This window comes from Battus philenor, unplaced genomic scaffold, assembly GCF_028537555.1.
Source record: "Battus philenor isolate CCGP_79_NKW_IND1 unplaced genomic scaffold, ilBatPhil1.0.hap1 SCAF_7, whole genome shotgun sequence".
In the NCBI taxonomy this organism is placed as follows: domain Eukaryota; kingdom Metazoa; phylum Arthropoda; class Insecta; order Lepidoptera; family Papilionidae; genus Battus; species Battus philenor.
The window spans coordinates 161,784-233,872 of NW_027181737.1; the positions used below are offsets into that span (position 1 = coordinate 161,784).

Genomic DNA, 72,089 nt, shown 5'->3' on the forward strand with positions numbered 1-72,089 from the left:
ATATAACATTAAAATAACCCGCTATTCAAAAGTGGATGTAAATGCCTACCTGATTTTAGAATGTACTTACCTACTGATGGATTATTTTTGACATTTTTATGTTATTTTAATGCCACGTGACCATAGATCACTAGCTCTGTGCGGCCACAAGGAATACTTCTCATTAAAATCTAGCGCAACAGATGACGATGCAAAATAAAACACTTATGAATAAAATATAATTTACTAATAAATAAATTTAACGTCTTTACAAGACTTATTCTCACTTGTGTTTATTTAATTTCTGTCTATAAATAATAGTTTTTTTTATATTAATTTAGAACCGACGCTTTTACATATATTAAAAGTCTTGAGTAACGTACATTGCATTGGCATTCAGATCACACTTGTACAGGCAGCAGTCTAGATATTTGAGAGAGATGGGAACTCCTAGTGGAGTCTGTTTCCGCGAGCTTTGGTGCTCCGCCTGGCCTGGCTGATCTGGAAATCAATCCCCAGGAGCGTGGGGTCGATGCCCGCGATGGCGGTGCCGATGGGTCTCGCCAGCGCCACGCCGCTGGTGGCCACCGCCGTGCCAAACGGACGCGACGCCGCCAGCCCGCTCTCCCCGATGACGGCTAACCCTGCAATCGGTAAACATTTATACACATTTCTTTTGATGAATGAAATCCGCTGGTGCTACTGTAATGATTTACTCGCTGGGGAACCGAGTTTCTGTGGTAAATTACGGGGTGGAGACGTGGAAAGTCACGGACATCACGCGCCGACCACACTTCGTTAACCGCTGCCTCTGTTGAATGCCCTTAAATTAATTTAATTTAATACTCTTTATTGTACATGATGGAAAAAGAAAAAAAATATTGAGAAAATGATCGACACTAATCTAAAAGAGCGCTACAACGAGACCCTGATCGTCAAGCACATCAAAACCCCGGAAATGGAGTTGGATAGGCCTCACGCTCCAAAAGAACCCCCTCGACAAATCGAGGTAAGCCAACAGGACTAGAATCCCAAAAGAAAGCGTGAATGTGGTCATGCTAAGCAGCTGGCGGCGGACAATAATTGCAGAGGCGGAACAAACAGTGACAGAATTTTACGACCACTACTGAATGTCGCACTGAGCTATAGAGTGCGAACTCAGTTAATTTCTTAGCCCATGCCTGTTAGCCAAGTGTGAGGCCTGTGAGCCCGGTTTACAATCTACTCAGAAAATAGAAAAACGCAGAAGATACGCGGACGTTAATAAACGTCTATCAGATTAGTGCTACTGTTCAAAGTAATGGCAGGGCAAAAGTTTTTTTTATGGCCGCCGTTTTTGGGGCCTTTCCTCGTCCTATCTTTTGTTGGATTGAGACTTATACTTTCTATAAATAAATTTTTCAGTTTATATTTATTAGCATGCTCTTCCTCTCATCTTTCACATTTTTTTTCATGTTCCTCTTTTTCGTTCTTCATATTATTTTTCACTGTCGCGGCATATTTTCACATTGCATTTAATCTTCATCTTTCTTCTTTTGCCACATTTTCCGCAATTTTACATATCTTTTTACCTTTTTAATTTTTTTGATTTTTACTATATTATCTATTTAAAACATATTTATACAGTTCGAGTTCTTTTCGACGGTCAACGGGTCACACCGACTCTTTCTTTGACTCCCATCACTGGAACCAGAAACGGAGGGTACGAACCTAGTTGAAACACATACTCTTTACATTCTTAAGGTACATGCAAATCTCACATTTAAAAAAAAATCTTGGTTAACTGGGTATAAAACGGAATCATACTAAACTTGAACTTTAGTAAATTTATTGTTTCTTTCAGTTGCAATATCAATAGCAATAGCATCGTATGTGAGTACTGACCGATGGGTTTAGCCTCGGCGATGCGGGAGTCGGGCAGCTCGACGTCGCCGGTATCGGGGGCGTCTATTCCTACGCCATCATCTCCCGTCTGGAAGAAGGTGAAATTTATTTTAGAGCGTGTAATATGTTGTACCTATTAATTTTATTGTCACAAAGTGTAATAGACTATTATAATTATTATCAAACGAATAAAGATATATTGTATCTATTTGTAAGAACAAGCTCTTAATTAAACGGTTTTATTTAGTTCGACCCGTACGGAATTTGTTTATTTGGGTCAAAATTAGAAATTGAAATTTAAGCACCTTCCCGTTGTCAGATTGATCTGCAATTTGGTACGCACATTTAATTTAGATGACAATACAATATAATAAAATCAATAACATTATAAATCTAAGATGGCCGCCGATACAAAATGGCGGATTACATATTTCTCCTTAACCCACTCAATATGGATATCAAATGAAAGGGCTTCACTAGTAAAACACGATGATTATGTCAAAATTTAAAATTCAAGATGGACGCCGTTCCAGTATGGCGGACTAGGTACATATTTTTCCACAACCACCACAATATGGGTATCAAAAAACCGTTTAACTTAAAAGTTTTTTAAATGTATTTATTTATAAATAAGTCTCGAAGCTTATACGATACTATATATGGATTATATATGGCATTTAGATTTGGGGAACAGTCAGCAAAAACAATGTTGCGTGCTTGCAAAAGATATAAAGAATCATCCTCGGAGACATTGCAAGCGTTCCACAGTTTACGATGAACAACGAAATACAACGAACGACAGGTGCCGAAGATAGACGCTTTGAACAACAGCACGCCAAGCGTCTCGCTCATCATCCCAAACCGCTCACGCCTGGATCCCTTAATGATCACAATGCGGTTAGATAGTTAGGCATTGGTCGCCTGCTCTATTAAAACTCATGACCGATGTGCTGTGTACATCTGATTATACTTTTACAAATTATCACAGAAAATGACAATAAATGTTTGATAACTATGAGGTTAACATATTGTGGTACTGTTCCAACGTTATCTATTTTACTTGAAATACTCTTAGTGTGCGTGAAGATGACGATTCAAAATCCAATATGTTATACGTCGTAAACATATATCGGGAGATCATTACATATTGAAGAATTTATATACTTCAGTGATTGTACAAGCTAATGTCAGCGAGGTTCAAGTTCAAGAGATTGGAGAGATTTTGCAGCAAAAAAATCATGAATGGGCTATTATTGTTTTAACTGAAATATCAAAAGAGATGATATGTTATAAGTTATAGGTTCACGTGGAAAGTAATGTCATCGAGCGTAATGAAATCGCCAGCTTAATAAAATTTAGCGTTGGAGTTTAATCAAAGTGTAAAATTATCACAGATTCCCAATCCATACAATATTTGAAGAGATATTCATACCAATCATAAAAAAACTTATGACTCTTAGTTCCAAAATTTGGCAAAATTGGTTAACGTAAAAACATAAGAGAGAAATGTCTATTTTACGCATTCTGTACAGCTTTTAATACAAGCCGAAGAAGAGAAGTAGGAAGTGCAAGCAACTGCCTGCTTTACGTCGTGCGATACTTGGATTTGAAAGATTGCATTACGTGCTAGACAAGAGGTAGAGAAGGGAAACGTTACTCACGTCGTCTTCGTAGCTGTCGTCGTAGCGGCGCCGCAAGGTCGCGTTGGCACTGAACAGCGCGTCTACGTTGTCGCCGATCTCGTCCAGCAGCTTGACGGAGCTGGAGGCGGCGTCGGCCAGCGCGGCCAGCTGTCCCCGCAGCCGCGCGCGGTTCGCGTCGCTCAGGGTACCCGTCTTGCGACCCAGCGTGAGCAGCTTGAGCGCTGCACCGGCCGCCGTGCGCAAGCTCATCAGATTCGTAGCGAACACCTTGTACAGCAGGCTATCGTCGTTGTTCTTCAGGATGTTCTCGCTGCTGATGCTCTCCTCCGCTACTATCTTCTCGCTCACGACGAACCCTTTCGTATCCTTTTTCACTTCTAAATACTGGCCTTTTGCGCCTCCGTAGAACGGCAGGTACTGCGTGGACGCCCTACAACATGTTGCAACTCTGTTAATATTCACCACCGCTGTTTCACTTTAATTTTTCTGTTACGTTTTGAAAACTTTCTACTTATTTATACTTTCAAAATCGGTAATGAATCGATGTGGTAAGAGGTTGAAAATAAAAGATTGAAATGATTTTTGAATTTGTTTTAATTTCTTTTATATGTTAAATATCATTGGTTAGTTAACAAAATTCGAAAAACAGCTTCAAGTGAATGAGCGGTCGAAGATGTTTTTCGAAACTGTTGCTTCGCATCGTCGCGAGACACAAACTAGAATAAATTAGTCTTCAAATTCCGTTTTAAATTCGTAGAGGTAGAGGTCGGACTGCGCGTGCGCGACGCCGCCGGGGCCGGCTACTGCCGACGCCTGCGGGCTGTGCACCACCGACACGCGCCGGCCCGCCCCGGCCACCACCCGCGACACGGGGTTAGCGACCGCGACCCCGTATGGACCCGCGACCGCCGCCGCCACGGGGCCCACGTGTACAATTAGCGGAGGGTCGTTCAGAGCCCCGCTCCCAAAATTCATTCCATCGTAGTGATACAGTGTTTGCTCGGCCACGTCTACGTTGCTGTCATTCGTGTGCGTTGTTCCGTTAACGTCGTAGTATCTAAATAAGCAGGCAAAAGAATTAATAGTTAATTAGTTTCCCCTCGCACGTGAGAATGACGATGATTCATGTTTGCTCGTATGGATGAAAGTAGACGACGGGGCCCGTGGCGACCAGCCGGCCCTCCGGCGCTACGTTAAATGATCGCGGGATCGAGCCGTCCACTGATTGCTGATGCAGGCGCGACACCAATGAGGTTAGGTCTGCGTACGGCGATAAAGCGATGACGCGCGCGGCGGGGCCCGCCACCGCCACGCCGCCGGGCTGCGTGTAGGCGAGCCCGCCGGGGCCCACGACGGCGGTGCCGCCGCGCCCGGCCGTGGCCACACCGCCTGGCCCGGCGATGGCCACTCCGCCCCTCCGCACCTTCATCTTGTTAATAAAGAAGCCCGGGCTGGGCGCCACCGGCTTCTTGTTGCCGAACCACGAGAAATCGCTGAACGGAAATCGTAGGTCTCCCTCGTTTTCGCTTTTTGTATCGATAACTTCTTTCTCTTTCAGACTTTGCGGTTTTTTGGTCGACCTTCGTGTGTTGGCGGGTTTTGTAAAAATTTTTTTAGATTTCTTTGTGACGTCCTTGTCTTCCGGGGTCGCTGCTGGTGTGCTTTGTTTGGTAGCAGAGCGCGTAACTCTGGAGTGGCGTTTTGAATTAACTTCGGCGTTAGAGTCGTCGCTTTCTATTCTGTTGCTAAAAACCTCTTGAGTTACTTCATCAGTGCCACGCGACTTCTGACGGCGGCTGCACACGTCAGCGCTTTGTCCGATTTCTAGGAAATTATTCCAGCCACCGCCGTGCAGGAGGCCGAGTAGTGGGTCCTTCACCAAGATTGGAAAAAATGAAGCGAGCGGCCACTGCAGTTGAAATGGAAACGGGAACGGAAACTGCGAGTCCTGCCTCCCTTGATAGTTGTCCGACTGCGTCATGCTCATAGCGGTCTTACCGTATGAATCTTGTGCCTGCGGGATAACCATCACAGGCATTGTTGTGATGTACGGCAAAGAAGTTGCTGGTAAAATGGCGTTGTTGAAATTGTTGAGTCTTAACGCTTTTGAGTAGCGCTGACTTAAGTCGTCGTCTAACAAAGAATTCGTGTCTTGATATTTGTTTCCTCGAGGAGAAGAATCTGCTTGCACGGCAGCAATAATTTCCTTTATTCGATCCAAAGTTGCTTCGTCTAATACGTATCCCGCGTCAGTTTTAGATGATTTATTTGAAACTGTTTGTGGATCATTATTTTTATCCAACCCATCGTTGATTATTTTGATATTGTCTAATATTGCTTTTGCATCAGATTTGTTTGTGTTCGCATTAGAGGCAAATGATTTGCTAGTCTCTGGGTTAGCTTCTGATTCTTTTGATACTGCCTCCGCCGAAGGTCTGAAACGTAGACACGGATATCTTTATTGCTGTTGCGGTTGGTTCCTCATCGCGCTGGTGTACCGGGTCCAAGCGTGTTATTTAGCGTGCGGGGGTGCAATGCAGCTGGCGTGCGGCGGACAAGTTAATGTGCGTACCTGAAGCAGGTGCAGCAAGGCGGCCGGACGAGTGCAAGGTTAGCGCGGTGCTGGCGAATGAGGCGAGTGTGGGTTACACGAACTATTGTATTATTTCAGAGTGTGCTAGCAAAACCGGGGGCTAAACAAATCTGCCTGGGTCCAATAGAAATGTTTTACAATTAGGTCGATCTCTGGTCGCGCTCCGGACGCGTTTGCGGGTTGCGTGTTTGTTTGTTGTTAAATATTCAAGTAAATGTACTTACACGCTGGCCGGCAGTGTGCAAACTTCTACAGCTACATTCGCCAACATCACCTGGAATGTTAAAAATAACACATATAGGCATCTCCAGATTAAAGTCGGTTAAATTGATTTTAATGCTATTAGATTAGCGATTTACATTTCTTGTTTTGCAGCTGTTGTGACAGTTCTGATGATCGGAGACCCGGGAAGTTGGAGCTCTGGGCAGATTTGCCGCTTGCTATTAGCTTGTTCGTTAGGGATTGGAGACTGAGTTGAATTTGTTTGAAATATCGTTTTTCTAAAGCAGTAACATTGGATACAATAGACTTTTGTCGGAGATTATTAAACATTATTCTTTAAAGGAGGACTAAGGAATTTGGCATTTTATTAGCGATAACGTTAAGTGCAATTTGACCACTCGAATGCTCTACTTTGCGTCACTGTATTCCGAAGTCAGCCTTTTGTTAGATGGATTAGAATCCAAAACCAATTGTGAACATTCTATACGACACAATAGGCGTGAATTATTTTTAAGGCTTTTTGTGCCCTCCACATAGTGTCCCGGAGATGTAAGGGGGCGTTGACACAAAAAGCCCAGACTTTCTCATGGAGATGAAAACTACGGGGAAAAACTTTAAAGCGCTTTTATTTTGTGGTTTCGGCGAGAACGGTCAGGAGCGAATCAAGCTTGAAACTCGCACCGCCATTGTTTTGAAAACGTACAGAAGAATAGAACAAATATAATAAAGTATAACGTCCCAGCTTTAAGGTCGACGTGCTTTTGATTGTGCAATAGGTTGCACTGGAGATATATTTTTCTCTTAAAATGATCTCAATTGTTGCCTCAAACACTTTTTAATGTAATATATATTGTAAATTTTATATTATATGTCATTTACAAAAGAACACAATAGAACAATTACTTAAACGGCAACCTGTACTGTATTTTTTGTTTATATCAATAAATAATACACCTGTACCAACCAACAATGCACATAAGCCAAGGAAACGTTTTTTATTTACATAAATGACATTCACAATTACAATTCCTCTATAATTTATATACAGTATTAATATTCATGCTTTTTCGTGATGTATGGGCATGACCTCATTATCAAAAATAAAATATAAAATTTTTAACGTTTTATGAAACATATTATGCTGTATACCAGCACGAGCAGTTGTGATTAATTTACAGTAATTAGTTATTTATATAATATATCTCATGATCGTTCGTTTGCATTTCCGTCTACCAATGAAATCATTGAATTTATACGCAGGTACAAAATGATAACTACAGCTTGTCTTGATAACGTGAAGTCTTTGATTTTTTGATCACATAAGTTTAAAAAAATATAAATTTTAAAAATCAACGTCGTCGCGTCAGCTGAAAGAAGCCACTGCAAGGCATAGGCCTCCCCAGCAACGATATGTTCCCGCCTCAACTATGTATAAAGACCTGTATATTAATTATGTTGTTTGCTTTTAGTCCTTTCCAAATGTTGTCGGTTGAACTGTCTAGATAATGTTATTAAAATTTGGATGAATAGTAATTTGTTGTATTGTTAGCAAAGCTATTAGTACAGGGCATGATGGTAATAAGTTTCACATGGTACATTTTGACACGCCACTTGTAACACTAACATGTGACATTTCCTCACTAAGCCGAGGAAAGTTAGGTTATTAACATCCGGTTTTAATAATGGTGGATTTCATCCATCATATATATATATATATATATATATATATATATATATATATATATACATACACTATGTATTGCCGTAAGAAATGTTACAACAGCATTAAGTCTCATCAACAGCAAAGCGTAGCCCACGCCACGCAGTGCCGGACGAGGACGCTCCGACCCCGAAAGGCATTAAAAAACGCCCCCCGAAAACACCAAGGGGGGCCATCACCAAGAAGACCACTTTCAAAATGGCCAGGACACGCCCGACCAAGAGGGCGCATCGAATAGCTACTGCCAGAAGACAGTAGCAAGAAGAAGACAACGAAGAAACGACAACGATAACGCCGACGCCGACGCCGACTCCAACACCAACATCGAAGGAGAAAAGCTACAGCAACACAAGCAAGTCCCTCGCAGCGCACACACGCACCGAGAGACGGCAGTAGGATAGTGTGTAAATATTAGCTCGCGGGTCGAAGACCCGCGAGCCCTGTAGCCGACGAAGTTGTGAAAACCCGCAAGGCTAACAACATGAACATCAACAGAAAACAGCAGCAGCATTAAGTCCGCCTTAACAAACTTTGTAAAAAGGATATATAAATAAGCATATGCTTGGTGTAATTTCCTTAGTGTTACATTTTACAATACACTCTTGTGTGGTCATTTCAGTCCATATAACCATTGCAAGGTTTAGGCTTTTCCTAGAGATTTATATACGTGGAAATATGCTAAAATCACCATGGCATGCAAGCGTGTTGGCGATCACAGTGTGGTATTACGGTACACGGAGGACACTGCTGCTCATCCTCTGGAAGCTTGTTTGTGAGCTGTAGCAACGCTAGATAATCAATGGATAAAGTGTGAATTATGTAAGAACGTATCCGTAACCGAACCATCGACCTACGATCGCAAGTTTCAGTCCTGTACCGTTGGGCTACCATTGCACACAATTCATACTAAATACTGCAAATACAAGTTCGGTATGATTCCAGTATGTCTCCATAATATATGTTAATAATAATATGAATAAATATATAAATGAAAGAAGTCAATTTATAACCTGGTTTTTTGTTACCAGCCGAGACTCATTCGGCAGGTACACACTGCGGACGGTCGCTCGTCTAGGTGCGTCAAAATGAGCGACTTGTTTAATTCACAGCGCGGATATGTCAAAGCTTGTGCGAGGCTCGAGCGATGCCGCCTTATTACATTAAAAGTAGATGAAAAAAAACAAATACGATGATGCAAATGCATCGAGGCGACTTCGTTGACTTTTATTTATAAGTATATATTTCTTGTTTTTATGATACGATAATGTTTTTCGGAAAAAGCTGATGGCGCGCAGGCGATACCTCATTTCTAGCAAACTGCACTCTCTTGCGTAGCCTCATCTAGTGCCGTTATGAAAGTCGTAATTGATTTTATAGCCGCAGTGGTGTTACCAGGCGCAAACGTTTTAAAAAACTGACCTTAGCCTGCGCTGTCGCTGAATACACATTTAGAGTCGAGGATGTCCAAATCCTCTCAATTGATATTCCAGTTATATACAAATTGTTTGGTTAAAGGTGTAAAAGCTTTAAAGGGGGAACGCATAGGTCATAACTTATCCAAAAATGAACGGCTTCAGAAATAATTAATAATTACAATGCAGTACGAAATTATGTTGGAATCATGTCTCTGTGGACTTTGAACAACCAGAAGTTATTGGTTTGTCACGTTCTAATAGCAAAAATGAATTAATGTAACAAATTTTATAGTGATAACTTTACATGTGGTGATAATAAATAGGTGTAAAGGATTTAAAACTTTTTGTTGCTTACAGTCATTTCGTTGTAGCTTTTACACTTATATCATCTTGTATATTACTGTATGTATCATGTATATTACTGTAGTAAAGTAAGTCATGTGTATGTGTAGCAGTTAACTTTTTTGGGTTGATTTTTTTAAACTATGTATTATTGAGAAAAGTATAAATAATGTGCGAGTACACAATGCGATGCAGTGTGTGAACAGTTTCATAGTCGTCTCCCTTTCCTCTATGAGCGTCAATTCGAATCGAATCTCGACGTGATTGGTTGCTGTTGTCAAACTACCATAATTTATAGTTTTCTGTACAGATTACAGAAATATATGACATTACTTATGCGTCCCACATCGCGTTGCTCTCCGTATCGGTGGTCGGCAGTGTTTAAGATTAATTGATGTTCTCTAATTAGAGGAATCAGTTGGAATAATGACTTCCATTAGCGCCACAGCATCCGGTCGGTATTAGAAAGGCGTCGCGTTTTTATTGACTCAGTCCACTTTCTAGCGACGCGCTGGAGTCAATTTTGAGCGACGACCCGTCCGTCCACTTGCCAATAGTTCAACAAACAACGACATTAAGTTGGTAAGTAGGGCAGATGGCATTGTATCGCATCATCAGTGTTCTAGTGGGAACGTGTTCGTGTGAAGCGAACTTAGAAGTGCAATGCGCTTTAACTTGGAACTCCACGAACATAATTACAGAAGGACACGATACTTAGCTAAAAGGGGAGAGTACAAGGTCTCTTTAAGAACCAGTCGTTGGTCTAGCACTATGGGTTTATGGATATCCTATAATTCTAGAGCATAACAAGGTATTTTATCTACTATTCCATTTCCTACTAGTTTTATAATTTATTTGACATAGATGATTTTAATCTGTATAATGCAATCAATAACTGTGAATTTATTTTTACATTACACACACACATTGTCCAGCGGTAGAGCACTGAGACTCGCGATCGTAGGTCGCGGGGTCAATTCCAGGAATTAAATCTTATGTAATTTAAATTGTTTGCATTATTTAAATAACATTGCCATTGCTCACAAACGAATTTCCAGAGGTTGGGCAGCAGCGACTTCTGCCAAGTTTTGCGATTATGGTCTATCACTCCCGCCTTTGAATGAGGACTATACCTTACAATAGCTGTCTATGGAGTATAAACGACACCGACAAGACATTGTATTATACATTTTTACATTGTTTATACATTGTGTCATCTGAAACGGTAATTACGAGTTGAAATACAGGTTGTCCTTGTATAACATTGCGTCTCAATGACACAAGGTTGCGAATGCAAGAGATGCAGTCAATTGCATATAACATATTACTCTTATTATTTTGATGCGTGGGTTTTCTATAAATAAAAAAAGTAACGGCCGGAACAAAAACGTGTCCGTTTCGTAAAAGCAGCGTTAAAAAAATAATTCCCGTAAAAGTTATACATAGTTACTTAAAATGAAAAGTTATACTACATTACATAATATTCACTATTTGTAACAAATTTTCTCCGAACATAGATTTCTTTAATTTAACATTGGTGAAATGCGTTGATATGAATATAATGTATCGAATACATAAGTATCTCACTGATCTAGTTGTTAAAAAATAAATAAAACTTTAAATTCACTGCTGTAAATTAACTGGAAGGTTATGAAAAGGGTAAAAAATAATAATGGAAAAATACTTAACATTTAAGTAGGTTATTGTTTACCGGAGCAATTCCAGAGTGAACTGCGACCACTGTAGCTGTGGACTTGGACACGATTTCAATCTTAATGCCACCGTGAGCATAGTACTTAGTTTCACTACTGGAATATATACATCTAGCGGCGCATCGGGGAATTGGTAAGGCAAACTAGAAGATAGAATAAAAGTAACAATATATAGTCATCTTCAAACATTTACATTGATCATCTGTGTACCAGAAGAGCTCGATTTGAAATTAGAATCAAATTGAACTTCTTAATAATGCCAATGGTTCCAAGCGAGTCCTGATCTAGGAGAAATATCCTTAATACAGTTTTTAGAACAATGAATTTACAAACTTTATTATTAAAAATATTTACACTGTTATAAATTTTTAAATGAGTTTTTGTTTAATAAACATTTTAATTTACTTATTGATACTTCAGAGTTAGTGTACGAGAATGTTTTGCAAGACTATACACAGTTGATAAAAAAGAATGACAAGCTTAGGCAAGTATCTAAGCTTTTTTTCTTTTTGCGAGTTTGCAAAGTATATATAAATTAACTTTCCGAATAATTGGATACCAGTTGGTGAAATTATAAATAGAACAAGAAAGAAATAGTTGTGAATTTATAATTATGCTTCCAAAGAAATTAAAGACAGCTGTTTTAATTTCTCTGTGACGAACAGAACAGCGATGTTTTAAAAAGCTGTAGAGTCGAGCGTCACATATTTGAATTTTAGTTAAATCGCGCAAAATAAAATAAAATAATTTTGCCAAAAACACGCGAGCGGTCACTTATCGCTCCACTCGCCGCTCTATGAATTTAAATAAAACATTCATTTGTTTTGGTCTCCGAATCAAATTGGAAAGTTTTAAATCGAAATGTACTTATTAGATATCGGACAATGCGCGGTGAAAGCGGCGACAGTCGAAGGGGCCGCAGATGCGGGCACTGTACGCAGCTGAGATCTGACAGCTTTTGACCTAGCAACGGTCGCTCGGGGTCCACAGGCTCTGAATTGAGGACCAGCCTTCCTTCAAGGAAACAACGATGTTATTCAATACTATGTCGCTCGCTAGAACTTGTGGATTGTATTTATCAATAATGATCATATCATCCAATAAAACTACTGCAAGTGCTACTGCAGTCCATATTGACGCCCATTGCAAGACATAGCTCTCATCCAAAGATATCTATGGGAAAATATACCATAATTACCATGTTTGACAGACGTGTTGGCGACGAAGTACAGCAGTGAAGTCTTGGCGGAAGACGATGCTAGCCATCCTCTGGAAACTTTTTTGTAGGCAGAAGAATAAAATTGTGTTCCGGAAATTGAACCCCCGAATTAGGATCGTAAGTCTCAGTCCTCTTTCGCCGGACTATCACAGCTCAATTTTATCAAAATACAATTTTAATTTACGGATTTACTTCCTGAAACTGACAATTAAAAAAATATATTGCAGTTGTCAATTGCGCCAGTCTGCAGCTGAAAAATGAGGCGAAAACCATACCGGATCTTGTAAATTTAAAGCTAGTGTACAATTGTAAGGCTTTTAGAGGCTGCTGTTATATGATGCAGAGGTCTTGTAGACCTGACTCATTCCTATCCTCACTCAACAAATTTACCGAAAGATAACACGTACTAGTTGTACAAGTGTTATGACCTAGTCAACGGAACAGTTAGTACATTTTGATGACGATTTTGATGTTTTTATGAACTCACAGAAATATATATTTATTGATGATGTATTGCCTAAGAAGTTTCTTGTATAATCTTACGGTTTTACAGAATGTGTTCTATTGGTTGAAGGTTTCAATTATAAGAATATTTTAAAGAGTCACTTACTACTCACTATTTCGTCTTTGTTAATAATTTAGTTAATTAAAATGTCACATTAATTGAGAATAATTATTTTTTTAGTTCCACTCGCTTGGTTTTTCAAATAAATATGTTTTCGTCTGACTTACTTGTAATCATAGTCTGTATAATATAATAACTAAAAGAATGAATGAATGAACAGAATGATGAAAAATTTTAATCAAGTTTTTTCGAACCCATAATGTTGTTTCTTAAAAATCGACATTTATAATGAATTAAATGTGTCATTATTAATTATTACTTATACGTAAGCGATAAATACAATAATATCGAACGGAAAGTTTTGTGCAAGTGAAAGTATATTGTTTCACGTCATACAGACGTAATTGGGCGACTAGAGGGATATATTGTACTTGAAAAGTATGAAAATACATTAAAATATCTTGTTGTTACATATATTAAATCATATTATTATATCCTTGGTTCAAATTTTTTTTTAAAAATAGATAACAGAACTTAAATTTTTATTATTATGTAGTAATTGTGCTACATATGATGAGAGATTTTAAACTGTTCAAATCTGAGTTATGGACGCTTGCAGAGTTGATTTGTATTTATCGAAGAATTTCTGAAGTCAAGATAAATAGTACGAAAAGCGCTCATAAATTTGTTAGAAACTTTTAGCATTGCGTCGAACAAGGTAACTCAGGTCGAGTACAAAGCTTCACGTAGCATTTTAAGGCGCGATCGCCCTCGTTTCCGCTGCCTCTGGAAAGTCGGGGATGCATCAATCTGCGAGTGGGAAAGTTTACGTGACACTGTGAGTAATTCAGCGGTTGTGCCGCTTTGTGCTATGTAGGGTAGGGAAATTGCCTTTCTTTCGATTTATTGAAACAAACTAGATATACATTGGAGTTGTTATAGCGGTACTCGAATGAATATTGAGTACAATACGTGCACACTATGAACATTAATCGAAATTAACGTAAGAGAAACTGGTATAATTTTTGTACAGGATCTATTCTTTCATCATCATCATATCAGCTGATGAATGCCCACTGCAAAGATCACTATGATCACCTGTCCTGCGCTGCCCGCATTCACAGATTTCCGCCTTGCCGCCTTTCCGCGACGAACGGGAAAAAAAGTAAATAAAAAATATCATTTCTATATGAAAGGCACGAGGCTCATGTAACATGACAATATTAATATTCTTTATTTGGTTTCACAGACACGGTTTAATATTTTATTTGGCTGCTTGATTATTGCTTACTGCATTAGTCGAATCACCGTGTCGCAGTTAGAAACGGAAAAGAATATCATTATAAATTTTTAAATACATATACACATTTATTAATATTTAAAAATAGAATATTAAATTTAAAATGTAAAAACAGTGACAAAAAATAGAATAAGTGTAGATGAGTGTTCGTGGAAAATAAAAAAGCTTGGTTGCTAAGAAACTATGACATGCTATAGAATAAATACTCTTTATTAGCATATGCGAGGAGCTGTGCTTCTGTCGTAAAATTTACATAAAATATTTTATCAACGGTTTCATAAAGCTCAGAGCTCATAACCTCATAATGTTTAATGACAAACAAAACTCTTCCGAACTCCTTCGCAGACATCTATTGTAGTCCGTGCCTTTTTGTTTAGGACGGTACAAAATACTAAGGGACATAAAATTTTAAACGAAATAAATAAAGTGAATATAAGATCCTCATCGACCTTGCATCTGGTCTAGAAACATTTGCGTCATCTACGTTCTTGTTTAAAGTTTCAATGTGAATAATATGTTTTGAAATAAATTATTTCATATTATTTCATCTTTCTCTTATGTAAAACAGCAAATTATGTTTCCAGATTTGACTTTGATATCCCCAAAAAGGCGACCCCAATCCGCTTGGTTACAATTATTTCGTAGCTGTCACTATCTATATACGAACAGAAACTTCTTTAGGAAGAGTTAAAACTAGTTGGACTACGGATTCAATCTGTGCATATAAAGCTATGTTGGACGCTTAACTAAGTAATATCTTAGTAAGCAGACACAAAATAACTGTTGCCAGGGTACAAAAAGTTTGTTTTATGATAATTAAGTTTTCTCGTCGATTAAGTTGCTATCGAATCGAAAAAACGGACGTGTAATGAGTTTGGTACGTCATTAGGCTAATGCGCATTAAGCAGGACATGTCTGCGAGAAAAACACAAGCCGGCGACCAAATGACGACCAAATGACGAGCGCACGCGGGCGCGGGGGCCGGGAGCGACGACCCCTGCGGTTTTAATGTTGATGACTTTGTCGAGCCCACTGCGAGCGTCGCGGCGCCGCACCGAGTGGGCTCGCACGATAATTAGGCTGTATCTGTCTGATAAATTACTTTTATCATATACCTGTGTACTACAGCGAATGCTGCAGGAAATGTTTACATCAGTTTACATGTCAGTTGACGTCATTAAAAATCATAATTTATTAACCACAAATAAACGTTTATTAACTACTAAAGGTCTTGTCCGTCACGAAACGACCTGAAGAAATAAATGATGATATATTTCCATGTCATCATATGCTTTGCTTTCATCATCGTTATTTCAGTGATACGACATCCAGTACCGGACGTAGGTCTCTCTCATAAATTTCCAATAAGACCACGTGACCGCTAAGAGTATCTCAACGTGATCTTCTGTTTATCCCGTGGGCAGACGCGCCACGCCGCGCTTGTCGGCCCCTGGTCTTCACTTCAGAGCCACATGGCTCCTCGATTAGACCAGCGGAGGAGATGGTCCGCGTACTCTTATAGCTTCTAACCGGTAAATAATAAATACTTTTTTAATGGATTCCATTTTAAGTTTGCCTCTCTTAATATTAATTCCAAATATTAAGTTATTATTTTAACTTCATATGTTCAAATGATTGGAAATAAGCTAATATTGTCTTTATGTTGAAATTTTTGTACAGCTCAATCAACTGATAGTGTTGTACACATAGTGCTGCGTATTATTTTATAATAATATTTTTATAACTGTCAGGGGTGGACTCTTAGTTGAATACGAATTTATAATTTCATGAGTAATTTTTATAATATCACATCAGAGTTGTCAACGAGCGAAGAATTGCGATAGCAAAACTATATCACTCTCGACAAAACGGTACGGTTAAATTATATTTGTAATTTTATAACTGTATAGAAATTAGAGCGAGATGGATAATAAAAGTTTGGTAGCGCAGTTACAACGAAATCATTGATATCTTCGTTAATTTATTGTTGTTGCTATGAGACATAAGGATATTATCCCTGTACGTTTTATTACAAAACCTAAAGGTCGCGGTACGGAAACTCGAAGTGTGATTCAGAATTTTGGCGAGTTACTAAGTTACTGTCAATAAAGTGACTATAAATCATAACATTGGAAGCCTCAGGTTAATTTTTGCATCGGGGAAGTTGCCAAGCTTTCACGTTACTCAAGCAATAGCTCTATGGAGTGATTGCTCGTAAGGGCTCTATCGAGGGGACCTCAACCAAGGTTCTTGCTTGAATCGCATTCAGCTGAACCTGGGCTTGATCATAAAAATATACATGCTTTGAATAAACATTGTCCTCGTTATGAGCTCTAACATAGAATGTGTTTCACATATCTTCTTAACTTTATTTCTGTCGTCGCGAGTTTTTGTACTGGCAAAGCCATCATGTACTAGACCTGGCCAAAAACCTAATAATTTTGAAAGTGTATGCGCATTAAGTCGATAGTCACCTTGCCTAATACAATAAAATGTCATCAAGATAAAATCAGCTGGCGTTAGAATGCATCGCGCTCGGCTCGGACGGACGCGTGAAGGCCTAAACAACTCAGCGGGCTCGAGCGCGCGCCCGCCGCCCGCCGCACACCTGACCTTCACACATCTAGACCACTATCGCATGTATATCTCACATAAACAAAATTCACGATTGATATTTATCGACATTTATGATCTTTGTTTCTACCCTTTACATTTGAGCTGTGATCAAAATTAATAGCAACAGTTTTACTTTGAAATTTACAAAAAATGTTTTATATTTTTAAATTATTCTTTAACGATTTTATTAATTTTGAATTGTTTGTGAAATATATAATTACTCATGTTATTGTTAAATAAAAAAAAATATATTTATCGACAAAATGACTTCGTGTAAACAATCGCAGCACATCACTACGTCTTCCCTCCGCCCGCGCGCGTCTCTGACATTAGAATTAGTCGCTGCCGAGCCGCGAGTGTGTATGCAGGTCGTGGTTCGATCTGCTGCAGATGAACTACGCGCGACTTGAACGAAGTTTGTTTTGCCCGGACTAAGTATATCCCACAAAGAATGTATACGATTGTATCTTTAGAAACGTTGAATGCACTGTAATTACGTAAAAACTGTGGCAACAAAAAAGGTCTCCGCCGCAGGCATTAAATTACATAATTACGTGTGAATAACAATACATTCAATTAATGAAAGAAAATCGCGAAGAACACGAAATTATTAAATTATTGTATATCGTCAATTAATTGAGTGTAACAAACCGGCTAAATGGTTATTATTTATAAAAAAATGTCTAGACAAAAATAAAAATGTGAATATACCGGCGCATTGTTTCATATTAACAAGGCGCGGTCGAATACTCGTAGGTGGATTTACGAAAATTTAAAATCAAATGCTGTTATTTTAGACATCCACTTTATTTCGAAAATGTACTTGTTATATATCGATTGGTTTGTAATTTGGAACGAAGGGTCCACGAGAGAAAATTAATTTTTTATAGGTCACTGTTTCACTCGAAAGCTTTGGCTCCTGTAAGGCCTTTCTGTGTGATTATCGGAGCATGAGGCAGCTGAGTTCTCAAGCTGTTTCACCTTGAGCGGCCTTATTTAACTATTGATTGTGGTTTCGATTAAATTTTAATTTTAATACAGATAAAATATTTATTTGAATTTAGAACTAAAAACGCAAGTTTCGTGACGTCATTGTTAAAACAATGTCTACTTTGAACACATTTTGTACTGACATTTTTAAAATTAGCCCAACTGAAGTGAAAAGATTGCTCTTGTTAGTTTTACAACGAACTATCCTAAAATAGATCGCAATTCGCATTGGAAAATTTTAAAATGATATAGGCGAACAGTTTAATGAATTATAATTATAGCAGATGTTAGATTATGACGTTGAATCTCTCTTTTCAGCCGATGAATGAAAGCCACGCCGACCGATTCTACTCTCCTCTTGAATAATTATTTCTTTAGCTAATTATATACAAGTAATGGTCTAGCGTATTTTCTATCAATTGGCGCTCGGTAACTCCTTTTTAAAAATTAATCGTTTCAGAAGTAATAAATAGCACAATAATAAGAAAAAGCGTCATTAAAATTCGGATTTCTGCTTATTAAAATGAATTATTGTTTACTATCGTTCCCGGTAAACTTTGTATTGTCAAAAGTTATTGGCTGGTCGCATATAAATAGAAAAAATACATGTTACAGAGTGATCATTTTGTACAGAGTTATTGAAAATAGGTGTAAAAGCTGCAAGATTTTTGCTGACAAATGAGCTGTACATTTAATCCTTTGACACCGACAATCAATTATAATGATAAGGAAGCTCTATGCCGAAGTTTGGCTTATGTGGGGACTCACCAAGAGCAGCAGAGTCGGCGCCATTTTGCTGGACGCGGTGGATGATGCCGTGTGATGGTGCCGTGTGATGGTGCCGTGCGGTGGTGCCGAGTGGTGGTGCGTGGTGCGCGGACGTGCGCAGCGCTCTGCGGTCGCGAAGGCTGTGTGGCGCGTGCGGGCGCCGCGAGCTTTTTGCCGAGTCTCCTTCCGCCGCCCGAGTGAGAGGCAACGCCGCGCGCCAACGTTTGTTAACACGAAACCCAAACGCGACTTTTAGCGCTTTTCAAAATATTTGATATACGTTCTTTGCTTATCAATGTCTGTGGACTCTTAATTGGAACGAGTCTTAATAAGTGTATAGATAGAAGAGTACTTTTAGCGTATAATCTGGACCTCAAACGAAGGAATATTTAATCTTAATAAATTATCATATTAAACGTAGCTAATACTTGTTCAATTCGATACCACGATATGAATTATTTTTGTCGCACTGTGGTTGAAACAGAGTTGCTAACTAAAACCAAACAATAGGTTAGCAAATTCAAGTGAGTAAATGTATCCAATCAGAGCTATTAGATTATAAATGTAAGAACGAGGGGTACATGAGTCCGGTCGACATTCTGTCAGATAAAATGTTGATTATGACCGTAATTACATCTCCACAAAATTGTTGTCTGTTTTCATTGCTCGGTAGTGTACAGTGGCGGCGCGGGGCCTGGTCTAGTAACCTTTGCGCGACTATTTATGATCGAGATTTATTTTTTGATCGCCTCGTTTATAAAGTATACCTCTCTAGATAAATTACATTTTAAATTTGAAACGGGAATTTTATATCGATACTAATTACGAAATGTCTAATATGTATCAATATTTTTTCAATTCTCGGTGGAGTAAATTCGAGTTGGCGTGGGAAAGAGTCGAGAATGTATCACGTGAAAGTACAAGTAACTTTTCAATAATTTAAATTTATTTGCGATCGCTTTTACTGCATCGACTAATGAAGGTACATTCAAAAATGGATCGCGAGTGAATTGCAAGTGAAAGTGCAATCGAGTACTTCGGTGAAAGTGCTTTAAAGTTTATTTTTAATTAAATGCAAGTTATGTTTCTACGCATCGCACCTGAACAGGCTCTACATATTATTAACGTTGTAGTCTTATTAGCCCTACATTACTCTGTAGTTCTTTGGCGTTAAGAATGTAGTAAATCACTATAATTTGGATTCAGCCATGCTCCGTAACCAATGAAACCTTTCCTCAGTACAAACTGAGCAAAGATGATATAATACAGTATCCTCTTTTTAATTTATAAACGCTCATTAAAGAAATATACTCCTCTAAGATATCTATGCGGTAGATATATAATAATCGCCATGTTTAGCAGGCGAGTTGTCGATTGCAATGTGGTATTGCTGTAAACAGATGACGTTGCTGCCCATAGTTAATGCACAAAGTGTGGATAAAATTGTATCACAGGAAACAAACTCGCGAATCTTAACACGAACAAATTATAGGATACATCACTTAGAACTATTATTTTAATTACATCTCTTGAATACATTTACACGCGTATAAAACACACACAAAAACGCACTACTCACGTACTCCTATGTGCACTTTTATCTCTTCACTTTTTAATTTTTATTACTAATTAAGAAATGTAAATTTTACATATGGTATCGTTTAAAGTACCTCCTGTGCTAATAACACAAGTCAATTCTTACTATTGTCATGTAGTGTTTACACTTTTACTTTATTCCCGTCCATTTTTTGTCAAAATCTATGTGGTCTATAGAAATCTAAGGTTATAACAAAATCGTGTACTTCTCAACGAAAAAACAAATAGACACAAAATAAATAAACCTTCACGTACCGATGCCTGATATTTAAATTCAAGATTTATTCTAAAAGGATACGTCACGTGATATGTGAGATTGATAAATAAATAAAATTCATTTATTGGGCCTAGACACGCCTCGTAATTAATTAAATAATTCCTAATTAGAAAATCATCCATAATTAATTGATTTTATCCATAAAAATACATAATGATGTACTACAATATTCTTAACGCAAACGACCTATCGTTCATTTAGTTCGAGCTATAGTTCGTATCATGTTATAAGAACTACTTAAATGGACTTTGGTACATCTTTACTAAAGGTCTGGGTGAGGTAATAACTTAGGTAATCAAACAGGAACGTACACATGTCCACTAGACAACTGCCTCTGACAGCAGCATATGTGTTAGATAATCATTACAAGTAATATCGAGACTTGTAAATGGTTCATGTCGCAGTGTAAACGGGCATATCCGTGCTGAGCGTACTATGTTGTGTTGGTAAGAATAGTTTTTAATAAGTTAAGTATAACCGATTAATATTCGAGCAATCATGTTTTGTAGCTGTTGGGAAATACTGCTTGCATTATTTGGAGTTTATAGGGTTATAAGCGGGTGGTACTACCTAGGCACTCACTTACCTCGACGTCAGAGAGTTTCGGCTCACGCTGTTTAGAGTGATCAAGGAAAACTTAATTATTTTCACTGAATTTAATTATTTTAAGTAGGAGCCTGTAGTATGATTGCTAGCGTTGTTATTTCGTTTCGTACGACGTTATCGATATCGTCCATTCGCTGGTGCGTCGCGGCCCTGGCCGACGCGCTCTTGAACTTGACCGATGACTTTTTGTAAGTTTTGCGACATGTTTGTGATGGCCGGGCAAGTTCGCGAGGCGCTTGTTTTTTAATTGCGTTCAATTAGTGCGCCTCGATCCACCGCCCCGCGCCTGCCGCACGACACTTTATGTAAATGTTTACTGACTGTATTAAGGATACTTTTGAAAGTGAGCGCCTGGTTGTGGAGCGCTCGTAGCTTATTTATAAGCTGTAGGGTGCAATCATGTCAATTGGGCTCTTCTGGTATTTCTCACTTGACGTAAGTGTTCAATATGAATGATCCGCACTTGAAATTGATTTCAATAAATGAGAAGTGACAACAAAACGTGTTGATTCCACATATATATATATATATATATATATATATATATATATATATATATATATATATATATATATATATATATATATATATATATATATATATATATAGAGTATTTGTTATTTTAAATTATGTATCAATCTCGTCGGCTCTAGTCTTCGTTAACTGTCTTCGACGTATTCTCGGTATATACTGGCCCGAGGAAGTCTCCAACGTAGATCTCTGGAAGCGGTGATATACAGCCAGACCAGACCAGCTGATCAAACGCCGCAAGTAGAACTGGATAGGCTACACGCTCCGAGGAGACCCTGATCACATACCGAGGCAGGCCCTAGAATGGAATCTTCAAGGAAAGTGAAGACATGGCCGCCCAAAGCAAACCTGGCGGTGGACGATCACTGCAGATGTGAAGGCAGTTGCAATGACGTGGAGTGAAGTAAAGCGCGAGGCTCAAGACCGCTCGGGATGGCGACGTACTGTGGACGCCCTCTGCCCCATCTTGGGGTCATAAGAATAAATTATGAATGATTATCTATCTCTGCTTATGTAAAAATGCAACGGTATGGTGTGCAACCAGATATATATAAAATATATCATGTGTGGTTTAGATTCTGTTTATTAATACATTGAAACATAAAAATATCACCTTTTGCGTCAAACTTTCAACGTCAGCGACTATTTATTATAGGAATAAACATTATTTTAACCGTACCAGTCAAACGAGCGACACAGTTTTATGATGTCTGTTCCATCTGTCGAATGCCGCGGCAAACTTTTTTTTTACAAAAAGTGGAATTGTCATGTTTTGTTCTATCACACTTCTAATGAGCTTTATATCTTTGTTGGGAACATTTATTTATTTAGATCCACTAGTAACTGGTACAAAAACATAATTATGAAACATATAATTTGACATAAAACTAAGGGCCATCGTGTGGATAAGGGAGTATCAACATTACAAGTGGATACAGCTGTACAACAACTTCAACATAAAAATAAATGACATATGAAGTACATTAAAATTTAAATTTACGTCTTAATAAGAAAAACCATTTAATTTGTCATTTTATGACGTCTTTCGGTGGGAACATAGTTTCGAGTGTCAGTCATAACTCTTCCGTAGTAAGAAAACGACCAATATTTAGCCACTTCCGCACATGCAGTGGCAGTCGTGCCAAACACAGAGTCTCGTCACTAATCGGTGTAACATAACTCCTGGAGATGCCCCGTGGAGGGGTGAAACACGTGTTGAGTGATTTGGCGGTGTCAGTTGTGTAATTGGCATTGTTTTCCGCATACGCATTTATCAGCGAGCTGGCGGGCGGTGCACTTTGTTGCACGACTACCACTGCATGTGCGGAAGTGGCTAAATATTGGTTCTTTTCTTACTTAGGATGGACTTCCGCAAGGTAACGTCTGATTCCATTAAATACTCCTCCGTAGTGTTTGGGAGGCCGCCAGTCAATCCATTGAACTTCCATCTAAGTGTATCTAAGCGATCCTGCAATCTGATAGGATAACTAATGTACGGTCTTTACCCAGTGTCTCCAGCTTTCTACCAATTCGAGTCCGGTGAATCTTTAAACGTTGGAGAAGTTTCTTTAATGGCGATGAATCCAAAGGAGTGTAAATTTCTGACTGTTTTTGTAAACAATAAAAACCTCCGAATATTTTACGATGGCGTGAACACGAGAAAGGTTAGCTGTCGAGTAGCGGGCGCTGGGTGCGTGCGTGTGTACCTGTCAAAGAGCCAGGCTAACAAGTTTAAATGCATTCTTTGTCATTTGTTTTTATTTCAAGGACGAACCGACGCCCGCGGCCGTGACTCACTGCGCGCTAAACGAAATGTTGTTAACAATAGAGTGCATCTGCATATGCATTCTAAATATGAATCTATTTATACACAAGAGATTTCCACCTTTGTATGGATTCATCACCACGTCGCTAGAACTATAAGGCATGGAGACTTAAAATTTTGTAATAATTTTTCTTTTAGCAAGTAGACATCAGCTAAGAACGGATTTTAAAAAATTGCATTCGGTTACGCGGACTGCAACTGATCATGTTATTCGACTCTTCGTCTCAGGACCTAATTCCGCAGTCACTTCATTGAGTTTCCGCATAAGCGATTTGAAAGTTATGCGGCAATGGTACAAATCCAGCGTTTCTCTTCCATCTTGCGGATTTACATCCTGCACTGCACAGGAACCTTCTTGTACAACGCAGGCAATTGTAATTGTACACTGGTGAAATTCATAAGGGTAACAATAGAAATAAAATGTTTATCTCGGTACTAACTAATGAACCTTGCTACTACTGAACTAATGAATTGTCTGTACATATTATTAGTCTATTTAAATTTCATGTTATAGTAAATATATTATCATTGGTGCACCTCTAAATTTACATTAAATAAAAAATGAAGAAAATTTCGTAAGAATATCATAAATGATCCTAAAAAAACCCTCGGGCTTAGTACAAAGAAGTTAAGCATTCTTAGTACAGTTCGCCGCTTTAAAGTCAATTAAACCTTAAATGCCTGTGGGCAAATGTCATTTGCTCGTATTAAAAAAAGTATAACTTATACACTCCATAACACTGATCGTCAATGTCGTGGACGCCTCGCGTCCTCTCTTTGCTAGAAATTTGTGACCTAGTTTTTGGGACATTATGAAATGTAGTTATAAATTCCTGAGACGGTATTGTACAATTTTGTATTTACGACTCAAATTATTAGTTGGTCGTCTCTCCTCACCTTCACTGATAGTTTCCTATAACCACAATTTTCCTGTTAGTGTTTTTTTTTTTCTACGGGACCTTGGATGACATTTTGACTACATTGATATTCGACGCTGCACTCATGAAAAGAGCTGAAGTGTTCATCTTGAACGATGTCTTGCACATAGCAACGAGGAGCGTCTTCCGTACGGTTCACATTCCTTACAATTGCTTCCTGGCATACCCATTACACTGTCGGAACAGTCACAGTTCTGATGTTCTGGTACTAGTCTACCGCTATCGGCACATTTTTTCATTGCCAGACCTTCCATGGTCATCACCGTGTATTTTAAACGGATGGTCAATTGTTTTTCAATAATTTAGTAATTTAAAATGGTTGTAGTTTTGAAAGATTATTTAGTCTATTTCCATTTAAAAAATAAACAACAAAAACGGCAAACCTACTGAGTTTCTTGTTAGTTCTTCATAGTAAATGGCGCCTTAAGAACTAAGGTAAACTTAATTTTAAACTGACGATTGTTAATTATTATATGATCTCATTTAATAAAGTTATTTTGACTTGGACTTTGGACTTAAAGTACAAGCCTAACTTCACGTGTAGTGCAACTCTGCATTTGTCAGCATTTGTATGTGCCTCTAAGCTTTGCCTAACGTTCATAAATTGTTTTCCTCCCACGCTGGCCGACCACAAAGGCCCCGCGTCCCACGAAGTGCGACAAGTCTGAGACCTAACTGCGCGCTACCTGCTCCAGTTGAACTCACCTCTAGCCGTCAATAACCAGCCAGCAGCAATAAAAACAAGATAAGGTTTTACTTGCTATATTTCCTGTTAACCTCTTCTAGTACTGAACTAAACCGAACCTCGTGTCTAATTTATAAAACATATTTAATGTTTGCTAATATATTGTGACGTCATTTATTTCGGGCGTCGGCGGGGAGAGGAGGTTTGGGAGGGGGCAGGGTCACCAATACGTCAACCGTTAAAGCCTCCGCGGTCCGTGCGTTGATCCCAAACTCGCCTAATTCCGGTTCATCAAAGATGGTCAATTTTATTGGCTAAAATAAAATTAGAAATAAATTAACGAATCACAAGATACACGGGCGACCGCTAGCCGTGTGGATGTTGAACGCTCACGTGACATTTGACGGTGATTAACACCGCAGCCTCCGCGCCGAGCAAGCCGCGTGCAGGTTTAGCATTAGCTATCAATGCGACAAACGAACTCGTCATCTTCCCTAAGCAGAATGTGCATATTAGAGAAATTTGTCAAATAGTACAGCCACAAAATTGGAGCAGCCACTGTGAACAGATAGTCCTTGTTATATTGTCACTAGTTGCGCTTGTCAAATCAATTTCCTTTTTCTGTCTCTAAAATGACTCGTTTGTTAGAAAAATTGTAAAAGATACCAAAATACGTAAGGTTTGTCAAAAAGCTTTGTTTTTCAAAGTATACCAAAGAATTTATACGGACACCTTTTAAACTTTTTTTAAGGTAAGAGCTATAACGACCACACGCGCAGATTTATATACATAAAGATATCATAAGACTATTCGATTTTATTTGCTTTATGTTTAAAGCTTATCTTTAATGTAGCGCTGCAAAAATTTTAATATTTACAGCGCATATTCGAAGTGAAAAATTAGAAGTAGTATTCTGGGAAATTTAGTTTGCATAGTAGAATTATTCCCGTGGCAGTGTGATTCCGTCCTGTTCCGGTATTGTTGAAAAACCTTTTGCAGTAATTTAAAAATGTCATTGAGTTCGCAAAACTCGCTCACATTCCTGCGCTCGCGCAACAAAGTTTTTGTTTGAGTTTGCGTAGCTTTTTGTTGTGGACAATCGTCAGAGGTCGACACGGACAGTGCCTACGCTATAAGACCAGGTCAACATCCTACTCATCTTGTCACATTATGGTATAATGGAACAGTTATAGCAAATGTCGTTTAAGGCTTGCATGCGAGGCCTTTAGGCGTGGGCAGCAGGTAACTGTGTCGCCCGTTGCTCTCCAAAAGGCACTTTAATTATCGACAGCTCACAATTATGCAAATTTCGTATCTCCATTTGCATGAACTGATGACTTAAGTATATGCGACTAAAGTTTAATTAATATATTTTTTTCCATTTAAGACAATACTATCGACGCTTCATTTCATGAAAATATAAACAAAATAGTCACACTAAAGAATTATTGTGAAAGCAATTTTTTTCTCGTGCGGATGTTATATTTTTTAAACTTTCTCTAGGATTCGGAAACGGGTTGCTGACTAAGGTCTTTAGCGGTCGTGTGAGAACGCTCTTAAAATTTTACACTGGCCATACGTACAGGTATATGAATCTTAAATTAATGTAATAGAAATTAACCGCGAAATCTCGTTTTTAGTTCAAAATTTGTCGATTGATTTTTTATCCTCATTTAGTCATGCAGCTAGTGGTGAGTGGAAAAATTACGGGAGAAATATATTAATATACTTGTATCTAGCTGTCAATCATTTGACGTTAATCAAATCTAAACAAGCTTAGTATTGAAAAATTGTCGAATTGCTAGAAATGCGTAGTTTAACTTTTGTCATATCTGTCCGGGAAGTTAGCATTGTATATAAACGTATACATATTGTTCCAACGTACGCAACTTGTCGAACCTGGTTTGTTTCCTGGTTATTTTGCTTCTCACCAGAAAGAATGTAATAATACAACCTAGTAAAGGTCCTTAGTGAATTCTTACTTAAATTCGCCGACCGAGTAATACTCTATCTGCCTGTTCGAATCCTAGGATATGAAAGGTTAGTTTTTACACTATGTATTCTGTCAAAATTATAACACATGATATTTACAGCTAGGCAAAACATAGCGAGGAAATCGCCACATCCTAGAACCATATGCAAATAGTGATTTGCATTCATCAATCCGCACTCTTTTTTTCCTATCTAATATTTTTGTAATGCGAATAACCAACGGGTAGAATAACCTATCGGCGTCATTGTTTTTAAACAATTATAACTTACAAGTCTTAAATACAAGAGTGAGTAGGTATCACTTAGGCAAGCATGTACCATCGCAGACCTTCACTTAAAATGAGGCGAGACACAGGTCAAATGCTTCGCCTATAAAGGATAAAAAAATCTGTATTAAATATTAGCAGAGGTTTGTAGTCGAAAGCCATTACAAGGCAAACAGAATGAAAAAATACATCGCAGAACGCTGCGATCTACAAGAAAAGAGCTTTAGTTTGATTTGATCCTCTGGGCTATAAATGATGATGATCATTGGCAAGTTGAAGTATTCGTGGACAGCTAACATAGTACGCAGAACAGTTGACTGCCCATGTCTTCAGCTTCTGCCGTAAAGAGCACAGGACAGGACATAAGCGTAGGACGCCCCTCACGAGGTGAACATGCGACCTTGTTTAGATTATCAGAATATTCAGGATTCAGGCCGTATTCAATCGGTCTTATTGACAATCTATGGAGGAGGCCTTTCAATGGACGTTCTATGGTTGAAGTAAATAAATGAAATTAACTTTCAAATATGAGACCAAAAAAAATTAGACGATTCCTTTAAAAGAGAGTCCATGGATTTTTTGTTCTGTATTTGTAATCTATTGACGGCGACCACTTTGAGTGTCGTACCGCACCACATCCGCGTTTGCCGCTGCCTTATTTATGAAAGCAAATATGAGAGCAGCACCAGGTCGCTGCAGAAATGTCACCCGACGCCCGCTCACACCTCCTTGACATTTGCAGTGTTATTTGGGAACTCGATCTAGATAATAGATAAGTAACGGTCATATGTACGTTCTTTTCTTGTAATTTTTAGTTATAAACGTATCGCTTAGACGCCTAGTTACGACGTACTTCCGATTAGCATAGGAGGTAGGAACGTGAGGTATAACAGCGTTATCTCTATGTAATTTAATATCAGCTAATTTCTGGGACAGGCTTTTGACGTAGCATTGGAAGGATCATTTAAAGGTATGTTAGGTAGGAATATTAGTCAGGTATGGTATTACCAATTGGCTAAATTAAAAATAGCTAACTAGTGCGAGCGTCAGGTAGCTCAGCTAAGTACAACTTACTTGACAAAAAAGATCTACGTCGGGGTGCTTTTCGGGCGATCGTTGAGGGGTCAGCGTGGACCAGTGTGCTCGACAGATCTTTCTCTGTGCTCTTCTCCGTACTAAAGTCCCTAATAGCATATTAAGTCTGGTAATAAGTACAGATAACATTGTACAACATTCGGAATCAATATACCAAGGATACTGTACAGTAGAACGAGGATTCACGAAGGTTTTCTATTTAACAATTCTGCGTACCTTCGCAGCAGGATTTATAAAATGTCAAAGATTTGCACACGTACCCGACGCGGAACCGTTCAATGAGTTATTTGGCTTTGACCTTGGAGCCTGTAATTATACGTTAAGTAATCGACGGGCGACTTAATTTCGGATCGAGTACCCGCCTCGTGCAATCAGCGAGCAGACGCGGTGCGAATTCTTAATATTTTTTATTTATAAACAGGTTGGATATGATACGCCAATAACTGATTCCAGTTAATAAGAAACCTATTTATGTCGGCCGACTGACAATTCGGCATAAAAACGAGGTTGTATATTTTTGTACTGATAAAAGTACATTTATAGAACATCGAGATCTTTCCGCGCCAAGAGCGGTTATTTTTTTTTGGCGCTCCAAAATTACCGCCCTCAGGGGTTGATATATTGTAGCTTACTTAAGAGAGATGAATTAGATGGCGGGTGGAGCCTCTAGGAGGGAGCGTTCTGGAAGGGAGAAGATGGACCCACAAGTGCAGCGTAGAACATCTCACAAGATGGACAGACGACCTCGTTAAGGCAGTTGAAAGTCGCTGAATGCAGGCTGCCCCCAACCGGAACTAATAAAAGTCTATGGGGGAAGCGTTTTTTCAGCGGCAGGCACAGCAACTCTTAAAGTTCATCATTGTTTCAGCTATAGGAATATGGCTGAGACAATAATGAACTATAAGAGCTGGTGGATGTGGTTCTTGATCATAATATTTATGCAATTGGTGTAGCATTGCTTTAGAACAATGATGAGCGACTCCGTGTCTTTGATCGTAGACAAAAAATGATGCAAACTGGGTTTAAAAAAACATGTCGTTTTCTTATAGAACTTAATACCAAAAGTTGATTTATTGCTGCCCAATTTAGGCTACATACATTTTTTATAATTAATTCAAGAGTTTCTTACCTTTTGTCGCCCTTTTTATATATTTAGTGAAACTTGTACAGACCTATCTAAACCATTGTTACTTTCTCATGGTTTTGTATAACAAATTTGACAGAGAGTGACAAATTTGAACTTGAGACACGGTGCATGTTGAATATGTGCGCGGGTGTGGTTCTGGAGTACATGTTTATAAAGCTTGTTGCGGCATTCCGTGCATTTTACTGTATTTTATCATCCCGACATTTTAGCACTAGTGACGATGAACATGATGGTTTGTTATTTGTCTTGGTTGGGACTTTTTATCTATTTTCAATCACTCTTGAACTATTGGAATGCGACAAAACTGCTGGCAGTACAGTTTGCAATGATGTTATTATAATTTAATATGTAGTAATGTGAATTCTGAAAACGCTTTTTTTCTATATTATCATTACATTATTTATTATTTTTAGCATGCCAATGATTTCTGAATACAGTATACCTTATATTAATTGACAGTAAACGAGCTACATAGCCAACCTTTAAGGCTTTTATTTCCATAAACTATCACCTTGTATATATAAATAAAAAACTAAAAATATAAACTGCATCTCTTGCTATGTTGTACTTTTCTAAAATGAATTTTCTCACCTCTGTACATTTTATTTCTCGTAACCAGTAGTAAACAAAGAACCCACGCGCGTTTCAGCAAGAACGAGAAATTCCAGGACTGCGCCGGCGTGCCACACTTCCGCCAATAACTTCTCTACTTTATTGATCAGTTATCGCGCTTGCAAATCGAGCTTCAGTAACTCGCATCTAAAATGTCTTTACATATCGTTGATAGTAAGTAAACTTACTACAAAGCAGAGTTAATGTTATTTATTTTATTTATTGCTACAGATGCTGTATGCAGATACATATCGACGTAAGAGATGTCGTGCGTTTTAAACATTTCTTTTTAGCGACGTTTGTGTTATAGACGATAGCAGGCAGCCGACTTGAACTGATCTATGATCAGTGTGTTTGTATAGTTCCTCTACTTCGTACGAGATGGCGCTAATTCTATTTGCGAAAAAACAACCGATAATAAAAGTTGTTTTGTATTCCTTTACAGGGTCCAACATGGTGATGACAATAATAAGTAGCAAGGCCCCAGTGCGCTGCCTTTTGTAGCTGTCACTTGAACCATATTTTATTCGCTGGTTGCTAACCGACTTCGAGCACCGGCTGAAGTGCGACTGTGGGAACTTTTCATGATATTATTTTGCAGCAATTTAATTTTGATAAACACAAGCATTAGGTAATGATGTTCCGTATGGAACATGCAAGCGATTCACTTCACAATAAAGTTAATTAAAATAAGGATAGGAAACCTCTCTCTATTGTTAAGGTTTCCTACTACACTTTACCACAAAATACTCTCACAGAATCTTTTAATGCCAGTAAGGTACAGGGATTGCCAGTCACGTTAATAGTTTATATCAACTGATTTTCTCTTTGACCGCATAGGAGAAAACGCATCTTTCGGAAACTGGAACAACAAGAACTAAATCTTTTCATTTAAATGATTCACCTTCTCTCTTCGCCCCTCACTTCTTTTACAATATAATAACATGAAAAGATTAATTAAACTCAAGTTAATTGATTTATTAATATAAGGTATTAATAGAAATAACTAACAGAGACGCAATTTGTCAATACCCCATGGATTGACCGCACGGGTGCCGGCGCCGTCGCGTTGTAGGAGGGGCTGACAATTCGTGGTAAATTTAAGGTCTCCTTCCAATGTATTGGCGTTCACCTTCACCGACCTGATTCCTCTGCCTATGTCACCAAATGGTATATAATCCCCACAAATTACCCACTGGATTAGGAGATAAACTACTTGATTCTCATAAGAGAATCGTAATTTGATTTTCTGGCGGAACAAAAAGAAAACTGCAGATGAGATGAAATTTCCCAAGATATAGTAGCGAATATATATATGCTTGTTTTAAATAGAAGAGAATGGAAATCGGTCGAGTGGTAGAGCGACAATTCAAAGTTTGTGATTGTTATTTTAGAACTCATTCATTCATGCGTGCAGATAGTTGCCTGCAGCACGACACAGGCCTCCCCCATAGACTGCCACGATGACCGGTCCCGCGCTTTTATTTTAGAATATTACAAATAATATGATTTATCTACATGTTTAGGAAACATTTTGAAAGGATATACAAGGAGACAAAAATATTAAACTAAGAAATCGCAAAAATATTCATAAATCGGTTTAAACACATACTGACTACGCATATTATAATTCTTTTTAATATGATGACAGTGTAGATTATTCTGTAACAGTTATCGAATTTCATGTTCCGATGACATTTATAAGTGAAATCATTAAAATTTTCCAGTGACATTTTAATGTGACAAATAACAAATTGATTTTTTAACATAATTACTTTTTGTTATTTTGATTACGTATTGTTACTGACGACAAAGATTCGAATTTCTTATCGGGCACATAAAATTTACAAAATAATTTTTGAGGTTAGAAAAATAAATATTTTTTCAGTATTTAATAACTTACGAGAAGTAGTCGAAATTGATTGTACTTCAAAATGTAGTGATGCGCGTCTTCACCAACAGCGCTAGCGTTATCTGTGTAAATCTAAAATGATATTAATGACTAAATGAGTTGAAAAAGAAATATTTGTATGTATATACTGCAGAGTAAACATTGTGTTCATCAGTTGTTCATCTATATGTGTCTATCTATATATCTTTATGCGAACTTCTCGAATAGTGACTCTCGATAAAATATATAATAATATATAGGATGATTGTTTATGGATTTTCATACTATAAAGGGGTGAACGTATAGCTAATTTTTAAGCAAAAAGCTTTGAAGGTTTTAAATCAATATCCACCCACTGTACAAAATGATTACTCTGAAATATATTATATTTATTATATATTGTAATGTTATATTATGATATAAAATTCTATTGCGTATTGCGACAGATTAATTACTTCTGGAACTTACTTACTCATAAACAATAATTAATTTAAATTTGTATAAAAACGAATTTTGAAAAAGCTTTTCCGCACTGTTTAGTAATATATGTCATGACGTTGTTAATTATTATAAAAACCGTTGATTTTTAGACGGTGTGGACCACCACAACCCTTTTATAGCTTTTAAATCAATAACCAATCAACCTGTACATGATTTTGGTACTATAAAAAACCTGTGTTCACACGAAGTAATGTTATCAACTTGTTATCTTGTTAAATAATTTGATTTTAAACTGTTACAATGATCTGTAGGATGTTGTCGACGTCTCTGGCGCCGCGCTCACCGCCCCGCTCTGGTTGCGAAGGCGCATCACACGCAGTCATGTTGTCTCCAGGTTTGTCTTTTATTTGTTCAGAAATTACTTTGACGCCTTGATTCACTTCCCCGCGCATGTTCCTCTGTTCCTCCACATCCAGAGTGCCATTAGGTCGCTCCAGTTTTATATGTTGGCTAATGTTGAATATGTTCCTCGCCGAATCGTAATCCTGTTTTCTTTTGGGGTTGTTTCGCTTCTCCAGTCTTATCTCGCCGTCCCTGTGGCTCACTGTGCCCCTGAAGTTAACGATCACTGTCGGCTTGATGACCGTTTGGTACTCCCTGTTTCCAATTTGGCTCATGTCTTCCATTCTGTTGATTATTGGTTTGTTGTAATCGTCTGTTTCATCAGTCTCCATGTCCGATACGTCGTCGTTCTGTTTGACGAAGTTAACTTTGCTGCTCGGCTTTGGATCTTTTTTAGGCTTGTGCGGAGTGGACTTCGCTTCGAGCCTCTCCGTCGGTGTGTTGACGTAGACGACTATATCTTCTCTTTTGTTCTCTACCTTGATTTCGCTGCCGTTTGCATGGAGGCTTTTGGGGAATCTATATTTAAGCGAGGGCATTTCAATGCGGTCGTTCCGGCGGGGCACGAAGTCCGCGTCGCCCGGTAGCTCGGGCGGCCCGACCTCGTAGTCATATCGGTCGTATATTGGAGACAAGTCATTGTCGTCGTTGTGGTTGATGTTTTCCGGTAGCTGCGACCTTACTCGCAGGGACTCGATGACGTCACGGAAGAGTGACCGTTGTTCAGGCGCCGCGACGACGGGGCGCTCCTTCGAAGGCTGCGCTGCGCTCGCTATGAGCATGTATGTGACACAGATGAAGCACTGCATCTGGAGAAAATAATTACATCCCCTGTAAATTAAAATTGTTTTAGTTTGCTTGCAATACAATGTATCTTTGGTATAATTTCAACATCGATGTAATGGGGAAAACCTTGATATGAACCCAGGGACTTTTCGACTTTCATATTAAAAATAATATAGACACTGAATGTCATCCACTCTGAAATAGTAAGACAATTTTCGAAATATCACTGGAGGAGTAGGACTAAAAATATAAGGCTACATGTACACGATTTGTAGCTTATTAAAAATGTCTTAAGTGTAAGGATGAGAATTGTGAATATACACTGAACAATTCTAAATTATCATTAATTTTCTTAACAGAATTAAGATGGAAATGTACTGCAGAACAGAATATTAATGTGGAGTTGCGCATTTCGGTGCACATTCATTGTTTAAGATATTAAGGCTCGATACATACCCTAATCGTAATCCTTGGCGGTTTTGAATGATTTTAGAGACGGACACTTTTAACAGTTCCAAGGAAGATTCAGAATTGGAAGATTCAGTGAACAACCTCTAAATTCACGTCAATATATAGCTTCAGATTTATCTACCTTCTAGCACAATTACTTCGAGGCTTACCTCGGCTGGACGGCGAGCAGCTGCAAGCCGGCGCGGCGCGCGACTGCCCGCGCCCGTCGGCTCTCCGGGAAGCGGTCCGGGGTTGATTGAACTCTCTTGAACTTGATCAGGGGTGCTCAAGGGTGCCTATTATTTTTGATGTCATTATCTAAGTAACGACATGTAATTATTGATAGTTAAACAATTTCTAATTTCAACATAAAAAAATTAGAATTGGTTTGTTTTGATATCCCTTTTAATCCTTATGGCTTCTACAGCTTCGTATTCAGTACTAAGAAATATTGCTGTTCTAACTGTTCGACAGACTATGTATTGTCGAAAGTTATTAATCAATTGCTGTTTAATAGAAAACGAATAAAAAGTGTTTCACAGCGATCGATTTATTTCATGATTTAATGCCTAAATAATGTGCAGAAATAAGTTTCATATTTTGTAAACTGTCAAACTTTACGATGTGATGATATTTTCGTTGCTATGTTGTATATCATAAAATACGATAATTTCTTGTTTATTACACCCTAACAATTCCTTTTTGTTTGTTTTGATTAATTTCGATTGCTTGACAAGTTTGTGAACTTACCACGTGACTGGTGGGCAGTTTTCGAATTCTGTGTTCAATATATTTAGCGGTTCATTTTATTTCATACAGATGTGCATTGTTATGTAAAGGATAGAGATTTTTGATGTTTCTTGTCCATCTTTTTCTCCTAGTTACTGAAGGAAGAGTCCGTTCTTTAAGTCTCGGTGGCAGAGCTGATAACTTTCCATGTATTTTTTCTGTTGTAGAGCACAAGTAATAATATTGCTGTAATGTCTTTGGCGGTATCAGACTATCGAGTATGTGATCTGCCTTTTAACATTTATGTGATTCAACTAAGGGTCTGATAATATTCCTAATTTAAAATCAAATCTGCAATTATGGAGTTAAAATTTGTTGTATCATATTTTATGTTAATAATTGTGTCGCTGTAGTGTACATAACAAATCACAAAGATCACTATGGCTTCGTAATAATAAACGTATTTACATGAAAACATTTTATTATTTTTTTAAAACTGTTGCTCACTCCTGTAATGAATTAAATAGTAACTCGTCCTCTAAGACTGGAACCGCAGCCATCCGCGGCTCATTGTTATTCGCAAACATCATTACAATTTGACATGCGATTGTGAACCTTATTGTCTTGTGCATTAGATGTACGGATGTGCACATGGCAGTATCATTTTTTCTCACGACATGCGTTTGTATAGGAAACCACGTCGGACGAGTTAAAAATCATTGCTCTTGTTTATCGCGATGGTCCTTTGATGCGTAATAAGGACTTTGACTCGCAGTTGTGGCTGTGTGTGTCCGCGTACCATCGCGGCGAGAGAATGAGCCGGAAACCGTGAGGAAAGAAAATGTTTTTCACAGAATATTTTTAAGAAAAGCCTATTGTTCGGGATTTCAATATGAAATCGAATAAGAAATGAGGATATCCATAGACAAACGCAAATAATCGATTTAGTATAGGTAATTGAAGAGTTGAAGTGGTACTGCCACAAGTGGCTGGCAAGGCGTGCAGAACTGATGGCCACTGGGACCTAAAGGTACTGTAGTGGAGACCACGGACTGGCAGGTACAGCGTAGGAAGACCACTCACAAGGTGTACAGGTGAACTTATTAAACTCGTCGGTAAATCCCGGGTGCAGGCGCCTTATAACACGTCTTTTTGAAAATACATGAGAGAGAATACCGGTCAGCAATGGACGGGTTAAATGATGATGTTCATGATAAGATTTTTACAAATCCAGTGAAACTAATCCTCCTTCAACACATACAGGTCGATTTGGAAGGATAAAAAGTCTTATTCTCTCTTAGAGGTTGGTTGTATCTCGGCAGTGCGAACATACAAAACTAATATAGATACCTTTTTGCTTGTTGATTTTTTGTTTTATATTGGATTACAATATTTTAATGTATCATTGACCGGGTGCGTCATTACACCTTTAATTGTTTAATGATACATTTATTTATATTTAATGCGGTTATTTTAGAATACTTTGGTAATTTTTGAAAGCAGGAACAGGTAAGATATAATCGCTTACAATTAAAGATTGATTGCTTATATTTTTTGTCTCGGATTTTTTTATTCAGTCTGTGGAATGATATGTAATAAGGCAATTTAATGCACTCATTTTTATGACTCCTCCAGCTGCTCGGATAGACTTCGCACTGTCAACACGTAGTGTCCTGTCGTCGACCAATAAAAAAATAAAACGTATATCAACGTGATCACTCTGTTTATTGATTTAATAATAAATAATTATTATTTACACAAATAAATGTTTTATTTTATATAATGTTATTACGATACGATGTTTGTTCCATGGCATCCTAACACGCCTTTTTTATATTTTGATTAAAAGATATTTTAATACACTCTTTGTCTCATTCAAAAAGTGTCCTGTATTGTTTTTCTGCAAAAAAACTTTTGTATTCCTAGAAGAAATAAAGGAAAAAAATAATTAGCCGAATTGCGGAGGCTTGTTTAGTTTTGCGCTTAGCATCACGTTTGACGATTTTTTTATTTTTATAGTTGTTGCTCAGGTTTTATTTCGTCACTATGTTTTTGATTAATGCAAATACGATTTCCTTGTTATTATAAACGATCAAGACATTAAATGAACTACAAATTAATTTGTCCAAAAACGATAACATTTTGATCGACAAATCAAGACTTCGCTTTAACTTGATTTCGATGTTTTTTTCTTCTCCAATTAATTTTATCACCGTGTTGTTTTTCTCTTTTATTCTCTTTTCCTAGTTCGTTTACTGCAATGATTCCATGCGGCGTTCCCAAATCAATTTCTTGATCTACATGAATAATATCGGTGTCTTCGTGTGATCCCAGTTTTATCTTGTTTATCTTACGTCCAAGCGCAAGGTCATGCATTTCGCTTACTCTGCCGTGATAGTTCACCACAACTGTGGGTTTTACAATCGTTCGATGTTTTTCGTCTCCGATGTGACTCGAGCCGGCCATATTATGTCCAATAGTCTTGTTGAACTTGGAGTTAATTTTAGAAGCCAGCTTACTAGATGATTGCCTTGGAAATTTTTCTTCTTTATTATTCACATACGTTTCCTTGACATTGGCTTTATATCTGGTTGTCATTTGTTTACTTTGAGTTTTAGCCGGCTGTTTATAAACTACATTTTCTTTTTTCGGATTTACACGACGCTTTATTCTAGGCTTGTGATTCCTCGAGTCTCTAATATTATTCTTACTAAGTGACGGAGTCTTTTGTCTGTGATTACCGCCTTGCTTTTTGTTTTCGTGGTCAAGCTTTACTTCCCTACAGTAATAATTGACTCCGGCGCAGCGTTTATTAGTTCCGTTTACTTTTTCCGTGGACAATTGAGTTTGTGTGCAACAGGTGCATGTTGCTTATAATTAAGACAAGAGCAATGTAGAGAACAAATTGTATCTGCAAAAAAAATTTGTAATTTATTACTTTCTTTAAATTTTTATTATTACAATTACTTGAATAGATTATGATAGCGTGATATTAATTTTTTTAATGTTTAATCGCGAAAGAGTGTTCAAAAAGTGTTCAAAAGAGTTTATACCTTCATCGCACCGTAATTTTCACACCTGGCGAAAATTTACTCGACACTGTGCACAACACTGTGTTGGCTCGAACCTGTGCGCTAGTCACAGCACCAGAGGCCCTAGCGCATTCTGCCGCGTGTGGAGCGACTGTCGCGAGCAGGCTTCACTGGCCGCACCACCCGACACTTCCCGTAATTAATTTAATATTTAATTGCGTGCGTGCGTGCATCGAAATGTATCGGGACTATACGTGACTTGATTAATGTAATTAAAACTTTCATGCAACAGTATTACAAACGAAAGACAACATTTACTTCCGCAGATGGTTATTATTGCCAACCTTTTGAGCCAGAAGAGTTAAAAACTTTTTGCATAAATTGTGTTTCTTGATAGAAATACTGATAAATAATATAGTATTATTACTTACTACTATATTTACTTATTATTTATGTTTAAAATTTAAGTAAATGAACATTTATGTAGAACGCTATTTGTACTTCAATAACTAACTGAGAGATAGAAATGGTGCCTAGTCCTCATTAATAGAGTCAAGACGGTTTTAAATGTTTTTTTTTTAATTATTAATATTTGCGTTCGTAACGCATGTGGCTGTCGAGCCCCGGGTTGCTGACCTTTCTTCTAACTGCATAAAATACATTTGCTATTTATATTTTTATTGATTCACATTATCATGTTGTCATTTATGTTTAAAAAGTTGTAGTTTTAAGACATGAAATTAATATAATTTAACATAAATAAATAAATCATTCGTCGTCAAATCCAGAAATCTCAGCGGGTCTTCCGCCTGGTTTCCTCTTGTCTTTCTTCCTCTGGCCCAGCTGCAAGTCGCTTTCCCTGTTGAGCACGGTGCCGCGGAAGTTGACGATGACCGTGGGGTTTATGACGGTGAGCCGTTCGCTGTCGCCTATCTGACTCATGCCCAGCATTTCCATCACCATCGCGTGCTTGAACAATTCCGGTTTCACAGCTGAGTAAACTGGCTGGATTGGCTTCCGTGTGGTGATGTCCCCTTCCGCTTCATTGACCGAGCTCTCCGATTGATTTTCACTGATTTGGGGGGACACGGTCGTATGTTTCTCAAGGGTCAAACTTTCTCCTCCATTTTTGACAAATGCTGTAACTTGAAGATCATTTGAGCTGGAGCTTGTGGAGATTTCTTCAGCCGCAACCAGCTCCCGATATTTTGACGGAACTGCTGTGCAGGATGTTATTAAGTACACCACGCAAATGAAGCACTGCATCTGGGAGAATAAAAAACCTAAAGTCAGCAGGATATTTTAGAAAAATAACGTGGTATTATATAATGAGCCGCAAAACTTAACGAGGTGTAAGACGCGAGGATAATTGTTAGATTTGACTCTATTGAGTCTAAATTTATTCTGTGAACAATTTTTTTTATGTATTTATTCAAACTTCATACTTATCTACACATAACTTTCAACCCAAGTTGGTGCAGAGATGACGAATAATCAGGAGTGTGAATTGTATAGAAAATATATTTAATTACATAATACTTTATGTTACATATACATAAATACTACTTTAAAATGAGCAGTGGTAATCTAGAGGCAAAGAACTGAAAATTAGAATCGAACCCGTCACTTTCGATTTCCTGGATACAGTATTATGCAATTCGCACTCTGTGTATTAATTATATAGGATTGCCACTGCTCACAAAGAAGTTCCCAGAGGATGAGCAGCAGCGTGTATTACGTACCGTAATATACGCTGCGATCGCCAACCCTGTACTTATTTTTTTTAGTCTATTATGTATGATCTATTCTTAAGTTTATTAATGCCCAGTAAAGTGTAAATAAATAAATGTTTAGTCAGTATAAATTTAATTAAAAACATTACCTCGGTGTCAGCGCCGTGCTGCTTGCGCCGCCGCCGCGTGCTACTGCGGACCGGCCTTAACTGTCTACCCGGGGGTTGACTGAACCTGCTTGAACTTCCGGTACGGAACCTTTGGAGCACTTTTAACACGTGTTGTGTGACTATTTTATCGATGTCTTTTAAATTGGTATTTAAACGATGATTTGTTTATGTGCAAGCTTTCTATCACCCCGTATAAATGTGAACACTTCGAAATATATTACATCAGATTACTTATTCCTTTGTTATGCGAGAGGTCAATAAATACTGGCAGTTTAAATTTCTCAGCGTGACAGACGGGTTGGCGATCGCATTGTGGTATTGCGGTATGTGGATGACGCCCATCCTCTGGAAACTTGTTTGTAAGCAGTAGTTTAGTAGTATAAGAATTTATGTAACAATGCACAAAGTGTGAATTAAAACAAATTGTATTCTGGGAATTGAACCCGCGGCCCACGACCGCAAGTCTCAGTCCTTTGCCGATGGTCGACCGATGTTCAATTTTTTAATGTAGTGTCAATATTTTGGTATGTACTAATTCTAATACCATCCAAGAATTCTTCGGAGAGGCGTCAAGGAAGTACTTCCAAGACGCCGTACACCACCCGAACCATCTGGTGGCCCAAGCGGCCAACTACGAACCAGAACAAAATTCATCGACAGCAAAGCGTAGGCCACGCCACGCAATGCCAGACGAGGACGCACCGACCCCGAAAGGTAAGGGGGGGCCCCATCAAGAAGGACACACACAAGACACGCCCAAGTAAGAGGGCGCACTGAATAGCAACTACCAGGAGGTAGTTGCAAGAAGGACAACAAGACACCGACGCCGACGTGGACTCCAACACCACCATCGAAGGAGAAAAGCAGCAGCAACACAGGTCTCTCGCAGCGTACCGAAGCGCCGGGAGGCGGCGAATTGTATAGAGTAGAAGGAAGGAAATTTTTTATTAGCTCTCCCTGAGATCGACGAAGCTGTAAGAGCCCCACAAGGCTAACAACGAGAACAACATCCGGAATACAGAGCTAATTCTAATTTTGAAAACGCTATTTCTCATTTAGTTTAATTATTTTTATTGACCATTTATTTTTGTATAGCGCGAACCATACAATAATTAATAGCACTTTAGCTATACATTTACTCTTTTTATATTTCTACATCAATAACTTCACTCTGTATATAAAGTTTTTAATGTAACTTTTCCTTTGTACACAATTATATTAAGAATTTATTTACTTTATAACAAGGATCTTGTATAGTCGAAGGAGAAAACGATTGTTTGATATCCCATAAGTTATTGTATTGTAGAACACTGAGCAAATTCCATTTATCTGAATTTCAAGTCTAAATCATTTCTTTTTTGAGCCGTGTTCCTTCCCTTCAGGGTATATATGAAACGAAAAGGAAAATGCTTATCGAATGAAAGCCAATATTCATGTGCTGTGAGTTGAGTCAGTTAAAGCCTGAGCGACCCCTTAGGATATCTGTTTCCAAGTCGGCCAGAACCCGAGTCTGGTTATTGCACTGAGGTCCCTTACGTCCAGCCACCTCAAGTCCTACAAATTTGTGATATCTAACGGACAAAACCGCTTACAATCGCAAAGGAAAATATTTTCCTAACTATACTCTTTTTTTTATGGCCCCCGCTATTGGGGGCCTCTCGCACCCCCTATGTTTTGTGGGACAGGGACTTTATGGGCTAATTTATTTAATTTTTCACAGAATTTTTATTATTTTCTTTCTCTTCTTTCATACTTCACATTGTCTTTCGGTCTATTCTTTCATTCCACAATTCTACTGTCTTTCCCTTTTGCTCTTTATCACCTTTCATTCATTCCTCATTTCTTTTTACATTTTCTTAAATTACAGTGTTATTTTATATCACATTTTTATTACTTAGATTCTATAATTATTTTATATCACAGTTTTATAATTTATTTGCTTTTATTTTGTCTTTATTATCTATTTATTTGCAATATTTACTTTTTATTTCTTTCTATAGCATTATTTATAATTTTTTTACAGAGGGTGATGAATGAATTTTTGGTCTCTTTTTCGCTTATCAGGGAGGCTATTGACTCCTCCCTGATTTTTACGCCAGCCTAACTCTACTCTGGAATTGAAACGTACACTACGTTTTAACTCACACTTACATTATCAATTTGGGAATGAGTATATTCATAGAATATCTAAAGTAGACATAGCCAAGTGAATTAGCAAGAAGAAGCGACAATGAGCTGCTTACAGAGTAACTTTAAAGTTCTGGAATGAAAACCACGAACCGGCAAGTACATTGCAGGGTGATCATCTACGAAGTGAACATATGGCTTTATCAAGGTTGCCGGAAGATGCCGGATGCAGAGCGCTTCCATCCGGCGCTGCTGGAAATAATTGAGGAATGTCTTTCTCCAGCTGTAGATGACCTACTACCTGCCTGGCTGCAAAAACCTTTGCTTATTTTGAATATACATTTAGAAATTAACAATTTTGTTTTTCAGTGAGTAATATATTTCAAACAATTAACAAACTGTATTATTTCAAATAAACTTAAATGCGTGGTTATATTCTTGGCTCCAGGCGCACCAGGTAGTTGTCCAAGTTCCTCATCATGATGTCGTAAGTGACGCGCAGCTCCCCGCCGGCGCCGCCGTCTGCCCCGCCCGCACCGCTCGCCGCCGGCAGCAGGCGGTGCCGGCGCAGAACCGTCGCCAGGACTGCCTTCATCGACATCATCCCGTACTGCATAAAAGGGATACATCCTGCATAAAAGGGACTCAGATCTCTAATTTTGAGTAAGAAGAATGAGTAGGAATTCTTGTAAGAGAATCATATAACAATCTTAAGTGCATACAGAAATCGAGCCTCCTCACATGTTTATTTTCTTTATCATTGTCGCATTTGTGGCGCACGAACAGCTTAGTTAATGTTTTTTATTTGATATTAAGTTTTAAGAGATACCTACGAAGGGAACCTCTGCGTTACATATAATATTTTAACGCTTCTCTAGACTAACAGAACTTTTGCGGGGGGATTATTCATAGTGATCATTTATGCACGCGATGAGACGAATGCCAGGAGCGCCACAACCAAAGCTGTCGCTAGCATTTGTATTTGGAATGGTGGTTAAGGGATTCCGAGCGTCACTCTTGTGTGGACTTTCTTTTCTGTCATCATAACTGACCGATGCAGTTCCGGGGCCCGAAGCTGAAGGGCATGAAGGCGGTGTTGCGATGGATCGAGTTGTTCAAGAAGCGCTCGGGGCGGAAGCTCTCTGCGTCGGCCCAGTGCCGCGGGCTGCGGTGCAGCGCCCAAATGTTCACCAGCGCATCCGAGCCCTCCACCAGCCTCACTCCGGATGCTGCAATTTGTTTACGTTTACTTTCTCTTACGGTACCATACCGATTGATATATAACTTTTATTCTACAATTACATCATAAATTTTTAATTCATAATATCAATTTTAGAATTTAGTTTGCACGTTTAATAATAAATTTTCCTCGCAGAAGTACGTTTGTTCGGGCACAACTGCGGAGCTTTTTCGCCGTTAGATAATAGTGTACCGACATTATGTTCAGTTCCGGTTCCAGGAGCATTCTAGTGAGCGAAAATTTTATATATAATAGAAAAACGATTTTTGTAGACTTATGAATGAAAAATAATTGCCGAAGCAACCCATACCGCCGAAGACCGGCATATATGCCATAACATAGTGTGCGACGAACTTTCCAGAAAGGGTCACGATCCTCAGTGGTGATCGATGCGACAAAAGGAGAAGAAGGATTCTATACAAATTTCAATGTTCAGGACCGTAATGTAATGCGTGTCATCTTATTACCAGTTGGCTTTCATAGGAGCAGTTGTGATCATGGGGGAATCACGGTAGTACAGTTTCTCGCAATCTATGTTGTCTAAGGCACTTCACACTCACAGGTTAATGGGCGATGTATTAATCTGTGAGTGCGAAAATAATTGTTGTGCACAATTGTATAAAGCTAGCAGACCAAAGGGCGATAATAATTTTAAATTATTCAATAACATATCATTACATTGTTTTCTGGTGGGCTATAATTAAACTTGTAAAGTATTTCAGTTTCTTCCTGGAATCATAAAGGAATTATGAATATGTCATTACCTACATATGTAGTATAGTTTATTATACACAGGGATGGTTTGTACCTGGTTGTAAAAAGTGAAAATTGTTAAATAAATACATTTAAAAAACTTTTATGTTATACGGTTTTTTGATACCCATATGGTGGTGGTTGTGGAAAAATATGTACCTAGTCCGCTATATTGGAACGGCGTCCATCTTTAATTTTAAATTTTGACATAATCATCGTGTTTTACTAGTGTAGCCCTTTCATTTGTTACCCATATTGAGGGGGTTAAGGAAAAATATGTAATCGGCCATTTTGTATCGGCGGCCATCTTAGATTTATAATGTTATTGATTTTATTATATTGTATTGTCATCTAAATTAAATGTGTGTACAAAATTTCACATCAATCTAAAAACGGGAAGATGCTTAAATGTCAATTTCTAATTTTGACCCAAATAAATAAACAAATTCCGTACGGGTCGAGCTAAATAAAACTGTTTAATAAGCGTAATACACACGTAAGGTGACGTCCTTGTCCAAAGTCCTAGAGATGACTGCAACGGGCGGGTACAGCCGCATGGACTCCTTGATCACTGCTTCTAGATAGTTGAGCTTCGGCAGATCCTCGGCCGTCACAACGCGGCTGGTGTCGCCGAACACTTCGCGCAACCTGCCGCTCTACTTGTTAGGTATTACATATTAACTTGATGTCACAGAATAGTGGCCGAGTAATCATGATCGTAGGGGTTGCCTACATTGCACGACCCTTTTCAAATTGCCTTCGCCTACTTTGACTGTCTAAGTAGAATCTTGCTGAATGAGCTAAATTCTCCTCGAAAGCTTCCACGGACTAGAGCTGTCCAGGCCCAGGAGCTTCGTCAATGTCGGTGCTTACGCGATGAGACACCACTGTTACCGGCATTGACACACCGAGGTTAATCATTGTTCTATAAAATTTGAGATTAAGTTGTAATGAACTACATTTTTTCTTCATCATCATCATTTAATTTAAAAGGCTTAAGAAAAAAAAATCTCTTTTTTCTGTTATGTACATACCTAATAAAACTACTAGGATTCATTGAAAAGATTCTGAAAATTTTATCTGGCTAGCAATACTAGAGCAAGTTAAAAAAAGTAATTCAGAGAAGGTGCAGCGAAATGTCAACATTTCAATTATTGATGGACAAGACTAGACAGTATCGGTCATCGTAGCGATCTTTGGGGCAGGCCTATATCTTGCCGGGGGCGTCTATGACGTTAGCTTTGAGGTGGCTGGGTGCAGAGGGCGCCTAACCTAAGGTCACTTTTAAAGTTCGAAGCCCGAGGGCTCCCGGAGGAATTCGCGGGTCATGTTGCTACATGTTACGGTTTTGGCAGATTGGGAGGCCGCAGTTCTCTTAGATCGCTCCGGTGAACACTCCATAGGTTCAGAGTAGTATTAACTTAAATATTGTCATATCTCTTAGCATAGGCAGCGAAATGGTTACCACCAGAAATTGATAAGGATTTGATAGAAAGCATACTCTTCATAGACTTTATCCTGCACGCGTTGGTGAACAGCCATCAGTACTGCGGTAAAGCAGATGCCCACCGCCGAGGTGTCGGTGCCGGCCAGCACCAGCACGAGCGCCTCCTCCAGCAGCTGCTCGTCTGACAGCCCGCCTCCGCAGATCATCGACTCCAGGAAGGCTTGGCATCGCACCTCACCTGCAACCAGTTGCTTAATAACATTTTTTTCTATAAAAATCATATAAACGTATTTTAAATATGTAATACAGACTAAATGGTTATTGTCATTTGAATTAGCATAAAGTTTTAAGATTTTTATGTCTTCTTCTAATCACCTTTATTCATGTGGTCACACTGAAACTGTTTGAATGCGTCAGGTCAATAATTATACCAATAATAAATACCAATGAATAAATAATACCAATTTCATTATATTTTTTTATTAATTTCCTAATATTTTGTACGTCCTAAAATAAAAAATGTCAATTGCGCGTCTGAACTTGATCCGTTTCGGTTATTTTTCTCAGCAAAGTGTTTGAACCTTCGATTATTTTCGAACGATTTCCCCATCTAGACGACAGGAATAGTAATAAAAGTCTATCTTAAAGTGCGATGCAATTATCGTGACTTCTATTTTCTATTAGCATTAAATAGTGTAGAAAGACATTCTGGCAACTGCCTTTAGGTATATCACAATTCTAACCTGGTACTACCCGGTGCTACCATAAATATTGTTACAAAGAAACACAACATTTCATAAAGTATGTAACTTTTATTAGTATTACAATGTGTTATTTTAATACATTAATATAAAACCAATAAACATATTTAGTGTATTCGAAGTCGTTCGTACCCTATTCTTTTTTTAAATTATTCGTTAAAAAATGACCAGTGCATCTCTTATAGGCTGCAAATCCTGATTTATCTTTTAAAACTAGGTGCTATCTTCATTTATCGAACCATAATCTTTTACTTTCGGATAGAATTTTTTCAAATTCTTTGCCTTACTTCATTGATCGCCTTTATTGTATGAACAATACGTGGACGGCCACATCTCTTGCTGTCACAAACAGAAGTTTCATTGTATCTATCAATACCCCGGTACACAAAAATTTGCCTAATACCAAGCGTACGGAGGATTTTAATATTTATATTTCGCATACCTACTTCGTGCGACCCAATCATAGCGATTTGGTTCGCTTTATCACCCCACTTCATTTTTATGTCACAAATATTTAACAGTACATTGGCGCAAAAATTAGAAAACACAATGAGCTATCATATAGAAAAGATTCTTAATTCAAAAGTATAATTTTGCTTACTTTTCATTAAAACGGTACTTATAGCCAGAATTAGTATAATATGTATGTATATATAAATATATATATATATATATATATATATATATATATATATATATGTGTGTGTGAGATAGTATACCTTTACTACATTTAATTAGATATAGACATCTAAGAAATGTTGCGAAAAAATATCTGTTGCTACCTCGCTCTAGCAAAAACGTTATAACGACCGAAAAAGTTAATTTAAAAAAGGTTAACGGAAGTAATTCGATCATTACCCATTAATATTAACATAAATATAAAACAACAGCTACATATAAAAAAACTTTTTAAAAAATTAAATTAGTATATGTATATTGTATAGTATTAACTAAATAAGTGCCATCTCTCGGTAAAATAAACAACGTTTAACTTCACCTGTGACATTGACTTGTGCTGAATCTGTATTATCACGCTAGATGGCACTAAATAAAATTATAATTTTTACATATAAATTCCAGCGTCTAAATCGACCAGTATTTTATATTCTTAACAAATAAATTAGAAAGCCGTTTTCATATTTTTATTATTTTTTTATACTTACTACTGTAATATTTGTTTAATCATAAATTATGTTTTAATACAACATAACTTTTAATATCCCTATTACTTAATATATATTTAAAATTCTTGTAGAACTACTTATCTAATGCCTTTGGGTTGTTAATACAATGAAAGATAGAAGCAGCGGTGTAAAATACTCGGATCCTTCTTGATGACTCTGTGTTTAGAGTTGCTTGTGGTTTTTAGCAAGCCGTATTATGGAGCTATTAACGATAATATTGTAATTGATATTATCCTGTGTATTAATTATATGTAGCCTTCATTGATAAAGTCAAAAAATTACAATGCAATGGATAAGTTTCTTATGAGCAACTAGTATTAACCCTGCAATTATGTTTGAAATAGTCACGTTCAAGCGAGGGTGATCAGGGTCAGCCTGCGTTACTCTGAACCACAAAGTAGCCCTCGCTTCGAAAACGTACACTACACTCCAGCTACAACACTATACACCTACTTGGGTATAGTCCCTCTGTGTAAAAGTCATCGTTGTAACTGGAATACAATCTGGCTGTGTAAATTTTTAGCTCACGGACCTTTGTTTTCGTGAACACAATTTCGATGAGCTGCACAGAGCCTAAATTGGCTAGCAGCGTTAAACCATACACATAGTATAGTATGTGAAGTAGAGTTCAAGTGTTAAAAATAAAGAAGCTTTTACTTTGTCGGCAATTTTGTATTTTCATTGCGAGAGGTTCTCTATCCTAAATGATATTAATCTGTTTCGTGAAGTAAGCCGCGTGACTGTTCCATACGGAACGGTATTACAGAATACTTGTATTATTAGTTACAAGACTATTTATATATGCACCGGAATGATATGAAGGTATGCCACTTAAAGCGTTACTCGAAGTTCTTCGCCTGATATTCATTCTTTGCTTTACGAGTGTCGTCGGTCGAGTCCTACAGGTTAGCAACTGGCCATAACAAATGTCGGTTCAAGTGTATCAGTTTCATGAATGAGACTTCATTCGAAGAGAATTGAGAATCATTAGCCTATTACTCCTCCAGAGCAATGGTAGCCCAGGGATAAAGTACTTAGACCTGCTATAGATTCCACTTTGTAAATTGATTACATAGAATTTTCACTTCTCATAAGTATCCAAAGGATAGGCAGCAGTGTCCTTTGTATACCACAATACTAAACTGTGAACGCCAACCCTCCTGCCAAGCGTTGCGATGATGGTACATTCCCTATAGACATCTTTAAGGGAGGCCTGTACCTAGTATTTGGCATCTGTGGGTTGAAACGACGACGACAAACGACTTTTATTGTTATTGTACTTATATATTCCTTCATTATTTGCATTAGACGTCTTTATTAACGGAATATTAATTTACTTACCCTTGTCACAAGTCGTCAACATTTCCTGTTCTCTTCGTTTAGACTGGATAATCTGCAACGGAATATTTTTTCTAATTGGAAGGATTATTTTTCGATAATTAAGTTTGGAAATTAATTGCTCTACTACAGTAAGGACATTGTTAGTTGTAACCACAACACTCTTCTGAGTTAGTTATGTGCTCTTCTCTGAAGAGAGTGCGTTTAGAATCCTCGTTGCTATATTTATGGAATTTTTTTCTTCCAATATTGAAGAACTCAACTACCGGATTCTGATAAATGTAAATGATCATAAAGAGAGAACCATCATCATCGCTACATTCATAGGATGTCCACAGCTGGACATCGGCCTCCACTAGATTTCAAATAGGACCGGTTAAAATCAACTTACAATCAGTCTTAAAGTCATCTGTCTATATGATGTCTATGATCTTCAACCCAAAACGGGGAAACGAACGGTAATACATACAAAAAAATAACTCAAAAAGTTTTTCTGAACTGTTCTATATTAACCCATACCTGATTAACAAAACTGTGAATATACTTCTTGTGTTTTTCTAGCTTTGCATACGCAGGCAAAACTTTGTACAGCGCGTCGATCTGCAGCCAGGGCTGGCACGTGCGCGCCGCCACCAGCCGGCAGTACTCGTTGAATCTCTCCACGAACAGCTTGTGTGACAGCTTTTGTGTGTTGACTTCCACACCTAGTATTGTCTCTGACACACCGAACATAATCATTTATAAATCAAATTTGGCAAATATGAAATAAAGTTTTCGGCCCAAGCCCAGACAGATATTCAAACAAATATATAGAAGAATATTTTTAAAGAAATATAAAATGTGTCAATGTATATTTGTAATGATGTATATTTGTAATGATGTAATGGGTTGACTGGTACAAAATGCGTGTAATAAATTAAGCCTGCGGCTGCATACAAGTCGTATAAAGGGTAAGTAATTAAATTTTATGACTCGGAAGGTCTAGGGAAAATTCTATGTGACAATACATGGCCCTGAAAGGTGGTGGTTCAAATCGGAAGTGAGGAAATCTAACTGAAAAACGAATGAACGAAAAGAGATTGACAAAATAAAGTGGCAGTGTGTAGGCCACTAAGGACGCCTTAAAATCCTGGAATGGAAACCGATGACTGTCATGCTCAGCATAGGAGTCAATCCAGGAGGTAGACAGACGCCTTTGTTAAGGTAGTCGGAAGTAGGTCGCGCGGCGCAAGCTGCTTCTAGCGGGTACTGTTGAAAATCTATGTAGGAGGCCTATGGTCTACAGTAGACGACATGTGGCTAATGATTTTAAAATTACCTTTGTTTAACAAATTATAAATTATACAAATAGCTTATAAGCAACTTTTTTATTACAATATTTCAGGGCTGAATTAACTTTATTTGGTAATGTATTAAATAATTATTTTTAGACTAAAATATTTACTTGGTATGTTAGCAATTACTTTTTTGATTAAAAAATAACAATAAAATGTATTATAATAAATACACTTTATAATAAATAAAGATGGTTAAATAGTGAAGCATTTAAAGTTTCCTTCTTTGATTAAAGAGAGGGTAAGGGCCACGATGGCCAGTTTGGTAAAGTAACATCATTTACGTAGGTTTCAATCTTTTGCCTAAAACATTAGAAAAGGAACAGTTGTATTGCTTTTATGTTTGTCCCAATGTGTACATGTTTCGCGCACGTGAGTACACTTAGGCACACACCACAAACGGAGGCGATTGAATACGCAGTGAAGGACTTCCAAAGGGAGAACGACTGTTGCCCATGCGCGGCGTCCAACTGTTCCGCCAACTCCTCGCTCCGCTGCGCGAACACCGCCACGAAACTCCGGAGGTTCTTCGAGGAGAAGGTAGGAGCTACGAGCCTTCGACGCGGCCGCCAAATGTTCACTAAAATCATGTAAATAAATATATATATATATATATATATATATACATATACATATACATATACATATATATATATATACATATACATATACATATATATATATATATACATATACATATACATATATATATATAACACATGCATTGCCAATGATGACTGGGCCCGATGTGCCGGCAGCTTTTTTCTTACTCTGAGCTCCATTAGCAAGATCATGGTCGCTCAACAGATCATGAAAAGAGTTATACATGGCATTGATCTAAAAGTTCAAACCAGAAGTAAGAAAATACTTATACGAACGAAAGTACTATGCCCAGCGGATTTGTATATTGTATGTCAGTGGGCAAGCCATATAGTATACAGAATCTGGCTCCTGGGTGCTAACGATGGATGTTGTCTTATTGGTCGTTCGCTTATAACAAAGTTGCCCCAAACTATTTTGTGTCGTATTGATATTATAAGTTAGTGTGATGTAAGTAAATAGGTACTATCGGTGTATGTGCTGAGATCCACTATCGCGGACCCCCCATTTTCATTTTATGGACCCCCAAATTTTTTTTTGTTGACGTAGACCCCTTGCAGGTTGTCATAGACCCCTAGGGGTCTAAATCCCTGGCTTATAAGGTGGTCAGATTGACTGACCTCGTTAAAGTCATTGGAAGATGCTGGATGCGGGCCGATTTCAGCTGGTCCTGTCAGAAATCTGTGCTGCAGGCCTATGTCCAACTCTGGACGTCGTACGCCGAAATGATAACATATTAAATGCAATGTTTACATATTAAAGATAATTAGTCTTAACAGTTTTTAAGCAATTCTAGCAAGAAAACTACAGGGCCTATTATGACTTGACGTGGTCAAATAAAATACTCCTATTTAGCATTGTGGGAATGCGCATATATAGGTCAACAAAATCGCATTGAAACTTACAGCGCAAAACAGCTGTGACGCAATTTACGAGGTAAAATAACGCAGCGGTTTTACACCGCGCAGAAGTCACGGTTAATAACATGGCCAACACTGCTTATGAATGTTTATTACTTAACTAAAATCTTAATCTTAATCACTTTAATGGAATATTACCGGGCGCGATCAGGATGCCGTTGCCAAGGAGATGTTGGAAGGTAGCGACGAAGGCGCCTTTCCCCAAACACGTCTTAAGAACTAACTCTGCTGCCGCCGGGTCTGCAATCACTGCAAGATCACACTGGTACAATATTCCAATCTATATGATAAATAACAATTTTGTTCTGCGGTTCTGCAGAAAATATTTCTGTAGTTGATAGTTGAACAACTGAAGTTCCAGAACTTTGATAAAGTCGTGTGTGAGCTAGTGTATACAAACCTGCTTTATGGGATTTTTCGTATCGACTTGGAACATGATCTCATTAATCAAACTTTTCGGACCTTTAGGTCTGTGTACTTCTTTATATGTATTGTATATTACATAATAAACTGTAGTTTAATTGTTATAAATACAAGAATTTTAACATGTAAATATAAATATTTGGTTGGAATACTTCCGAATCAAATCAAGTTTGAATGTATCGTGTAATCGTGTGGTGTACATGATATTAAATTTAACCAAATCTTCTTGAATAAATTGTGCTTTTACAACACGCCTCGGCTTTATTCCAAATACCTGTGTAGTAGCTGGAACCGAACCACAGACTGGTCACTCCGTTGTTTCTGATCGCTTCCATCCCGAACGCTTTGAATGCAGTCATTCGATCTATGAAAGATATAATAATTTAAAATCTATTTGTAAATTTCATGCGCCTTGTGTTTCAGCATTGCTTACCAAAATCAAACTTATGGAATATTAAAATCTAGCAAATTATATATAATAAAACATTCGCAAACTTGAAACTTTATCATATGGTATCGAACAAAATATATTCCTCTACTAGTTGAAGGCATAAGGGAGATGAAACATAGATGTAAATTTCCGATATCCCATGAGTTCACAATCGTCGGGCAGTTCGAGTGTCCTGGTACAGTACTCGGGTCTGAAATCATATTTAGATTTAGCATTATCATTACCTTTACCGACCACGTGACCATATTTTACAACCCCACAAATGCAGCTTTGGAAGGCCGTCACAGAAGCTGATGTTTGATTTAGTCAAGTCTAAACCTTTTTGCAGGTTATACACCTTCCGATCCTTTTTTTTGGTATTTTGGGGGAATCTTCTAGATGAACATTAGATACCCTACCCTCTGGAGGAAGGACAGGATTATGTGGGATTCCTACCCACTAAACTTTCTCGGCGGTCGCAACTGCCTCTCAGTACTTCGTCAAGACACATCCCAGGAGGAAGCTGTTCCTTTCCCGGCATCCTTGTCGTACCTCAGCAAAACGAGACCACTTGGCGTTGTTGTCCTTCTCTGCCTTTGCTAAACTTCAACGGTTGACGCTTTTAGTGAAGGCTAATGGGACTAAAATCTCTCTCAGAGCGAGATGATATGTGTAAATAGAGGAGAGTGCATTCGTGAAGTATAATTCATGACCAGAAAAACTGGCAAGCTCTGGAACAGGCATTTGCTGAAACCTTACTGGCTGAAACTTTTAGCACAGGGTATCCAAAATTAGTGATAATAAAATGTTATATGTTAGGAGTGAATAACAGACATGAGGATACCTTGACTGCTGCCAGCGAACATGTAGCTGTGCCCTAGAAACGGCAGCGCGAGCTGATTGCTGCCGGTGATGGCCGAAAGACGAAGCATCTTCCTCAACCTCCACCGTCGCACCAACAGATAGAGAATCAAAATTACTGCAAATAATTGGGGAAACATTTCTGACGAGATTCAATGTCTTAAACGAATGACAAGACATCCATAATAAGTCTGGGAAATTTTAAAATGCATTTACATTAAGCACATAATTAAGTTTTAAGATAAGACGGTCACGTTTGTTTTAATGTTTATTGCTAATTGCTTTCTTCTTACATTAATTGTCATTTAAGAGACCTACTGAAGATTACTTACTTAACTAAGTCCACGGAAACTGTGAAACTCTCAAGTATTCATAGATGTTCATGATCGTATCCCCTAGACAAGACACGGTTAAATTGTCTAAAGTTCCTCTCATTTAGGGTAACTATAATACAGACTAAGAGTATGTTACCAACATAGTTCACGGAGTAATTTCAGCGGTGTTTATTAAAAAGAAATGTCAGATTTGCTGATCTCACTAACGAACACTACTTCGGTTCGTATTCATATTGTTTCCGACAATCTGCTTATGTGCATCTAACAGCACAATAATGTCTGCAGAGATCCGAACGCAAGCAAGAGACGCACTCAATCTGATGATAAAAAATATGTGTTTCCCTTCTAATATTAAATATTTAAAAAGGGGAATTTGAATTGTTGCTGTAGAAAATATAATTTCTAAAATTGTCTTTACCGCCATCTATTGCCATTTTAAGCACTACCATCTATTGAAGATGCTGTTAATTATATCAAGATATTGTTATTAAATAAATCTAAGAGATAGAGTTGTAAAATTATTTAGTAAGGACAGTTGTTACGTTATGTAATGAAAACTTGTTTTTAAAATTTAAACTCGTTTAAATTTAAATGTAACTATAAATAGGTAATTAATTACGTCTTGTTTATTATATGTAGTTTGCTGGTGGTACACGCATTAGTGTCAAGTATACCATTTAATTCATTATACCGTCTCACTAATTGATAAGAGAGGTAAAAGCTGTCACTGTGATTATAAAAACAATTAATTTGCGTGCTAACTAAAAACGGGTACACCTTTTTATTTAACATTCCGGAGACTTGGGATGGTCTGTGTCTTCCGACAATTTTAAATATAAAATATAAATCTGAAGTACACTAGTACTGTGTCAAATATCTCCATCATGCTAAATGATGTTATGACATTAAAATTAAGATCCACATAAAGCAGTCATAAGAGCCAGAGTCATTTGATATAATGAGTTAGAAATTAGGAAAGAAAATAATTGTAAATGAGGTGGTACATGATCTTTGCCGTTTTAGGGTAGAAGTGTATGGCGATTACAAATATAAAAATTACCTCGTTCATTCCTCCATTATTCATTGAGAAAGAAGAGAACTAAAAGTATATTTTTGCACGTATTTTCAAATCAAAATAAAATTTATGTGAAAATCATTCCCGTATTATTGTTATACAGATGTGTATATTATGCACCCATACATCTACATTTACATTGAATTTATTTAGCATTTTAACAGAAAAATGTTATAACGCGTTTTTTGTCGTTTAGCCTTTTTTGGTTTTGGGGAGAAATCTTACGGACGTTCAAGATGCCCAGCTTCTGGGGAGAGGACACGGTTATACGGGGGACCGAGGTATCTTTCGGTCAGGGATCGCTACGCGGTCTTCCCTCGCGCTTTGCTATTCTAGATAGTCCGTCCCGGGGTATGTGTGTGTTCAGGCCAGTGGCGTAGCTAGGGGGTGGCAAGAGGGGCGGTCGCCCTAGGGCACCACGGGCAAGGGGGGCACCCAAATTGAAAATATTTTTTTTGATGAAAAAAAAATTTGATGAAAATCACAATTTTAACTAGCGATGACAGAGTTCAGATCTCCAGTGGGGCCTTTTTTGCCAAAAATGACATATTCAACAGATTAGTGGGGCCCTAAGAACATTTACAAATTTAATATATGCCGAAACTGGTTCGGTTCGTTAGTCAGAGATTTTTATTATTTATTTTTTTTTGGGAGTTGGTATCTTTTGTGGCCCCAAAATTAAAAATCAAGAATTTAATGAAATAGGCCAAGAATTGATTAAAATAGGGAACTAGCCGCATATTTTTATTGAAAACGAAACGGTTTGCAGCTATTTCAATAGACCTAAATCATTTGTTTTAACGCAAACAGTCTTGAAGACTTTCTATAAACATTCGATATTTTGTGTATGAATTATTAAATCGTTAGGGTCAACAAAGTGTAGATTGTGGTGACTGTCTCGCGACGTAAACGTTTGAATTTAATTGGTTGTATCACCTCTAATAATAAGTCACTATTTGGATACCGAATTAACATGTACTTTAACAAAATATACACAATCTACAGTACGATGTCTATGTGTTACTTTCAGAGCACTATTCTCAGTGTATATGCAAATTGCCCAAATTATCCATATTTTCTCGTTTTGTAAAATTCGTTTATGTTAATTTATTTTTTGCATGTAGGGGTTGGTCCACCTCCACAATCGTATCAAACGGCCCAAATTTATCGAAATAAGTATTAAAAAAAACCATAATCGAATTTATTAAAAAATATATAGATTATACCAAGGCTTCTAAAACTGAGTTTCGGACCCTCTAGCGTGTCTCCTGAAAATTTTAGGGGGTCGTGAGATTTCGAAAATAAGAATTTTATTATTTTGGAGGGGGTCGCTAAGGAATCTTTTATTGAATGGGGTCGCGAAAAACTTATAAACCGAAATGGTATCGTGAGTTAAATAATTTGAGAAGCCATGAATTATACCATAAATCGCAGACCTGTTAACATCTGTTTCATCCGAAATATACTTCATTTTCATGCCTAAACAATTTATATATAAAATGCGCATAGTGGCCGAAACCGCCATAAGTTAATTTTCGAAATTGTGTTATAAAATAGAGAAGTCTTTTTTACATGTTTTCTGTGAACACCTCATTCGTCCGTCAATAGCGTGGCGAATCTTCCCTTTTCAATATGCGTGGGTCAGCCGCATTCACAATATTTTACAGAAACATTTACTAGTCGGAGTTGGTCATCAGGTTCAAATGCATCCTGTTCGGTTTATGTTATTTTTAAAATTTCGGCTAATTTCTTTTTACAAGGTAATTTTTTCGTTTTATTTTTGGGACCCTCTCCCCAACGCTACCAACGCCCGTTTTTTTTAATCCTTTAAGATAACTAAATATGTGTTTGTTAAAAGTTTTTCCTTCAAGATAGCACCATATGGCGTTTTCAGAAAAAAAGATTCATTTGAAGAGAACACCATATGAAGTTTTAAAAAAACACCCCAAGAGAACACCATATGGTCTTATGTGCGTGAAAAGATAAGGCCATTGGTTTCTGAAATCTAAAAATTTTTAAACTTAGTTAAAAATGGGGGGGGGGCACCTGACCACAATTTTGCCAGGGGCCCCAAATATTCTAGCTACGCCACTGGTTCAGGCTACCCCTGAAACCTTCGTAGGGCTATCACGATGGTTCGAGATCACGTAGAAACATCGTCCGTCTCAGAGAAGTTAAGCCTATCACAGCTTAACAATAAAGAAATTACAAGTTAAAACGAATACAAAACATTTTTAAAATTGTATGTATCGTGCCAGACTCGTTTTACAAAATACATCCCGTACAATTAATTATTAAAACTTGCATGTTTTGCTGGCCGTACGGCCTTGACCACATAACACAGTGTCCACGGATAGATTTATTCTCAAAATCGTTATTTTCAATTCGCGCGGTAATATTGCTTATTCTTTGATAACCATCACATAAAAAATAAGTTGTTATCATTTCTGTGGTATCTCTCGCGACCCTTCACGCGTTCCCTAGTATTCATAGTCGGTTTCAAGATGCCTTCTCCCCCCCGCCTCCGGAACGCGGACTCCCGCTGTGCTTGTTTATGCAGCGGCGATCCGGACACGAAAAGACTGCAAATAAGTAGTAATGAATTTTGATGACCCCGGAGACGGAATCTGGACCCTTTCTGTTTGTGGAATCGACTTCCGATATGACATAGAGTACGGGCAGCGCCGCTTTTTAGTAGTTACCGATTTACTGAACGGTTATTTCTAACTCTATAATTGATATTTTTGGATTATAAGAGTTATTGACTTGGAACGCTGATTTTAATTATTGCTGCAATTTGCTAGAAATTAAACATATACGAAATTGTATAACGTCATTACATATATTACTTCTAAATAGACTTCTGTGATAAAATGAATTCATAAAAAAGTTTCCGCAATGTTTTTTCACTTTTATTTAAACAAAAATTAAAATCATTGTTTTTGTGCAAATCACGCGGACTCATGCGAATAAATCGTTCAATAGTCATTTTAAAGTGATCACATAAATTAAATAAAATCAAGTATGTATTGTACACCATTAGTAGAATCTCCAAACAGCCTAATTCAATAGAACTGTGTTCCGCTGTAATAACGCAATTATGCCTTCAACTTTAAGCAAGGAGAACGAAGCCGGCAAATGACATGGTTGGGGTATATTCTTGCGTCGTATGTTTTCTTAAGCCGCTGTAATTTGCTAACGTGCTTAAATCGTGTTGCTTTTGTTTCCCGTGATTTTGTCAAAAATACTTAAAAAACACCGATTGCAAAAAAATTAGAACCATAAATATTATATTATTAGTTAATATACAAATACAAATATTATTTACAACGAAGAGAAATATTCTTTTCAAAATCTTGATATTACCAAAAAGTTAAAAAAGGAAGTTGAATAACTTGAGCATGAAACTCGTGTTTTAAAGAAGCTAAAACATAAGCTCACAAGAGCAAAGACTGGAAATATAATTCTAATGATGTAGATTTTAACCCTTTCACGACCACGGGGACGCCGGTGTCCCAAGCAAAAATCATTGATTAATTAAATATTTACGTAACCATTGTAAATTATTTTTTTGTTTTAATATTTCGGAAAGTACCTTTTTATTATTTTTTACTAGCAATATAGGATAACTAACACCGTTTGTTGTTTATCGTCATCGGAACCTTAGAGTTCTTTTGGCGCGAATGATCTGCTGTTTGGAATAAATAATTGATATTGTAAAAGTGCTTTTCAAGTTTTTACAGTGTCAAATTATCATTACCTGGTAAATAAATTGTTATTCTAAATATTCAGTAGTATTGTATTTATGTTGTATTCTGTGAGAAATCGTTATAAAGATTATGGGACACGGATGTCCCTGTCGGCGTAAAGGGATACTTTTTATACGGAATTTCTTAACTTTTGGCCTGGTGATATACCAAAATGCTATCATTTTCTTACTCATATTTTTCTCAGAATATGTTTCGTAAGGGACGTGGAGTTTTTGAACTTCGAAAAAATAAAATTCTTCAAATTTTTGTGGGCGACAATAGCGATGAGGAAGATGACTTAGTGCTTGATGACGAAGACCAAAGACTTCTAGTACAGGTGATGACCAAGGGGTATTTGATGTCGAGGTTGAAGAGACGACGACTCTTCAACGGCAAGAATCACCTGAACCTTCAACGTCTCAAAAAAACAATCCATCTAATCACTAACCAATCATCTAACAACAGGAATTGTTTCGCCGAGTACCACAAATAACTTGCCCTATTATATTTATATTATTCATAAACAAGTAAAAAAAAGTACACTAAGTAACAAATGTACATTATTTACAACAAAACAGACTTACCAACAAGTAAACCAAAATTTAGAGTTTAAGTAGAAAGTAACCCTTAGCGACCATAGGGACATATTTGTCCCATAAATTTCCAACAAAAATGTAAAACTTTTTTGAATTTTTAGTATAAATTATGTTTTTAGGATGCCTATTAATTCATTACATCTAGCTAAATTAATTAAATAAGGTATCGTAACCTTATGGTCCTGAAAGGGTTAACAAAAAGATTAAAATAAACGAAACGGAAATGAGGAGATTCGCAGAAGAACCAAAGTCACCGACGCAGCTTGAAGAATTGCTCGTCTGAAATGGTGGTGGTAGGGGGGAGGGGCGACGGTGGTTCTTGAGTGGCGATCACGACCTGGTAGGTAGTTCTTACATCAGGAGTCACTAGAAGAGAAGGTCGCGAGAAGTTGTCGATGTTTGGTGAACGCCTTTGCTTCGTGCTGGGCGTCTATCGTATGAATGAATAGAAAAGGCACAAATGCTAAGGTCTCTGGGATAAACAATAAATAAAAATTATTTTGTACATCTCCTCCCTAAAAGTGCTCAGTACTGAGCACTAAGCAAGATATAAACAAGCTGCACGATGCGAAAAAGACAGCGAGTCACGTACAAGACGTGACGTCACTGCACTGTTCCTGCGCGCTCTTTGTGAAGTGTTAGGAAGAGTAATGACTTTCAGGCGGCACTCTAACGTCAAGTTTGTATTAGCTTACTGTTTAACTGTTAAGTTCATTTTTAACTTGTATGTAACACTACAAACATAGAATTTTTTACGTAACTAGGCCCTCGAAGACATTGTGCTGTCAACTAGTCATGTATTAAAAATTCAGGTTTAAGCAAGACATGGTTTATATAAGGGGGACATTAAAGATGGCTGTACAATAGACTTTAGCGTTCTAATTATATAACAGGCGATAGAAAAATGTAAGCCATTTATATCAGATATAAATTAAATAACATTTTTTATTTAGTCTTTCTTCCGTCGGACAACAAAATTCCTTCTATTTTTATTCTGCGTAGTTTCTGTATAATTATAACTTAGGAGTTTTCAAGACAAAAGTTAATGGGTTTCTTTTAGGCAAGCATATGCCATCGTTGATGTTGTCATCGCTTAAGATCAGGTGAGACAGAGGTCAAATGAATAAAAAAAAGTAAGGATAAAAAAGGCATTATTGACGAAATTAAATATGTTGGAGAAATATGCTTTAATAATAATGGCAAATCTATTGCAAAAACTAACTTAATTCTGGTAACTATATAACACTGAACGTAGTGTCCTAAATTAAAATAAAGCAAGTGATCACAAATTGATAGATATTTACGCACGAAGTAAGATATACAGAGGAAAGTAAGCAGTGTTTTTTAAAGAGCGATGTCTGTTTCCCCGACTTCAGTAATATAATATTGGTGATTATTACAAAGTTCAATTACAAAATAATTTCGAAGCATCTTCTATGTTTGACTGACAACGTAACAATGCGACCTTTACTGGACGATTTTAATATTGGAGTTTTTGTACCTTATTAATCTAGAAATATCGCGATGAGTCAGTGCATGTGGAATTCCTTTATATTTATTATTATAATTCTGCTTCTTCCCGTCGGTGCTGGTGCCCCGGCTGCTGTCGCTTATCGTCGCCGTGCGGCTCGGTGTTTGGTCGTCTCGTTGGAGAGCGTTCACAAGATCGCTTGCTTCCCACCCCTAGCACCATCAAACTAATAATTATTGATTATTTGTGTATACAGATGTGCAATGAAAACCGGCTGACGATCTAGAAGTATTTATAAGACAAAACATTTCATAATTGCGCTTCTATCTACTACTAATTCCTTTTGTTATACTGGGATATGAATTGAATCTACTTAAATAAATTCAGTGATATTATATTACAGTAATACAGATATAGCTATGGTAATAGAGATATACCAATAATTTATTAGACATGACTTTATATGAATTACATTGCCTTTCTACTCTGCTGTGCATTATGAATAGATATATAGATTAAATCAGTAATTGTGTTTATTGGTTTAGGTAGAGAAAAAATAACTTAGAAAATTCATAATTTGATACAAATTATAATTAAATTAACCTACTCTTTTTCTAAGCCCTTCAACTTAACAAAATGTAATTGATCTCAATGCATCCTAATCTCAGAAAAGCCGGCAACAAAGTCGGTAGAGTTCTTAACAAAGCAGGTCCCGCTCGCGAGCCAACAAGATGTGCAGCAGCAAACGTACAGACACTACAATTGTTATAATTGTTAGCGAGCTGCCCGGGCACTAATGTCATGCAAACATATTCAGGCCGGCGCGGGGCACCCCGCACGGGTCGCTGCACGGGTCACGGCTCGAAGAATTAATAATATTTTATTTTTGTACAAGCTAGAAGACTAAATTAGTTCATATAATGTTTATATGGTAATTTTATACTACGATTTAGCCACGAAAGATCGATTCTTGATGCATTTAAATATATATATAATATAAACCTAACATTACCACTGGTATCAAATATTTTTTTTATTGAGGACTACTCGTCCTCCTCTGTCCTCGGAGGGACGGAAAGTTATTTCTTTGGTTTAATTCTCCTGTTGTATGCACCACATTTTCTTTCGATCTTTTTTCATTCTTTTCTTCCTTCCATACATTACTTCACTCTATTGTCCACTATTTCCACAGTACCGCATTCACTTGTTACTATTATTACTGCAATTTCTTTGGTGTACTTAGTATATAACTTTATTAATCAAATTTTAGATATTTTGTATTCTTTCTTGTAATTGATTTTTGGTTTATCCTATATTATATTCATTTGATTTATGAGGAAAGTTATATATATATATATATATGTGAAGAAAATGTGATGCATGCATGCTTGATCCTTTTTCACGTCCTCACAATGTATGTAATAATGACCCCTTGATGTATAAGTTGCCTGTTAAAATGTAACTAGTTTTTAAGTTTTCCTATACGAGTAAAAATAAAAATAAAATATGTGTGCTGTTGGTGTTGCGTATAATAATAAATATGTGATAATATTTTCATTAAAATATCTCGAATAGCATATTAAAGGATGTTTCGAAATTAATTAACATAATTTAATCACAGACGGTTCAATCTGCAATAGTACGGGAAATCTATTTTACGCGGGGCAATTCATTCCGCTCTCTCGCTGAAATTTATTTTATTTCTTGAATTTAATTAAGTGTACTGGAATACCGCCGAGTCGAAATTTTCAGCGGGTCTTAGAACACGCTGTGTAACGCACGGGGGCTGTTAATTTTATTTCGAATTAATTAGAGATGACACGGGGAAAATGGGGCCCGCGCGGGAAACGGCGCGGTCGGCGTTATGTTCCATCGGATATTGTAGTGACGGCAATACCTGCGAGGTGCGAAATATCTTCATCGCATGACTTTTGCTATTTATTTTTTAGTTTTAGATAACTAAACGTATTCATTCATACCAGTGCTACTTTAACTGTAAAAGTCAAAATCCGTGGCAATCCTACATAATTAAGGCACAGTTTGAATCATATTAGATTGTACGGAAATTAACTCTTAATAACCTAGTTTCAATTTTGATACCAATCTTTTAAACCGAATGTTCACATTACTATTAGTTTTTTTAATAGGTTTTCTGTACGTATTTTACTGTTGTATAATATTCTTTCCAACGAAATTAAAAAAAAAAAACTATTTTTCCCTTAATCTAGACCCTCAAGCAAACACAGTTATATTAAAAAAAAATCACTTTCGTAAATCAGGCTATTAAGGGTTAAACTCGCGGCTTACTATCGCAAGTTTCAGTCTTCTATTGCTACCTACCGCGTTATTTATACAAGTTATTTTGACGAGAATCCTTGAATAGAAATGACTATCCAAGATAGATTCAATGTACGTATAGAGAACATTAGATGTAAAGAGAGAAAAGGCTGATGAATTATTTCTGAGTCGTAATTAAGGCAATGTGCGTTGATACATTCCACAGGCCTCCCGGGCAGCTGACCGATGGGCCGCTGTCATTCCACAACGCGACAAATTCAAGTGCACGACGACAATTTTGCCATCTAGCGGTAATGTCTTACACTACTACTGCACTACTTGTCTACTACACGGTGTCATAGAGATTATATTATATATATATATATATATATTATTATAATATAATATTAATTAATTAATATAATATTAATTTAATTAATTAATATATATTAATTAATATAATATTATTATTATAATATCATATATATTATTCTGGAACATTATTAACTCGATTTTTATAAAAATTGCATATATTTTCGATTTATATACTTAGCTAAAACTATAATATAGTAAAATTAACAAATTTTGATATGAATTATTATGTTTATTAGGTACTCTATTTGATTTTTAATTACAGTTTGCGCACAAAGGCGTGGGTGGCGCGCCGAGCGAGGCGGTTATGAAGAAACTTGTCTATTAGTTTGTTAATATGAGCCGATGCCACTTACGATACGACTTGAATGAACTTTAATGTTTGTTGTGGCGGTGCGCTCCGCTGGTTCGAATGTAACTGGAAAAAAACTGTTTAATTAATTACCTACATACGATTTATTGATGATTTTGTTTTCTTTCACTCTGCAGTCTTGTATATAATCTGGTATAGTATATGTATTTGGTCTATGGTAAAAATACATGAAAAAAGTTTTTTTGAAAGCCGTCTTGTTCGAGAGGCTGGAAGTTAAATGTAAATAAACTTAGAATGAATACATGTGTATATACTATACACATGTATGCAATAACAGAGGAGTTACTTAAACTATATATGTCTATATCTATATTTATATCTATTTCGTCTATAATAAGCAACACATGTAGCTGGATCACATATATTTCGCCTTAATATTTTGTTATTTTGATGTTTTTCTTTTTTTGCTACCCAATAACAAAATGTCTATATATATATATATGTGTATGTGTGTGTGTGTGTGTGATGAAAAATTTACTTCCACGCTGTCTCTTATATGAAATTTTTAGCTAAATCGATTCACCCTTCCTTAACCAAATTTTCCGCAATATCATATTTCAACACGAGATCAAAGGACGCCTTTTATGTTACATTCTCTCGGTTGAATTATCGTAAGAATATATTTTTCCCGGTCTTTTAATTACTGCAACAGATTACTCAGTAAAATGTAAGTGTGTGTTGTACTTTCCAAAATTTAAAATAGAGAAAGCAACTATAGAGAAAATAATGTACCTTATTCTATACTAGCTGACCCGGCGAACTTTGTTCCGCCTTAATGGCAATAAATAAGCAAATTGTGTTTTTCTTTTTTTGGAAAAATACAAAAAAAAATTAAATAACTACATTAATCATTCATTATTATTTCTGTATTTTAGTACATAGGTTGCTCTTCACTTAAGTACCTTGTGATACACGACATTTTTTGCTTTATTATCAGGCGCAAAAACAAACAACGCAGATGGTCTTCCGACCCGTGAACATGCCACGTATAATTGACCATGTGAAAAACATGAATGTTCTAGATTTAAACCACAAACTTTTAAGGATTGGCCTTGTGATTTGTTGATGGTCATGGCAAATGCAAGACGTATCGGAAATTGAAGTCTTTTAAATTCAAACGGCATATCGGTTGGGATCATCGGGATCCTCGGAATGAGAACTTCCTCACCTTTGAATTTTCCTATCATTATCGTAGCGTAAATTGCATTGTTCATCAATTTACTAACCACCAAACGCGTACCGTTGCACAGTTTTGGTTGGTTTATGTTTCGAAGCATGATTACTACGGAGCCAACCTTTAGGCGTAAATTGTGCGGTGGTAAGCCAGGCACGTCCAAAGAGTTTAAAAATTCAATTGGATAGTTGGTGGCTTCATCTTTATTTGTGACGCAGTCAATAGATTTGAATGAATGCATTGTTCCAACGATCTTATTTTGAATTATGTAGTTCAGGTCATCTACATCTTTATTCTTAGCCGCTAAAATTGCTCGCTCACTCAACCATTCATTATTTTGTAGTTAGAAATAATATTTGGAAATACATTGTTGATAAGTTCGTCTTTTGATGAGACAAAATTACAGAAATTATTTGGAAATGATATTAATCCGCTTGATTCATCGACAGGTACTTGACCATTACCGATAGTCAGCAATTGCTCCGAGAAATCTTCAGCAGATGTATCATTAAGCAATGTAACTCTCATGTTTGTTGTCAGCTGCAGTTTCTTCACATAGCGCCATAGATTTGACGATTTGAGGCAAGCGTTTATTTCATCGGCAGCCGTAGATCTTGGAATTACTGGCAGTATTTGGCGGAAATCGCCAGACAGTAAAATCATTGCTCCTCCAAAACATCTCGAGTCATTGCGTAAATCTTTTAATGTTCGGTTAAGTGCTTTTAATGCACGTTTATGCGCCATTGTGCATTCGTCCCAGATGATGATTTTCGATGCCGCTAAAACTTTGGCCATTGCTGAGTGTTTTCCAATATTACACGTTGGTTCTTCAATAGTTTGAAGATTTAACGGTAATTTGAATGCTGAATGAGCCGTACGGCATCCTTCTAACAATGTGGCTGCTATTCCAGAAGCAACTGCAACCGCTATGTTGGATCTCGCCCGAACAGTTGCTAAAACTAATGACATAAGGAATGTCTTGCCAGTTCCACCAGGGGCATCTAGGAAATATAAACCACCATTTTCATCAGCGATTGCCTTCATTAAAGTATCATATACTTCCTTTTGTTGGTAATTTAACAGGGGTACATTCCTTTGAACTACTAAATCTAATTCCTGGTGATCATATTCACGTTCCCGTTCCAATTCTCGATTAAATGCGTCATTCATTTCACGATTTGGCGCTGGCATTCCTAACCTGATTAATAAATTACCGCACATGAGGTAACACATATCTTCGACAAGAGTAAAGCACGATTATGTATCTCCTCATTCATCTCAATATCGTGATTTCTGGAACTGATACGACTTTGATGTAAAATATCTTCTGACATACTATCCTTGTATTTGTGCCACAGGTTACATGGGTTTGATGAAAAACATGTCGAAATTATGATAGCGAATAATGTGCGTATCTGACTTGGAGATGCAGAGATAATGGCTTCAGCGATTGTCGTATCCCAATGGGTATCGTTTTCTAATAAGTTCAATTCTTCACATGCAGCACGATATGTTGGGAATATTATACCATTAACAGTTCGAAGTGTCTCAAATGAAGTTGGCCCACGCACATTTACCAGCAACAACCGCAAATAGAAACATTCATCATTCTTTGGATGAACTGTATACATACGACCAAGAGCATCAGTAGAACGCACATCTGGATACCCAGGAACCGCATCACCTTGCTTCCGTCTTTGAAAATTCTTGGATGAAGCATTCCAAGTATAATAACGTGGCATCTCCGAGTAAAGCAAAGTTCGTGCAAACTGATCGCTTTGGCAGATTGCAAAAAAACTGGTCAATGTAGTTGCTGGAGGTGTTTCAGCACGTTGCGTAGCATTCGAAGCCGTGAAATATACTCGTTGACCATTCTCCAGATGCACCGCCAAATGTATAACAGTAGGATGACGCTCGTGAATTGGAAATGCGAATATACGCCAAATCGCTTCATTACAGTTCACATAACGACCAACTTGATAGCGTGAATTTTCATCGTTGGTATTTGAGGATTGCAATCCAAAAACCGCCATATCACTGCCTTTCGTGACATATTTGCAAATATATTTTATGGACTTAACTGAATTGCAGTATTCAACGTTGCAATGTGTCTTGAACGTTTTAGAAATAAGTGGCGAATATGGAACAATCCAACTGTTGTCGACAACGAAAATAAGAATGTGTGCGTGCGGCAGGCCTCGCTTTTGCCATTCGATTGAATACATCCAGCATCGAGTATCTCCAAAGACGCGTTGTTTAACAATAAAGTTCATCAGGGACCGAATTTTTTGCCTGAATATACGTGCAGTGATGTCGTGTCTATCATTTGATGTTTGTCCGGGAAGCTGCAATTGAGTAATTTCTATCCATTTCGGATTACAGGTAAAAGTAATAAAGAGGTCTGGCCGGCCGTAATGACGAACATATGTCATCGCATCTTGTGCATATTTATGCATATGACGTGGGCTACCAATGTACGTCGCCGGCAGAATAGTTAATCGACCAATATTAGCTGCATTTCCTTCAGTACTAACTGCATCACGTAAATGGATGTACTCCTCAGAACGCAGTTTGGCTTGGTTCAACCTAATAAATGTTAAACGTTCCGTTTCTATTTTTACATACATGTCAACGTAATACTGCTGAAACAATCGACGAAACCGCAGCAAATAGTTGTCAGCATTTTGACGAATCATCAAACGATATGCATAATAATTCATTGAGCTAACTTTCTTTGTAGTTTCTTCAACTGAAATTCAAAATTTGATAATTAACCATTTCAAAGACAAATAATACAGACATTAACCATTATTAAGACACTGATACTTTACCATTCAATGGATTTATCGTTTTAATATTAAAATAATATTCATCTTCTCCTTGCCAAATCATCAGTGGGTATTGCAATGCGTCATATGATCGATGAGTTTCAGATATTTGTTGCAGTTGCCCAGTATCGCGACGTGTAAGCACAATATCGCGTTTTTCCAATTGTTCACCAACAATCAGGATGGCAACTTCGTCTACTGTTGGAGCATTAAATGTGCGTTCGTGTGTTCCAGATGGTCGTTTATCTGCTTTGATGACAACTTTATAGTCATCATTTGGAATTTGCTCTAAAGCACTCTGAAACAACCTGACCAACGCATGATGTTCATGAAGCAGACACTGCAAGTCTTGAATAATTGCTCGCTTCATTCCTGCATTGATCCCTAGGCGTCGATCAAGTTGTTCTTCCATGTTGCCCATGAAATATATTTGTAAAAATTTATTCTGTGTATCTTCGAAAGGTAGTAATGATCCAATTCGATGGTGGATCTGTCCTTGTATCTACAAAATAAAAACCAGACAGTATTAACTGGGTTATAAACACTTTTTCTGTGGGAGAGTAGAGTTCAGTATTAGCAAATATAATACATACCAATAGATAAAGTAAGTTATTCATTAACTACATTCTATGTAAGTACAAAAATAAATACCTTAAATGTCGGATTAAATCCTCCTTCTTCCATAATGTCTGCCCCAAATGACGTCATTTGGAAACAACTATTGTATTTTCGAGTATTTGCAAGAAAGTGGCGTGATTCTTGTGTTTCGCCACAAAGCAATGAATATAATGGCTCATGTGGCGGAGTCAACACTGGCAATTTCACTTTACCATTAAGGCAGCATAATCCAGGCGTTTCTCCGGAAAACTTTAATGCACCACAATACTCGCAAACAACGTCCATTTGCCCAATGCAAACGCTAGGATGCAAGCTGTAATCATTGCTGCAATCGTATCGAAACGCTGCTCGATCCAAATTAGCTAAATATCTTGTTCTGCGTCGCACATTATCTATTTGTTGCCTTCTGTTGTTCGCTCGACGATTCTGCATTGCCAACCGAGCTGTTTCACGGGCTGCTTCACTTTGCTCTGGTGATTGAGAAGCACGAAGTCGAGCCATACTATCGCGGCGCTGTTCACGTGCAATTTCTTGTTCTTCTTCAGTCCTTTCATTTGCAGTATTTTGTATTCTTCTTGCATTACGGCTTTGTCGGGAAAGATTCGATCGTCTTGGTCGCGGCATTATTAATTAAACTTCACTTCACTTCAATCCTCTTGTTAATTATTTATTTAATAGAAATAGTTTTAATATTGATTTCTTACAAATATCAAATTGTCATCCACACGTCAATACATAGCTGTCATTTTACGTCAATTACATAGCTGTCATTTGCGTTTTGTTATTCCAAGTCTGATTCTTTTTTGATATACCACGTTTTATAGTGACTGACGTTTCATGTCAAGTCACACGGTAACGCTGTCGAACGGGATAAAAAGTATTCTATGTCCATCTCCTGGCTCTAAGCTACCTCCCTACCGATTTTCAGCCAAATCTGTTCTGCCGTTCTTGAGTTATAAGTGGTGTAACTAACACGACTTTCTTTTATATATATAATAGATATTAGGTATATACAAAGGGTTTATTAGATATTTTTGTATATATTGTATTACAAATCTTGTTTATGGCTGTTTGATACATAAATCATTAAGAAATAAAAGTACTTCTTTTTTCTACCTCATAGAAGGCATAGGCCTTCCCCAATAACTGCGCTGCCTGTGTCCAGGGATATCCTGCGGCCTTAATTATATCACTAGTCCTCTTAGTGCGGAGCTTGCCCGCGCTGCGTCTACTGGGTCGTAGTCATCATTTGAGGACCTTTAGACCCCACCGGCTATCGGTTGCACGAGCGATTTGCCCCGCCCACTGCTGCACTTCATACAAGCAATTCTTTGAGATACGTCGGTACCGTTGATTTTTCTCATGATCACTTCATTTCTGATTCGCTCTTGCATCGAAATTATAACATGGCATAGATCCCCATTATAGCATGGCATAGCTCGCCGTTATAGCATGGCATATCTCCCCATTATCTTCTGGGTGACCTTGGCGCTCCCGATAAGGCCGTCTGTACGGCCTGGACTACAGTAGATAATTCTCTGCGAGGTCGAATCAGGAATGAGTGGTGAAGTAGCAGCGGCCATGCCGCATAGTACAAAGCAGAATAGATGATTGCGTGTGCCTTAACGTAGACAGACGATCTTATTAAAGTTATCGAAAGAAGATGGATAGAAACTGCTTCCAACTGCTTCCCAACCTATAATTTTGATTATGCATTGTTTGGTTCGGTATTCGTATATATGCGAACGCCGCAACCAATTTGAAACCGCAATATTAATAAGTTGAGAAAGGTAAGGACAGTTTATCTTATGGGTATGAAAATTGTAAACTTATCAAGCAGTTTTCTGCATTCACAGACAGTTAGTATCTAGAAATATTTACGATTAGAGGAATATAACTCAGGGAGTATGATAAAAATTTGAAGTATTCGAGACAGAAATACTAGGTGCATAAGTATGTGAAGACAATATATAGTTATTTGGTCGATGTACACGGCAGCGTATATCATAAACCTCACATCATACATAGTCTGATTGTATCATATCAATTCGAACTTCGTCTGATCCTTTTCAATTAACATAAATAAAACTAGCCGAAGTTATACACCATTGCGACCAGCTCATTGAGTATTCATTGGAATTGATGTGCGGGTGTCCGGGAGTGCGGCGCCTTGGAAATATCATAAAAGAGGACTCAGGTTATTTAATGCTTGAGGAACACTCTCTGTCTGGGATGCTATATGAATCAATGCAAGCAGTGTAAGCAATTTATTTTCCGATGAAAATGCAATTTAGGGAGTACGGTTTGCATTCTAATTGAAGTAAATTACTAGAAGTAGTTCGAATGACTGTTCCAAACGGATGCTTTTATTTTTAGATTAAAGTCCGAAAGTTGAAAGCGCTGTTAACCCAAGGAAACCGAGGTCCGAGAGTAGTATGACGGCGAATATCAAACCGGTGTAACTGTTTGGTACGGTGGCAATGTGAAAGACAGAGACAGCAGTTTATCGAATCGCAATTTACTCGATGGTCGAAGTAAGGTGCAAGCGGTTAAGGGGGAAATACATCGATTGCCCCCCCGGCGGCGAAAGAGGCTTATGATACTTGAAGATGTGTCGTTTGACTGCGGCCTAGTGGTCAACGTACTAGAGGTGGAACACGATGTGAATTAGCTTCCATTCTCTCCTTTCGTTCTTCACATATTCTTTCAATCTATCCTTTCATGCCACATTTCTGCTATCTTTCCCTTTTACTCTGTGGCCTTTCATTCCTCCCTCATTACATGTTACATTTTATCTTTATTTCTTTTCGTTTACATTTTTATCACATTTTATATCACATTTTGAGTTACATTTTATCACATTTTATCACATTTTTTTCTTATTGTCTATTTAAAATTTTTCTGATGTGAATTAGCTGGAGTAGTGGTGTCTCGGCGTGCTGTGTTCCGAGTGATTAAGATTGAACTGTTTTTGTGAGTGGGCTACGCATATCTTAGGGGAAGAAGTGGGTAAGAAGCAAAATTCACTCTCTATTAGTTTGTTTGGGTACTGGAATTTTCTCAAAAGTCGTTCTTTGACCTCAAAGAATTCTTGGACCGCTGTGTGTTTTTTGAAGTAACTGTGGATTAGTAACATTCATCAGCTATTTAAACACCCGCTGGTGTACTGTCACAAATAGTTTCGCGGCGTGCCCTTCAAAGCCGTGGTTCAAAACACACCGGTCTTTTTTAAAACGTGCCATTGGTCACACTTGAGGGTTAATATATGTATGGTGGACATTTACTTTGACAGCTAAACACATTTACTTATTATGATTATCAAGGTCATGGCTATTGCTCACAAAAAAGTGAAAGAAAACAGCAGGAGGCAATCCGGACAGCAAATGACAAGTTTCTTAGGATTGAAAATCAGAGAGCAAATATGAAGGCATCACCTTCATGTCTTCTCGGAATTCGGACAAAAGATTTATATATTTTTTGATTTTTTTTTTGTTTGTTGAGTTTTTAAAATCATTTTTCTTACGTCGTATTTTAAACTACTAAGGATCGGCTTTTTTGTAAGTTTGGCGAGTCGCACACTACGGTACGGTCATCGTCTGTATATATTGCTTTGAATACTGTTGTATCGAGC

General features: G+C 37.5%; 4 protein-coding genes across 4 annotated transcripts; all 4 read right to left on the reverse strand.

Moving 5' to 3' along the window:
• Positions 1–266: 266 nt before the first annotated feature.
• On the reverse strand, positions 267–22,443 carry LOC137931121 (uncharacterized). The gene is made up of 8 exons (XM_068774520.1): positions 22,423–22,443; positions 18,969–19,217; positions 6,324–6,373; positions 4,632–5,941; positions 4,279–4,585; positions 3,525–3,936; positions 1,864–1,951; positions 267–623 (listed from the first exon to the last, which is right to left on the reverse strand). The coding sequence occupies exons 1-8, from the start codon at positions 22,441–22,443 to the stop codon at positions 430–432; spliced, it is 2,631 nt and encodes an 876-aa protein (XP_068630621.1). The 3' UTR covers positions 267–429.
• A 10,654-nt stretch (positions 22,444–33,097) lies between these two features.
• On the reverse strand, positions 33,098–34,734 carry LOC137931254 (uncharacterized). The gene is made up of 2 exons (XM_068774682.1): positions 34,679–34,734; positions 33,098–34,081 (listed from the first exon to the last, which is right to left on the reverse strand). The coding sequence occupies exon 2, from the start codon at positions 34,079–34,081 to the stop codon at positions 33,158–33,160; it is 924 nt and encodes a 307-aa protein (XP_068630783.1). The 5' UTR covers positions 34,679–34,734; the 3' UTR covers positions 33,098–33,157.
• Positions 34,735–39,037: 4,303 nt separating this feature from the next.
• On the reverse strand, positions 39,038–39,535 carry LOC137931123 (uncharacterized). The gene has a single exon (XM_068774523.1). The coding sequence runs from the start codon at positions 39,533–39,535 to the stop codon at positions 39,038–39,040; it is 498 nt and encodes a 165-aa protein (XP_068630624.1).
• Positions 39,536–42,729: 3,194 nt separating this feature from the next.
• Positions 42,730–53,730, reverse strand: LOC137931124 (cytochrome P450 4V2-like). The gene is made up of 10 exons (XM_068774524.1): positions 53,574–53,730; positions 52,574–52,663; positions 52,015–52,125; positions 50,751–50,936; positions 49,542–49,738; positions 49,026–49,077; positions 45,794–45,977; positions 44,789–44,940; positions 43,352–43,528; positions 42,730–42,929 (listed from the first exon to the last, which is right to left on the reverse strand). Exons 1-10 carry the CDS (start codon positions 53,728–53,730, stop codon positions 42,730–42,732), a joined length of 1,506 nt encoding a protein of 501 aa, XP_068630625.1.
• Between the last annotated feature and the right edge of the window lie 18,359 nt (positions 53,731–72,089).

Bases quoted from the DNA above. Each gene is read 5' to 3' on its own strand.
- LOC137931124 (XM_068774524.1), bottom strand. From the start codon at position 53,730: ATGTTTCCCCAATTATTTGCAGTAATTTTGATTCTCTATCTGTTGGTG. The intron at 52,126-52,573 runs GTATTTGGAATA...GTGATCTTGCAG, and splicing joins CGGTTCCAGCTACTACACAG to TGATTGCAGACCCGGCGGCA. The intron at 42,930-43,351 runs GTCAGTTATGAT...CCTTTTATGCAG, and splicing joins CGGGCCCCGGAACTGCATCG to GATGTATCCCTTTTATGCAG.
- LOC137931123 (XM_068774523.1), bottom strand. From the start codon at position 39,535: ATGCAGTGCTTCATTTGCGTGGTGTACTTAATAACATCCTGCACAGCA.
- LOC137931121 (XM_068774520.1), bottom strand. From the start codon at position 22,443: ATGGGGCAGAGGGCGTCCACA. The intron at 19,218-22,422 runs GTACGTCGCCAT...AAGCGCTAAAAG, and splicing joins TGGGGCAGAGGGCGTCCACA to TCGCGTTTGGGTTTCGTGTT. The intron at 5,942-6,323 runs GTAAGTACATTT...TCTACGTTTCAG, and splicing joins TGCACACTGCCGGCCAGCGT to ACCTTCGGCGGAGGCAGTAT.
- LOC137931254 (XM_068774682.1), bottom strand. From the start codon at position 34,081: ATGCAGTGCTTCATCTGTGTCACATACATGCTCATAGCGAGCGCAGCG.